General features: G+C 34.1%; 5 protein-coding genes across 6 annotated transcripts in view; all 5 read left to right on the top strand.

The window, feature by feature from the left end:
* Positions 1-5,978, top strand: part of LOC132742909 (uncharacterized) — a gene marked incomplete at its 5' end in the record, with an annotated part of 21,701 nt that extends 15,723 nt beyond the window's left edge. The window contains 2 exon segments of the mRNA XM_060731417.1: positions 393-458; positions 5,746-5,978. Of these exon segments, the coding sequence (XP_060587400.1) occupies positions 393-458; positions 5,746-5,963 (284 nt within the window). The 3' untranslated portion in view covers positions 5,964-5,978.
* Positions 5,979-22,315: 16,337 nt separating this feature from the next.
* Positions 22,316-48,999, top strand: LOC132742910 (interferon alpha-inducible protein 27-like protein 2B). Of its 2 annotated transcripts, none has more exons than XM_060731419.1 (5): positions 22,316-22,391; positions 40,354-40,493; positions 41,671-41,741; positions 46,507-46,681; positions 48,295-48,999. In XM_060731419.1, the coding sequence occupies exons 2-5, from the start codon at positions 40,358-40,360 to the stop codon at positions 48,534-48,536; spliced, it is 624 nt and encodes a 207-aa protein (XP_060587402.1). In that variant the 5' UTR covers positions 22,316-22,391; positions 40,354-40,357; the 3' UTR covers positions 48,537-48,999. The 2 variants fall into 2 exon arrangements, with proteins under 2 accessions (XP_060587402.1, XP_060587401.1); XM_060731418.1 differs by lacking the exon at positions 22,316-22,391 and adding an exon at positions 23,522-23,596.
* LOC132742907 (uncharacterized) lies at positions 35,885-36,475 on the top strand. Its single transcript, XM_060731416.1, has one exon. It carries the CDS (start codon positions 35,885-35,887, stop codon positions 36,473-36,475), a length of 591 nt encoding a protein of 196 aa, XP_060587399.1.
* An 8,519-nt stretch (positions 49,000-57,518) lies between the features above and the next one.
* LOC132742911 (neo-calmodulin-like) lies at positions 57,519-61,849 on the top strand. The gene is made up of 5 exons (XM_060731420.1): positions 57,519-57,888; positions 58,499-58,642; positions 59,087-59,204; positions 59,985-60,112; positions 60,680-61,849. Exons 1-5 carry the CDS (start codon positions 57,822-57,824, stop codon positions 60,709-60,711), a joined length of 489 nt encoding a protein of 162 aa, XP_060587403.1. The 5' UTR covers positions 57,519-57,821; the 3' UTR covers positions 60,712-61,849.
* Positions 61,850-70,835: 8,986 nt separating this feature from the next.
* Positions 70,836-72,089, top strand: part of LOC132742912 (uncharacterized) — a 15,176-nt gene continuing 13,922 nt past the window's right edge. The window contains exon 1 of the mRNA XM_060731421.1: positions 70,836-71,122. Within this exon, the coding sequence (XP_060587404.1) occupies positions 71,094-71,122 (29 nt within the window). The 5' untranslated portion in view covers positions 70,836-71,093. The remainder of the gene's footprint in view (positions 71,123-72,089) is intronic.

A 72,089-nucleotide genomic window follows, 5' to 3' on the forward strand; every position in this document is an offset into this window, starting at 1 on the left:
AACAGATGAACTGACCTTGACCTTGAGCTTTATAAATTATTGAATTTTGGTTAAATTGTCATTATTTTGTTATTTATATGCAGATTTGATTTAAACTTGGACAAAACAAGACATGCTACCAAACAAACATATTGAATGAGTTAGATGGGAGGTTGACCTTAAATTGACATTGACTGTCAAGGTCAAATAAATGAAATTCTTTTGTTTTATTCTGTAAATGGCTATAATTTGTTATTTATAAAGGGATTATCTTAATATTAAGACACAAGATCTTTACGGTCAGGACCTTCATGTATATCAAACTAGAAAATGTAAAAAAGTCAAGCGTTGCCCCCACCCGGTGGTGGCTCTTGTTATAATAATTATGTTATAATATTAATATGTTATTGAAGGTACCTCATCAGCCTTACTGTCAGCGTGCAACATGACTAGTGATGTAATTACAAGGGCAGCAAGCAGTAAGTTTTATTTTTCAAATATATTATAACTTAACTTGTTTTCTTTTCTTGACTTGTTTTCATTACTTAATTTGTTTCCTTTAACCAACATTACCATGACTATTCCATACTTTATTAGTTTAAAAGTTAGTAAATTCTCTGATGAACTGATAAGTTGGCATAAGTTTAAGATGTTTGTAAAGGATGTATTATTGAATTATTTTTATATTAAATGACCTTAATAGAACTTAAGTACTTCTAGGCCAGGTACCTGCTTGTGTCTTGTTTATGCAGGCACCTGTTGGTGTCTACTTTGGGTGCATGTTTGTGCCTAGTTCAGATGCCCACTTGTGTCTAGTCCAGGGGCCTGTTTGAATCTAGTTCAGGTGCTTGTTTGTGTGTAGTTCAGGTGCCTGTTTGTGTGTAGTTCAGGTGCCTGTTTGTGTCTAGTTCAAATGCCTGTTTGTGTCTAGTTCAAATGCCTGTTTGTGTCTAGTTCAGGTGCCTGTTTGTGTCTAGTTCAAGGTTCAGGTGCTTGTTTGTGTCTAGTTCAGGTGCCTGTTTGTGTCTAGTTCATGTGCCTGTTTTTGTCTAGTTCAGGTGCTTGTTTGAGTCTTGTTCAGGTGCCTGTTTGTGTCCAGTTCAGGTGCCTGTTTGTGTCTAGTTCAGGGTTCAGGTGCTTGTTTGTGTCTTGTTCAGATACCTGTTTGAGTCTAGTTCAGGTGCCTGTTTATCCATGTGCCTATTTGTGCCTAGCTCAGGTGCCTGTTTGTGTCTAGTTCAGGTGCCTGATTGTGTCTAGTTCAGGTGCCTGATTGTGTCTAGTCTGGTTGTCTGTGTACCTTTAGTTTCTAGTTTAGGCAGGTGCCTGATTGTGTCTAGTTTGGGTGTCTGTTTGTGTCTAGTAAAGGTTCCTGCTTTTGTCTAGTTTGGGTGCCTATTTGTATGTTGTTCATGTGCCTTCTTATGTCTAGTTAAGGTGCCTGTTTGTGTCTTATAACAGGCTGTCCAGTGTCCCTAAAATTCCTAAAAATCCTAATTTTTTTCAGTTTGGCTAAAATTCCTAAAAAAGTGAAAAATTCAAAGGGAATTCCTAAAAATGCCCTATTTTTTCACTGAAATTCCTATTTTTTATCTTTTGTTATCAACGTACTTTTAACTTGTAACACTGCGAAAATGATTTGAATCACCCTTAGGATATGTTGCCTGCTTTTTAGCTCACCTGTCACAAAGTGACAGGGTGAGCTTTTGTGATCGCTTTTTGTCCGGCGTCCGTCAGTCCGTCCGTCCGTAAACTTTTACTTTAAATGACATCTCCTCATAAACCACTAAGCCATTTTCATCCAAACTTCACAGGAATGTTCCTTTGGTGGTCACCTTTAAAAATTGTTCAAAGAATTTAATTCCATGCAGAACTCTGGTTGCCATGGCAACTGAAAGAAAAAACTTTAAATATCTTCTTTAAAAAAACCCTAAGAACTAGAGCTTAGATATTTGGCATGAAACATCTTCTAGTGAGTGTCTACCAAGTTTGTTCAAATAAAAGCCCTGGGGTCAAAATTGGCCCCGCCCCAGGGGGTCATTGATTTTCCCTATATGCATATAGTAAAAACTTAAAAAATCTTCTTTTAAAGAACCCAAAGAGCTAGAGCTAAGATATTTAGCATGAAACATCTTCTAATGAGTGTCTACCAAGTTTGTTCAAATAAAAGCCCCGGGGTCAAAATTGGCCCCGCCCCAGGGGATCATTGATTTTCCCTATATGCATTTAGTAGAAACTTAAAAAATCTTCTTTTAAAGAACTCAAAGAGCTAGAGCTAAGATATTTAGCATGAAACATGTTCTAATGGGTGTCTACCAAGTTTGTTCAAATAAAAGCCCTGGGGTCAAAATTGGCCCTGCCCCGGGGGTCATTGATTTTCCTTATATGTGTATAGCAAAAACTTAAAAAATCTTCTTTGAAAAAACCCAAATAGCTACAGTTTAGATATTAAGCATGAAACATCTTCTAGTGAGTGTCTACAAAGTTTGTTCAAATAAAAGCCCTGGGGTCAAATTTGGCCCCGCCCTAGGGGTGTCATTGTTTTTAACTATATGTGTATAGTAAAAACTTAAAAAATCTTCTAAAATTGGCCCTGCCAGGTGGGGGGGGGGGGGGGCCTATATACAGGTGAGCGACCTCAGGGCCATCATGGCCCTCTTGTTAAATTTGTTTTTTGACGTCTTATCTGTGATACGCAGGCTTCATAACCTCTGATCCCCTTTCAAAATTCCATTTTATTTAGTTCTGCCCATTGTTTTCTCGTTTAGGGCACACGCTTTTTATTACTTGGGGACAAACGCCGCTTTTCATGGAATGGCACAGAAGTGTCACATTGAAGGTTCCATGATGACTGCCGTATGAACACATCTGCGGATGTTTCTAAATTCAAAATTTTACTATTTCATGTTTAAATGTTGAATTCTGCTTAAGCCGGTGCTAGGGGGCGTGGAAGGTAACTTGCACTTTCCAGTACCGTCCATGAACAGGCTCAATCAAACCGAGCCTGCAACATTTTCAATTTTGCCGTGTTGGGCTTTCTTTAGGGATTCTGTATTTATCTATTTTATGATCACATCCGTGCTATTTGTGCCGTGTGGCGGCTGTAAAAAGTCTCCCCGTACATTTAATCAATGATGTTATATTTTCGATCCTTGAAGGTCGTTCAGCACGACATTATTGTTGTGCTTGTGGTATTTTTAGTTTCAACTTTTCGGCATTTTCTAGTTGGGTGGTTCCAATATTCCTACTTGAATAATGTTGAATCACCCTTAGGATATGTTGCCTGCTTTTTAAATTTGAAATTTGTCTTTTGACGTCTTATCTGTGATACGCAGGCTTCATAACCTCTGATCCCCTTTTAAAATTCCATTTTATTTAGTTCTGCCCATTGTTTTCTCGTTTAGGGCACACGCTTTTTATTACTTGGGGACCATTATTATAACGCCGCTTTTCATGGAATGGCACAGAAGTGTCACATTGAAGGTTCCATGATGACTGCCGTATGAACACATCTGCGGATGTTTCTAAATTCAAAATTTTACTATTTCATGTTTAAATGTTGAATTCTGCTTAAGCCGGTGCTAGGGGGGGTGGACGGTAACTTGCACTTTCCAGTACCGTCCATGAACAGGCTCAATCAAACCGAGCCTGCAACATTTTCAATTTTGCCGTGTTGGGCTTTCTTTAGGGATTCTGTATTTATCTATTTTTTGAACATAACAAAGTGGACCATGTTTTGAACACGGTCAAAAGTGATTTTAACATGATTTGCCAACTCAAAATTGGTGACATTGAAATGGTTTCGTTCCAACTAAAAGTTACTTTGACTATGTCTGTAACATTACTTTTTCATAATCAAAGCAGTTGTTGATAATCATGTTGACTGTTAACAGCAAAAACACTACCATATCATGGTCCTGAAACTTAAATCATAACCATAAGAGGTCGACTTATTCTGGAATATTTTGACACTGTTTTGCCAACTCCAGATATCTTAAATTTTATGTTTGTTCTTTTTTTCCAAATGGCTGAAGTGGTCCATTTATATCATATCATATTTGAAAATGATCATTATGAAGCTGTTGTAACACAATTTTAATTAAAAACATGTATAAATAGTTGTCAAAAATTAATGTACAATTTGTTTACTCACAACTCTTTTATTTAAATCTGCATAATTTCAAAACAACATTGTAAAGTACTAAATGTGTTAACATAGACTTTGCGAAATTAATTCTAACCATGTACACACATTTTGCAATTGTATGATCTAGGTAGACTGCAATTGAATGGTCTGTGTGATGAACTTTTTTGATGTGCAATTCTGTGTATTGATTATAGATACTTCCCATTTGTTCAAATGACTGTACTAAGGCTAATGCCTTTTTACTTCCTAAATGTACAAAAATTTCATTTGTCCATATTTAAAAGCTGCATAATGTGCATGAATTTCACTGTATAAGAATTCTTTTTAGACATTCGTGGTTATAACATTCCCAAAACATAGGTAGAACATGTTCTTTTTGACATGTTCAGCCATTGAAAAAACATATTTCAAATATGGTTTGAACATGGTGTGACTATGACCATTCCTGCAGGGGAGGCAGTTGACCATTGAGTCCACACTGGTAGACACCTTTGCTCTAACTAAACTAGAGCATTATTTGTGAGTTACTTTTGTATCAAATATGCAAAGGTTAGCCCACATCATGGTCTTTTGGGGCCATAGTTTAGTTATAAAATTCCCAATTTTAGCCCTAAAATTTCTATTATGTACCCTAAAATTCCTAATTTTAGCCCTAATATTTCTAGAATATTGCCCTAAAATTTTATGTCCGAAGGTGCTGGACAGCCTGTGTCTAGTTAAGGTTCCTGCTTGTGTATAGGAAAGGTGCCTGTTTGTGTCTAGTTCAGGTACCTATTTGTGTCTAGTTCAGGTACCTGTTTGTGTCTAGTTCAGGTACCTGTTTGTGTCTAGTTCAGGTACCTGTTTGTGTCTAGTTCAGGTGCCTGTTTGTGTCTAGTTCAGGTGCCTGTTTGTGTCTAATTCAGGTGCCTGTTTGTGCCTAGTTCAGGTGCCTGTTTGTGTCTAGTTCAGGTGCCTGTTTTGTGTCTAGTTCAGGTGCCTGTTTGTGTCTAGTTCAGGTGCCTGTTTGTGTCTAGTTCAGGTACCTGTTTGTGCCTAGTTCAGGTGCCTGTTTGTGTCTAGTTCAGGTGCCTGTTTGTGTCTAGTTCAGGTGCATGTTTGTGTCTAGTTCAGGTGCCTGTTTGTGTCTAGTTCAGGTGCCTGTTTGTGTCTAGTTCAGGTGCCTGTTTGTGTCTAGTTCCTGCTTGTGTCTAGTTCAGGTGCCTGTTTGTGTCTAGTTCAGGTGCCTGTTTGTGTCTAGTTCAGGTACCTGTTTGTGTCTAGTTCAGGTGCCTGTTTGTGTCTAGTTCAGGTACCTGTTTGTGTCTAGTTCAGGTGCCTGTTTGTGTCTAGTTCAGGTGCCTGTTTGTGTCTAGTTTGGGTGTCTGTGTCTTTTTTTCTTTGTACTTTTAGTGTCTAGTTCATGTAGGTGCCTAATTGTGTCTAGTTTAAGTGCCTGTTTGTGTCAAGATAAGGTCCTGCTTAATTGTGTCTAGTTCATATAGATACCTGTTTGTTCCTAAAATAAGCCACCTGATGCCTTCCTTCACCAGTGAAGCAAAAGTTGTCATAGCTTGAATTTCTTCAATTGTTAGTGGGACAAAATAACAATTTCAAATAATTGTTTACCATTTTTAAAGGTACATATTCAACAGTAAAGTCAGCAGGTCATGCAACATATGGTTTGATTGACAAAGGAAGTAGTGTTTTATTGTTTCCATTCACAAACCAGTCAGCTGAAACTAAAGATGATGCTAGTGGTAAAACAGTCACAGAAGGTGCAAGGTACCAGACTGTTGTTGATGGAGCAAGTAGTACTGTAAAAGGGACAGCATCCAGTAAGTGTCACTTTATTTAATAAATTATGACAGGGCAACACATCCAGTAAGTGTTTCAAGTGTCTGCCATGTGGTGGCATACATGTGGTGGCATATAGAAATTTGCTTCTGTGTGTGGGTGCGTGTATGCATGCGTGGGTGGGTGTGTGTATGACGACTGTAAAGAAATTATAAAAAAAGTTTAAAACATTTTCTTCTAAAAGGCCTAAAACTTAGATATTTTGCAAAAGGCTTTGTTATTTAGACCTCTACCAAGGTTGTTCAAATTATAGCCCTAGGGTCAAAATTGGTCTCACCTTGGGCATCATTGATTATCATTATGTAAATATAGTAAAATCTTAAAAATCTTCTTGTCTGAAGTACAAAGCTGGGAGCTTTGATATTTGGTATATAATATCATCTGTAGGTGCTCCCCTAGTGTCAAAATTGGCCAAGCCCCAGGGGTGGGGGTGTCATAGGTTTCCCTTATATGTATATAGTATTAAAACCTTAAAAAATCTTCTCTGAATTGAAAAAGGCTCGAGGTTAGATATTTGGCATGAAACTTCAAACATTATGTAGTGGACTTTTACCAAGATTGTTCAAATTGTAGCCCTAGGGTTAAAATTGGCCCCGCCCGGGGGTGGGGGGCATCATTGATTTTCATTATGTACAGCACATATAGTAAAAACTTAAAACTTTTTCTTGACTGAAGGTACAGTGTAACTTCTGAATTCCGGAACTTCTAAAATCCGGAAACTTCTGAAATCCGAACATTTTTCAGTGTCCCGAAATTTCTCCTTCTGGTTTCTATGTAATTATAACCTCTGAATTACGGAACTACTAAATTCTGAATTCCGAACGATTTTCTGGTAAAATTTGGGTTATATCAATAAAAATTTACTTCCAAAATCCGGAAATTATAAAAGGTGTGAAGGAATATTATACTTGTTATTAAAAAACCTTCAAAATGTCAGTATCTTCCAATTTCCAGTACCCATTTATCTTGACACTTATTAGAATTACAACAAACACTTGCTTACAGTGTGAAAATTAAGAATTTGAGAAAAATAATGTGATGAAATGAAAAAATTACAGGTAAATAGCAGCTACTACATGTATATGAAATAAACTAAAGAATAAATTGTGATAATTAACATTATGCTATTGTATCAGCATATTCAGTAATAGGTGAAATTTAAAATAGTATTTTATTAATTTAATCAGCTTCATATATTTTTCATCATGTCTTACTATGAAACAGTTGATGTATAATAATTGTATTTGTTCAGATAATTCCGAACTTCTGAATTCAAGAAACTTCCAAATTCCGAACTTTTTGGCTAGTCCCACAGGTGTTCGGTTTTCAGAAGTTACACTGTACAAGGCTTAGAGCTTTGATATTTGGTTTATATCATCTACAGGTCCTCTACCAAAATTGTTTAAATTTTACCCCTAGTGTGTGAGTGACAAGCCTTAATGCCATCAGTATATAGTTATGCCAGTGTGAGTGACAAGCCTTAATGCCAGCAGTATATAGTCATGCCAGTGTGAGTGACAAGCCTTTATGTCATCAGTATATAGCCATGCCAGTGTGAGTGACAAGCCTTAATGTCATCAGTATATAGTCATGCCAGTGTGAGTGACAAGCCTTAATGTCATCAGTATATAGCAAGGCCAGTGTGAGTGACAAGCCTTAATGCCAGCAGTATATAGCCAGGCCAGTGTGAGTGACAAACTTTAATGTCATCAGTATAAAGCCAGGCCAGTGTGAGTGACAAGCCTTAATGCCAGCAGTATATAGCCAGGGGCCAGTGTGAATGACAAGCCTTAATGTCATCAGTATATAGTCAGGCCAGTGTGAGTGACAAGCCTTAATGTCATCAGTATATAGCCAGGCCAGTGTGAGTGACAAACTTTAATGTCATCAGTATATAGCCAGGCCAGTGTGAGTGACAAACTTTAATGTCATCAGTATATAGCCAGGCCAGTGTGAGTGACAAGCCTTAATGTCAGCAGTATATAGCCAGGCCAGTGTGAGTGACAAGCCTTAATGCCAGCAGTATATAGCCAGGCCAGTGTAAGTGACAAAACTTTAATGTCATCAGTATATTAGCCAGGCCAGTGTGAGTGACAAACCTTAATGTCAGCAGTATATAGCCAGGCCAGTGTGAGTGACAAGCCTTAATGTCATCAGTATATTAGCCAGGCCAGTGTGAGTGACAAGCCTTAATGCCAGCAGTATATAGCCAGGCCAGTGTAAGTGACAAACTTTAATGTCATCAGTATATAGCCAGGCCAGTGTGAGTGACAAGCCTTAATGTCAGTCAGCAGTATATAGCCAGGCCAGTGTGAGTGACAAACCTTAATGCCAGCAGTATATAGCCAGGCCAGTGTGAGTGACAAAACTTTAATGTCATCAGTATATAGCATGCCAGTGTGAGTGACAAAGCCTTAATGCCAGCAGTATATTAGCCAGGCCAGTGTGAGTGACACACTTTAAATTTTATCAGTATATAGCCAGGCCAGTGTGAGTGACAAACTTTAATTTTATCAGTATATAGTCAGGCCAGTGTGAGTGACACACTTTAATTTTATCAGTATATAGTCAGGCAAGTGTGAGTGACACACTTTAATTTTATCAGTATATAGCCAGGCCAGTGTGAGTGACACACTTTAATTATATCAGTATATAGCCAGGCCAGTGTGAGTGACAAACTTTAATTTTATCAGTATATAGCCAGGCCAGTGAGAGTGACAAGCCTTAATGCCAGCAGTATATAGCCAGGCCAGTGTGAGTGACACACTTTAATTTCATCAGTATATAGCCAGGCCAGTGTGAGTGACAAACCTTAATTTTATCAGTATATAGTCAGGCCAGTGTGAGTGACACACTTTAATTTTATCAGTATATAGTCAGGCCAGTGTGAGTGACACACTTTAATTTTATCAGTATATAGCCAGGCCAGTGTGAGTGACACACTTTAATTTTATCAGTATAGCCAGGCCAGTGTGAGTGATAAGCCTTTATTTCATCAGTATATAGCCAGGCCAGTATGAGTGACAAACTTTAATGTCATCAGTATATAGCCAGGCCAGTGTGAGTGATAAGCCTTTATTTCATCAGTATATAGTCATGCCAATGTGAGTGACAAACATTAATGTCATCAGTATAAAGCCAGGCCAGTGTGAGTGACAAGCCTTTATTTCATCAGTATATAGTCATGCCAATGTGAGTTACAAGCCTTAATGCCAGCAGTATATAGCCAGGCCAGTGTGCATACCTGTGCAGTCTGACCTGGCTCTTACTGCTTTTGGGAAAAAAAAATTTAATTTTTCAATTTTTTTTGTTGTATCCCCCTTTTATGAAAAAATTTCAATTTTTAAAAAATTTGGTGGATATAATGTAAAGTGTTTTTAAAAAAAGTTTTAATTTTTTTTTTAAATTTTTTAAGTTATCGAAAAAGTTGTAAAGTGGGCCCGTCACTTTATGGTCCAGTGTGGAAATATCTGATGTGAAGAAAGAAGAGTGAACTGTTATTGAGGTCATGTTGACCTTTATTTTTGATTTCACTTTTTTGTAGTACAGTAGTAATGCTTAGTCTTCATAAAACTCTATTTACTATAGTCTGTTTCAAATATATCATTTTTTATGTCAAATACTTAGTTATCCAGAACTTACAATAAAATTCAAACAAAAATTATTATTTTTAAGACCTTTATTTTTCTGTATCCACAAAAAATAATAATGATAAAAAGTATATCTTATTGAGTAGAAGTGCAGTGCAAAAGATTCGTAACTCTGTTTCCCTAATTTTGGAGTTATTGGTCTTTGTTTATTTTTACACTTTGAACTTTGTCTAGGGCATAACTCTGAAACTACAAGAGATACCAAGTTCAAATTTTGTAGGAAGATAAATCTCATTGAGTAGAAGGGCAGCGCAAAAGAACTGTTGAATAAGCTAGTGGATTCGCAAGGCGTTACATAAGTGTGAAATAGATTAACACATGACAGTACCAATCTCATCAGTGTACATTAATTTTGTAAAGTGACAATTAAATACTATGACATACATTCAAATGTGTATACATATGTGTAGATGGTATATATGCAAATTTATGAGCGTGCATGTACTTATGTTTATATATATGTATGTAATGTGTGTATGTATGCATTTTTGAATATGTAATTATTATTATTAAATGATAAATTGCTGTAGCCATATATAGTATGTAAATGTTGGCCACATGGGTCTATGACCTTCTGGTGTTTTTGAAAATAAAATCTTGAATCTTGAAATCTATGTTTTAGCATAGCTTTATTGAAAGATAATTGAACTTGGAGATAGCTCTGATTTCATTAATCAACTAGCTAAATATTGTATATACCGGTATTAGCATACGTTTGTACCGATCGAAAGAAATATGTTTTGTTTCTTAAAAAAAATGAGAAATTGCCCGTATTTTAGCCTACTCATTGGTAAAAACTCAATGTCCTTATTTTCCCATTGACATGTCCGAAATACCCCGATTTGAGTTTCACTTTCAGTTTTTATTAAACCAAGGCATATACTATGCAACTGGTTATAACAAACAAACGAACAAAAAAATAACAGTCAAAAGTCACTAGTATCACAATAAAAATATACAATTATGACTAGCAAGGAGATCACATTGTTCACTTCAATACAACATGTATTTTACATTGTAACAAATGGGAACGAAAAATGAGAAGTACTAATTATCTAAATTTTAGCATAATGCTAAAATTACAAAATAAAGATAATTTTAGTAGAATCTTTTTATCACAAATATTCATTAATCTGTCAAGTTTAAAAATATTGGGATGAATATAAAAACTGGGAAGAAGAGATTTACGTCTTCTGTCATTAAACTAAAGTACGAACATTCGAATAAGTAGTGAAATTCATCACCAATAGCTTGATACGGACATAGGGAACAGATCCTATTGCCAAATGTCTGCCTTTTTCAATTGGTAAAAAAGGTTATTAGTATTAATTTTGCAGTTATCTGTAACATCTCGCTTGTGTGCATGGTAGATAACCGAATTAATAATTACGGAGATACAAGTGAAGAGCGGTTTCGGTAGAAACCGTAAGGTTACGATGAAAACAGTAACTCCGCCCTCTACAGTCAATGCCTCTCCCTCCTGGCTTTTGTAAAATAGTCTTTAATTTATACAAATTTATTAACCGCCTCCATGGTCGAGGGGTTAGAGTCGATGACTTCTAATCAAGTTACCTCTCTGGCGTGGGTTCGATCCCCGGGAGATGCTTTGGTAGTTTAGCGCGGAGGAAGGTAGTCTAGTACTGGTGTAACTCTCCAGGAACGATGGTTAGGAAACTACCCGCCTATATGACTGAAATACTGTTGGGAAAAGGCGTAAAATGAAACAAACAAACAAACAATACAAATTTATTGAAGTTCGATTGTGCTGGAAGCTATAAGCTTATTGAAACACTCGAATCCGTTCCTGGAACCAAGCAGTACTAAGCAATGAATGTAGTTTCTTGCTCAAGGAAACAACGGCTTGCCCCTTACAGGGTTTGAACCCACGCGGTGAGATTACTAGTTCGACGCGTTAACCACTCTGCCACGCCGCCACTTTTAATGAAGCGCTCAACCTTAAAAAGAGTCCGTGATTCTCCGGATTAAACTATAAATATATTTATTGCAGGTTAAGAGTTATAATTGTCCGGTTAAGTGAGGTATAACATAGTTAGAACGAATATTTCGTGCTCGCCGGTATTGATATGGAAAGGCGGGTAAATCGCCACTCGAGGACTTCGCATTGCATTGAACACATCGTATTGTGCGCGTTACACATTTTTCTTTATGGAGAGTACACGTGGTGAATGTCCTTCAAATTATGGGAAGGATTTAATTGATTTTAAATCATTTCTGAAAGAAGAACTTTCTACTTTCAAAGAAGAAATAAGAGAGGAATTTTCTGGGTGTTCAGAGAAAAGCATTCGCAAGTTTCAAGAAACTGCCAGTAAACGCTCACCTGTTGACTTTAAATATAAAGGAAACAAGCGACAGTACGATTTTAATTGTGAAGTTTTAGAAGACATTGAGCGCGTACAGTCTTTAGTGAAGTCAGGAGAACAGTTAAGTTCGCTTCAGTTGCTTGAGTCTACAGTGCAGAAAATACATAAGAGGAATAAACTTGTCAGGTTAGCAGACAAATCCCCTGCTGGGTGGGGTACCGTCGCAGAATACGAGTCCGACGAATTGGCAAGTGATAGCGACGATGATCGTAAAATTCGTAGAGCCGAGGCAAGGGCATTGTCAAAGAAGAGAAAGTTATCCAGTAGTCGAGCCTCTGCGACTAATTCTATTTCTACTACTACTAGTAGCCAATTTGAAACTTTTCGTCCCTTTCGGAGAGTCCAATGCTTCGCATGTGCAGGTTTCGGGCATGTCAGGGCAGAGTGTCCAAAGTTTCAACAATCTTCATCGTTTCAAGGACAGAGATATCGTCCCGTTCCCGACATCAGCAGAACTTCCCCGGGAATTATCACGTACCAGTCCCCAGCAGGATTCAAGGGCGATAACCGAGGAATGTCATCAAGCCACAGCCAGCCGAAACAAACTGAAGAAAGACAGTTTAATGATATAGATGAGTATTTTTCAGCGCATAGTATTTTTTGTAATTTTTCAGTAAATGAAGTTGAAACTATGGAAGCCCTGGAGGGACATTTTAAATTAATATTTAAAACTTAAAACTTATTATTTAATATTTAATTCTTAATATTGAAAATTAAATTTTTAATATTTAATAATTAAATCTTATCATTAAAAATGGACGCGGGAAACCATTCCGTTGACAGATTGACGCCACAAGTAGCGAAAGCGAGAATACGAGTAGCGAAGGAAGTAAAGTAAGTTGGACTTTATATACAAGAAAAACTGTTTTAAATCACACTAGGACACGCTCACGCACTTAATTTCATGGTGAGGACCAAAGGTGCTAGTGGCATTGATTTGACTTTAAATGTGTTTAACCTTTTTATTTAGCAATAAAATATCAAAAGAAAATAGAAAAAAAAAATCACTGTTATATTAACAGCTCTTGACAGCTCTTGTTTATATTTACATTGACTAGTCCATTTTTTATGCAGTTCACAGCGTCTGCTATAAAATAAACATTACAACCAAGCAGGCTGGACATGCTGCCCTTGGGGATTCAGGTATTGTAAATCTTAAATGAAAAGCCTTGATTTTAAGACGAGTGTTTTAGGGCTACCATCATCCTACTGGTATAATCATTGATTTGCATTGGACTTATAGGTTGTAATAGTGTGCTTTTAAAAACCTTGCCACAGGTTTGGTCAACAAAACTTTAGATGTAGAAAAAAGGGCACTCCGTACATCTAGCAGATTATATTCTCGAAACATAAAGTTTGTGCTTAATGAAAGTAAAATGATAAATAAATACAATGTCAAAGAAGAACGAAACCTCATTTTACCACAATTTATCAATTTAGAGGCATTCTGAAATAAATTGCTAAGCTTCAACCAATTAATTGTACAGCAACAACTCTACATAGATTATTTTTACAGTACTGCAAACATATTTTAACAGCTGATTTTATCGATAATGATTGGGAATGTATAGCTTAAACTTTTAATTTAAGTTATAATATTTTCAAAGATTCTATTATTTATGTTTTGGAGGTTGTTTAGTTTGACATCAGTTATAGAGTATGTCCCTCTAGGCCAAAATTGTATGAAATTGGTTGTTAATAAAAGCTCTAATATATTTTAGGCAACTGCTGTGAAGAATGGCAGAGGACAAAGCAGTGAATATAAAATGAAAATGGGATGGCAGAACTACCGAGATGGAAAGTATAGAGTTGATACTGAAGCAAAAGGTGGATAAGCATGCGTGATGTACTACACATTTGGGGAAAGTCTGGCAGTAAAAATAATAAGATATCAAGCGCTAAGTAACTATTTCCCGGACGGAGAAAGTAACATGGACAGTGTAGAGGACTACGACTTCTCATTGGCTTAAGCATCAGGACAAGTGATTGACAGTTATACTGATGTAGACCAAAATCCATGCAGTTTCACAGAGTATTTAAGAGCTAACAGTTTGTATGCGTCACAGTGCCATATATACCTGAGATAAAAAAAGGAGAACAAAAGTTTCATGATAAATGGAGTCCCTGTAGAAAAGGGCAACATAACTATTAACATAAAGTACGGCAAAATTAAGCACTCATTATATTCTGAAGAACAATCTAAAGTATTTGCCAATCATTATTGTGGTGCTTGGAGTCCAGAAAAAGATAATTCATGAAAGTGATCCGTTTGAAGATGGGTATGTGGTTTCTAGAACAGAAGTACAGAACACAGTCTTCCTAGAAAGAGATGGAAACGTTTATAATTGTTCAGAAGCTTCATCGCAGCAACATTTTGTATTGAATGGGCCATATCAAATATTTAGTTTTTAAGTTGATGATAGTAATTGTTTGGTTCTTGGTAAAAATAATAATTACATTCATTTAGAAATGGTTGATAAACGGAAATTTATTTTGTAGTGGTATCAATCGTTGTTCTGTTTTCATGTGAAATTGTATACAACTGACATATATGCTGTAGCCCTGTGATAATTATAAACATACAAACTAATTGACAATTATAGATGATGATATAATTATTATAATAATGTTTGCTTCTTAAACACTTTTTATCAATATAAAAGGTTAGTTTTTTGTACCTGCCAAATGCTTAAAGCACATTTGTGGCATATGTTTATTTTTAGTTACAGTTCTTGTTCTATTTAGTTGAAAAATAATCATTTTGCTGAGTTCGCCGAGTTGAGCCTTCATTTCTCACCACATGGCAAAACTTGCTATGTTTTTAACTTTTGAATGAATACCCTTTTATTTTTATGTTGTATGCTGTAGGTAGTTATCCCAAATTGTTATCAATTGGAAATTCGACATGAAGCTATTATTCATTGATGAGTGTAGATACCTAGCTTTGATTTTGTACTTTGATAAGTCATTGTAATAAAAGAGTAAATGTTGTTACACTGACTTTGCTGCCTTATTTTTAAGTGGACTGTAATTATACATCTTAACAAACAACAATAACCTATCTATACGCCATCAGTAAGGGAAACAAATATTATCATCCTTACTTTTCTTGCTGTTATTTGTCTTAAAGTAGCAGTGCATAACTGAATGGTTTACCTGCTGACTGCACTGTAAAATCAGTGAAAATGTTTAAATGTTCAGGGAAAACATAAGGAACATTTTTTCATTTGATGGAAACAGTTATTTTGCGCTACTTGGGCAACAGTAGCATAAGGAATGTTACTGAAGATGTCAAAGTACTGTACTACTATTTCTATCACGGAACCTGTGACCAGATATCAATTTCTTGTAACCAACTGTTTTTAAAAAATGTCGAAAATGATGGGGTTTCTCGTCATTGTTAATTTCAGCTATTGTAGCTCACAAGAGTTAGATTTTTTTACAATAAATTGCAAAAATAAACAAATATAGATGGTTTAAAGCTTGTCACAGACTTAGTGGATCAAACAGTAGTATACAAACGTTTGTTGGCCAGTTTATTTTAAAACAACATTTTAGATGCATAACTATTTGCATTGAAAACTGTTCAGAAATGAATAGAGCTCTGTGTTTAATTCAATAAAGAGAAAATCTTGATTCCTTTTTAGCTCAGCTTAAAGGTGAGCTACTGTCATTGCCCACTGTGTGTCGTCTGTCGGTGTGTTTCTCAACATTTCCCTTGTGAACACATTACAGGTCACATTTTGTACCCCATCTTCATCAACATTGTTCAAAATGTTTATCTAATTGATTTTCTAGGTCAATTTTTAATCTAGGTTATCTGGGGTCATAAACTAGGTCACTAGTTCAAATCAAGGAAAAACATAGAGAACACTTTAAATGCTGTATTTTCATCTTGAACAACTTAAAAGTTTATGAGAATATTTGTCTGGATAATCTTTAGGTCGAGTTTGAATCTGGGTCATATGGGGTAAAAAATAGGTCAAATCAAAGAAAAACATTTTGAACACTACATGTTTTTTTTCAGTTGGAACAACTTGTAACTTTATCATAGGTCATATATGTAGGTCAAAGTTGAAACTTTGTCTTTTGGGGTTAAAAAGCGCTAAAATTTGATCCCTTCTGGAGAACATTTGGCAAATTTTTAGTACTGCCTACAAAAAGCTCATATGGTTTATTTTCTAATTTCCTACATACGGTTTACTTAGATTTCTATCAATGTTTATTCTAAGTCAGATTTGTCATGCAATCATCAATGTAGAATCAGAATGTTTCAAGAGAGGTCTCGTGTTTAAGTTCTTTTATTATTTTTTTCCGTTTGATTTATGACCTGTTCTAACAATAAGTAAAGCGAACTCGAGATCGGCCTAGAAATTTTAACTAGCAGTTAAACATAAAAAGCACATACTTCGGAAAACTATGAACATCAATGTTTATTCATTAAAAAGTATATATATTATTGTCTAATGTTCAATCATCTGGATTTGTTTCATATTCAATATCCTACAAATCAACATTAACACCATAATCAGTAGAACCTGATAGTTCTAGTACATTTAACAACATTTTATTTCTGGTCTTCCAATACAAGTGCACATGTCTACATGTTTCTGTGGTCGCAGATTGTGTAAAAAATCCCGCTTGAAGAACATCCGCTAAATAAAATAGCAAGTATTTTGCATGAATATGGTTTGACGTATCAATTCGTCCACGAGCTCTCAAATCCTTCAACGTATTCATCCACCTTGGTACCATAAGCCGTCCCCGCTAAACTGCAATTCTTTTCCTAGTTTGGAGTATACATGACACGATGACGCCCGTAATAATTGCAACGAAGTTTCCTCTTTAACTGACGGAGACCATGACGTATGTTGCGGTAAAACAATTTCTGCGTTCTTCAAGTCAGCATGAAAGTACTGCGTAATCACTTCTGACCTGGTGCTTCCGTTTCCAGATGGCAATAAGTATGACACATCTGTTGACACAAGAGTCACTTTCAATAAAATGATAAAGGCAAACAGCAACGGGATATCCATGTTTACGACCTTAAAAGAAATATAAGTAAATGAAATATAGCGTTATAAAAACAAAGGACCGGGGCTGTAAACATGTAATATTGTTATACACCACCAACAACTAAACATTATCGTTAGACAAATCTAACCCCTGACAAGCAGGTATATTTCTGTCAGTTTTAAATAAACTTTCTCAACTGCTGCTTTTGACACCATGTAGTCAATAAAATGTAAAGCGGCACCATAATAAAACTAACATATCTTAATGGTTTCAACTGTTAACATGAAAAATATAACAATCGAGATATAATATTTCTCGGAACGTTTATTGTATATATTTATAAAATGGCAATTACCTGTAAGCAGCTATATCGAATTTGCCAATTTTTCTTCGTGTAGCAACCTTTTACAAGAGATCGTTGAATTCAAATACCCACGTCTTATGTATTCTGTTCTTAATTTTTAAGTATTAAGAATTAAATTTTAAATATTAAGAATTAAATAATAAATTTTAAGTTTTAAATATTAATTTCAAATGTCCCTCCAGGGCTTCCATATGAAACTGATATATTATGTTCACATTCAAGATATTTTGAATTTCAGTATGTTTCTAAAGATGATAATTTTGAAGTAAATTCGGGCGTAAAGGGTAGACTGAGATTACACGCTGATTATTGGTGTAATGTTTTAGAGGCATCTGATTTTATTTTTGACATAGTAAAAAATGGTTACGTCATACCTTTTAACAATATTCCTCAATCATATTTCATGAAAAATAATAAATCTGCATTTGACCATTCAGATTTTGTAACTGACGCAGTTGCTGATTTAGTTAAGTCTGGCTGTGTGTTAGAAGTGCCTTTTCAGCCTTTTTTGGTAAACCCTCTTTCAGTGTCTGTGAACAGTTCGGGAAAAAAGCGTTTAATTTTAGATTTAAGTGTCATGAATACATTTGTTAAGAAGGAACATTTTAAATTTGAGGACTGGAAGGTTGCGTCAGATTATTTGTTAAAGGATGGTTTTATGTTTAAATTTGACATTTCATCTGCATATCACCACATAGATATAGCCACAGCACAACAAACTTTTTTGGGATTTTCATGGACTGAGAACGCTAAGCTTAAATATTATGTTTTTACTGTATTACCATTTGGGTTGACGTCGGCACCGTTTATTTGGACTAAATGTTTAAGATGTATTGTAAAATTCATTCGTCTTCAGGGAATCAGATTTGTTTTGTTTTTAGATGATGGGTGGGGAGTAATAAAACGTTTGAATGTACTCTTAAAGATGCTGATTTTGTTAAAGATGTCCTCATCAAAGCGGGGTTTTTGATCAATACTCAGACATCGATATTAACTCCAGTTCAAAATTTATAATGGTTAGGCTTATTATGGAATTTAAAGGATAATGTTTTAGAAATTCTCGATAGGCGTGTGAAAAGCGTAGTACAGTGTATTACCTTTATCATAGGTAAATTTCCTTTCGTGTCTGCGCGAGAGATGGCGAGGTGTACTGGTAAAATTATTTCACTGATTCCAGTATTAGGAAATGCGTGTAAGCTCATGACCAAAAATTTACACAGAGCTATTGGATGTAGGATTAGTTGGAATTCAGTTATAGATGTTTCGGATTTAGGAGTAATTACAGAGTTACAGTTTTGGGAGAAAGCATTTACTATAAGGCTGACTAAAAAGTTATTTGTATCTGATATAAGTTCAGTAACAATCTATTCTGATGCAAGTCAACACGCATGCGCAGCTTACATACAAGGTTATCCGACCGCCGTTTGCCATAGAAATTGGTCTCCATTTGAACAAAATACCAGTTCTACCTGGCGGGAAATGACCGCTATATTGTTTGCCTTGCAGAGTTTTCTCCCTTTGATAAGAGGTCGTTTACTCAAATGGTGCACAGATAATCAAAATTGTGTATCTATAATTGAAAGCGGTAGTATGAAATCCGATTTACATAGTATATCGTTATCTGTGTTTGAAAAATCAAATATCAATTTATATGCAATGGGTTCCCAGAGATAAAAATTTGTACGCAGATTATTTGAGTAAGCTGTTTGATTTAGATGATTGGGGAGTTTCTTTGGCTTTTTTCAATTTTCTTGACGCTATGTTTGGCCCTCATACGGTTGACAGATTCGCAAATCATTATAACCACGTGGTAGATCGGTTCAATTCTTTAGTTTGGGTACTGGGTACAGAGAGTGTGGACGCTTTTTCTTTGGACTGGGCAGGAGAAAATAACTGGCTAGTTCCACCGATAAACATGATTTCAAGAACTGTTAATCATATAATTACATGTAATGCCAAAGGGACGTTGGTAGCTCCATTCTGGCCGTCTGCTCCTTTTTGGTCCATGATATTTGGTAATAACGCGGTTATAAAGAGCAAAATTGCGGACATTCTTGCATTTAAACCAAATTCTGAGATTTTTGTACATTACTTTAACCAAAAATCTATTTTTGGTTCTGATAAGTTTTTAAGCAAAGTCTTAGTAGTACGTTTTGAATAAGAAAGAACAGCTGTGTAAATAAGTTGCTGTTGCACAATTTTATTTCAAGATTGCTATTAAATTTTGATAATTAGATATTTTATCACAAAATGAAAATTTAGTTTGATAATCGGCAAGTGTTAGCGATATGGTGTTAAATAACATTGACCAAGGGTCAAATGTACACAAAACTTTGTAAATAAGATATTTTGTTGCATAATTTTATTTCAAGTTTAGTATTGAACTTTTGACAATTAAACATTTTATCATAAAATGAAAATTTAGTTTGATATTCGGCTAATGTTAGTGATATGGTATTTTAAACACCTTGACCGAGGTTCAAAGGTGCATAGAACTACGCAAATAAGTTGATTGCTGCATAAGTTTATTTCAAGTTTGATATTTAACTTTTGAGAATTAATAATTTTATAACAAAATGAATATTTAGTTTAATATTCGGCACGTGTTAGTGTACAGTATAGAACGATATTGACCGAGGGTCAAAGTGTGCAAAGAACTATGCAAATAAGTTGATTTGTGTCTACTTTTATTTCAAGTTTTCCATTTAATTTTTTAAAATAAGATATGCTATCGCTAATGAATTTTTAGTTTGATATTTGGCAATTGTTTGCGTTAAGGTATTAAATGACATTGACCGAGGGTCACATTGCTTAAAGGACTATTAATTTTTGATAATAAGATATTATATCATAAATGAATATTTAGTTTGATATTCGACACATTTTTGTTTGTTTTTGAATTTTTAAATAAGATATGCTATCGCGAAATCATTTTAGATTGATATTTGACACATTTTAGGTATATGGTATTACATAACATTGATCGAGGGTCAAAATGTATAGCCGAGGGCTTGATAACGAAATCGAGGATTTCGTGGAATCGAGGATTCAGTTGTTATGATTTTGTTATTCATGTACAAGTTAATATATTTTCTCTCTTTTTATACATTTCAGAAATATCATTGGTAAAAGATTAGTTTCTGATTGTCAACGGGATCCGGAGTTGTCTTCCCTGGCTTCCAAGCTTCCAGACGTTTTACTTAAGTCCAAAGCTTTTAATACTGGAAAGTGTTACCAGAGAACATTTAAACTTTGGAGTATTTGGGCAAGTCGTCACAATCTAATCTCATTGCCAGCTAAAGACATTGATTTTAGTTTATACTTAGTTTCTTTAATTCAAAGTAATAAATCGTCATCTACAGTTGATGAAACATTTTACGGCGTGAAATGGGCGCATGAACTAGCTGGTTTTTCCAATTCTAATCCTTGTGGAAGTTTTGTAGTGAAATCGGTTAGGGAAGCTGCACACCGGATCCTGGGTCATTCCGTTTCTAAGAAAGAGCCAATAACGTCTGATATTTTAAATCAAATGGTTTCTCGTTATTTAGGACATAATTCAAATACAATGAATTTAAGAAATGTTGCTATGTGTCTTATTGCGTACGCTGGTTTTTTAAGATTTTCAGAACTGTCTAATATTAAAAGATCTGATTTGGTTTTTCATGAAGACTTTTTATCAATTTTTATTGAGACTAGTAAGACTGATATTTACAGAGAAGGGAAAAGTTGTTTAATCGCTAAAACTGGATTAATTACATGTCCAGTCACTGTATTAGAAAAATATTTGAAATGTGTAAATTTGTACGAAGACGATAGTTCTGAAGATTTTATATTTCGTTCAGTATTGTATCTTAAGTCTCGTAATGAGTATAATTTGAAAGGTTCTAAACCTTTATCTTACACTAGAACCAGAGAGGTTTTACTTGAAATGTTAAAAGATTTAGGTCTAGATAACCCAAGTTTGGACTTCATAGTTTGAGAAGTGGCGGATGTACAGCTGCTGCTAATTTTAGTATACCAGATAGACTATTTAAACGACACGGTCGTTGGCGTAGTGAGAAAGCCAAAGATGGCTATGTGAAAGACAGTATAGAAGATTTATTATATGTATCAAGAAGTTTAGGTGTTTAATTTGTCGAATATTTTATGATTATATATAGGCTGTTCTCATAGCTAAAGTTAATTGATATTGTATATTGGTTACGACATTATGAACGTTATAATTAAATTGGTTAAAGTTTATAACTCTCTCCTTCTTTGTTTTTCTCGATATTGAAACAATGCGAAGGCCTTTATCCTACTTGAGTGTTGTTGTTTATTCTGCCTAAGACTGAGGGTTTCACAACTCTTATTAGGTGATAAATAATTTATTTTCGGTTAAGCAGAGCGAATTAGAAAATAATTAACAATTTAAGTGAATGTTGATTTTTTTTAAACTGACGGTATGCAACGAATCGCCATCTCCAGTTGAAATAAGTAAGTTGACCACAGTCACCACCATTTCACATAAATACACATATATAAACTGTTGTTGCATATGCACTCAAAACTACATCGCGCCCCATTGGCAGTGACGGCTACATATCGCTACGCAACTTCAAGCGGTGCCACTATGCAAATAATTATTGTACACGTCGATGGGGATTTCAAAAAATTCACTGCCTCATACTCTGAACCTTATATAATATAATCTTTAGTTACTAAAGAAGGGCGTTTTTTGTTGTTTTTTATTTTTGTTTGTTTGTTTTGCTTGTTTGTTTGTTTTGGTTTTGTTTCGTAATCAAAACAAGATTCTAATTAGATTCTGACCTAAACAGAAAGTTCCCGGGATTTGTTCAAGACAACAATTTCAGTGCTACTTAAATACAACATGTATAATATATAAACTGTACATGTTTAAATATCAGTATATATCAGTAAATAAACAGTAATCTTTAAAGATCATATCACAGGCTAGTTACTGGGTCATATATAGTTTTAACTGTTATTATTGGATGGATAAGGTTGATGTATATAAGGTAATTTATTTTAGTGATCGTACATGTACAATGCAATTAAAGTTAAAAAGATAATGACATTTTGTTTATTTCCGTTTGAAGTTTTTGTTATTGTCTGCAGTTTATTTACTTTAAATTAAGGGACTCCACTGAGGTTTTTAGACATGATGGGACTGAAAATATTTTTTTCCAGATAAATGTTCAATTTGATGTAGGTGTAGACTACGAATCTTTGTGCAAACTTTCAGATCATTCGTTTTTCCATAATAATTATTCAAATTGTAAAAAAAATGACCCAAAATGAAAAGCGTTTAAATGCTTTTCACTCAAATTTGACTAAGAAAAGCATAAAACTACGATTTTCGATTTATTTAAAGTATATTTCTTAACTATCTTTGCATATTTACATTTCTGTTTAAAGCACCCCAGTTCATTTATGTAAGAAATTCTAATATTATGTTTTTAGGTTTTTAAACCTCAGTGGAGCCCCTTTAAAGGCCGTGACCGACTAGTTAATGAAGCTGTCGTTGACTGTAAATAACTTGTCCCTCGCCACTGCTGGTTGGAATCCCGACAGAGACTCTGGATTCGTTCATGCAAGCACAGGAACTTGAAATTCTATCAATATTAATGATAATATCCAAAAAATTATTTATACTGTCTATAGGGGTATTTTTTGGATATTATCATTGATATTGATAGAATTTCAAGTTCCTGTGGACCTTTGTACCACGTAAAACCCAACAACAACAACTCTCACACACACGAAAAAGAACAAGAATAGTGTTATAGTTTCAATTGTAATATTCGGCTTTATTTTTTTAATTTATATCGTCCTACAGCAGATGCTGCCCAATTTTGGGTCATATATTCATATACAAAATACATTTGTAACAATATTTGAGACAACTGGTTGTCAACCGCAGGAATGTTTGTACCTGCCATATTCAAGAGGGTGTTTAACATTAAGGGAGGGGGTTGAGTGGTCAATATTAAAAACAAACAGAAGTTGATATCTAAATCTTGCATCAAATTGCAATATTACATTTAATACATATTTTACAACATTTTTTTCCAAATACCAGGGGGTTGTTATCACCCATTAGAAACACTTTCTGGGTCCGCCCATGAATATATGTGCTTACGCATTTGTACATAAAATGTGTATTTGTCAATATTACGGAATAGCCGAGTTGTCGAATATTTTGGGATAATCGTCGATAGGGGTAAGTGGTTTTGATAAATCTTTTATTGGCATTATCAGATTGACGCCTATATTAGTTATGTGGATTTAGATTAACGTCTGCTGCAATTAAACTAATTAATTCTTTTCTTTCTTTGCTGAACTATAAATTCATTTTTAGGTTATATATAGACCGTGTATGAAAGACAGGCAGATGTTACGCACATGGCAATTTAATGGAGTATTTTCATTGGTCACATGAAAACATCGGACCAATGAAAATACTCATCATCATCATCATCTCAAGTAATTGCATCACTCCGCATACTCGCAATCGGATAAAACTGTACGCAGCAGGCAGGACTGTCGACTGTTTTCCAAAATAAAAATAAAAAGTTTCCCTATTTACAGTTTCTATTAAAAGAGTAAAAACAACACCATACAAAAGCCAAGGGAAACACATCTGCTGTGCCATTTTACTTTCAGTACGCAATACAAAGAAATATTCATTCACTGTGAATTTAGTGTGTTTTACTCGTGAGAGTTATACCATACAGGGGCTGATACAGATAATGGTTTCGAGAGGGGGGGGGGGGGGGCTGACATATGGGTGGAAGATTTTTATAAAAATAACGCAACAGGCGGAAATTGTGCATGTTTGAAGCTTGTTCATGTCACAGACACTTGGGGTTTGGAGCTCAAAACGCCTTTAAAATCCAAATAAAAAGCATATTTGTCATCTTATGAGTGGCAATGTACTTTGCTTATATATGTGTATGCTAATGGTTTTTGTAAACATTAAGATTATATGGAATTAAGAAAAATATATGTAATTGGGGTGGGCCTGGGAGGGGTGTCCCCTCCCATAGACTGAAACATTTTTGAAATATGAGGTTGTAAATGGTGTAATTTCCTTGACTTTCTTGTGCTGTTTATGGTACCTTTTGGATGGTTTAACATCACATTATATTTTGTATAGGTTAGTGTTTGCAAGGTATTTCAAATAGAATTCCTCTGGTGTTTAGTAGTAAACATTTACAAAATAACAGCATACTTAATTACCAATGTATGCACGACAGTTGATAAAAATAATCAAATGCTTGATCAATTTTCTGATATGAATAATTAAAGTCTTATCAAAATACTGCCTTTCTATTGTACAAAAAAACATAATTTCAAACACTAATATTCAATAAGAATTTTTTCCATCAATGAATCCAGAGGTCACTACAATTTAAATTTTATTTAAAAAATATAAATGTCAAAAAAAGTTATTAAAAGTAAATGGCCAATCATTTCATCTTGATAAAAATATTAGTAAAACTAGTTATTAGGATGACCTACACTCGATTAGTGAGTGTGAACGACTGTTGTGTTGTGTCTTCGTTTATTTATTTTTTGAATAATGCAAAATAGTGCTTCATATTGAATTTAAGTGTACATGTGTATAAATATATTGGCTATGTGATATTTAATTTTGGACATAAATCAGTGCTTTATACTGGAGACATTGGACAAAAACAAAAAAACAAAGGATAGTTAGTGCCTGAGGCGCAAATACGCTTTGTGTTATTCAGCCATTTTGGAGTTGATATAGGTATAACGTATTTTATAGAAACTGAAGATTAAGAATAACTTTCTATTTACTGTTACATGTCACATAGTGTCCAAACTAACCAGCGCCCTTCGGCCTTAAATTAAGTGCCTGTGAAAAGATTATACGATTACTCACCCCTACTGACAATTGTATTCGTCACGCTTTCAAGAGTGCGGCGCTGTTTTCGGGATTAAGGACAATGGTTACGTCTAGCGATGGACGGACAATTAACAACAGTGGGAAATCGGAACTGATATCATTAAAAGAGAACACGGAAGTGGCTCATACGGGTAATACAAAGACATATGCTAGTGCGGTTACAAGCAAAACACAATCACAGAGTCAGTACGATACTTTCAATATCCCAGACAATGAAGATCTTGAAGAGTATAATAATTTGGTAAAGCTTTATCATGATATCATATGCCAAAAGACTTATTTGTTCAGCATTTGCTTAGGATGTATGCATCATCAGAATCTGACTTGGAACGTGTCCGTGTACAATATTTTGAAGTACTTAAACAGGAGCATGATGATTTTCCTTTTGGACTTAGCGCAGAAAGTAGTATAGGGGTCTCTTTTGGGGCACGACTGCGCATGCGCGACGCCATATTGGATTCTATTTTTAGAATGACATCATCGTTCTATTTTAAGAATGACATTATCGTTCTATTTTTAGAATGACATTATCGTTCTATTTTTAATCTCCCGGAAGTATACGGAGCTGACTCGTATACACGATTTAGGGCTTGAATCGCGGACATTGAGGGTCAGGTCCTCGGCCCTAGACGGAGAGATAATTGACACATAAAAGAAATGTTTGTAAATAGATACGTACTTAACATTTTAATTTATAAAAACTAGTTTTTTAATAGGTTCAAAATAATATTGATACAAATATAACTCGTTTACTTACCTACATTTAGTAAGGAAATGACTGTCATAGCGTAACGTTCTTGTAGACTGCGCATGATCTATTTTTAGTCGCGGTATTTCACAACCACCAGGAGCTATTTCATCAGCCCCACGCGGGTGTCAATGAAAGAAAAAGGCATTAAGTACAGTCGCCACTTAGTCTAGATTTACAATACCTAGCGGAACTATGTTGAACAAAAACCCTTTATCCTTCGTTACTAAATATAACTTTTCATTAATCACAAAAGAATCTATTATCCTTTCAAACGCAGCGACCGTCAAGTACACTCGCCACTTAGTCTAGATTTACAATACCTAGCGGAACTATGTTGAACAAAAACCCTTTATCCTTCGTTACTAAATATAGCTTTTCATTAATCACAAAAGATTAATAGATTTGACGGACCTTTTCTCTTCGCATGCATTCACAAATTTACGCTTTATATATCGTACCCCCTTAATTAGGTTCCTTTCAAGTGCATACTACGGTCAACTGATTGCATATTTTAAACACGGTTGCCCTTAACAACTTGTCAAATTTTGTGATTTTTATGAACACTTCAAATTCCCGTTTTTTTTTTTACGAAAATTGATTTTGAATGAATACACTTATGTATACGAAAGTTGTAAACTGATTTTGAATGAATAACTTATGTATAAGAAAGTTGTAAACTGATTTTAAATGAAATTTATAATACATTTAAGCTATAAACCGGTTTTTTATCGTTTGGGCAACCGTTTACGCTCAAAATTTTCGAGATAAAGTCGTTATAAGATAGAATAAACCGAAAGCTTTCGTTTTGACCCGGGGTTCTCGATTCGATTTTCAGCCGTTTTTGAGTTATGACGCAAGAGCGATTTTAAACCCTAAATTGCGAAAGTCAATAAAAACGTTAGAACTTTTTACCAATCGATTCGTCTTGTCGCGCTAATTAAGAAAATATATAGTTTTATGGGTTTATCTTTTACCGTTTTCGAGTAATTCGAGTTTAAAGTCACCGGAAGTGACGTCACGGAAATTTCAAAATCGATTTTTTCCGTTATTTCTTGACCGAATATACTCTTGTTTGGTATCGTTGGAAAGCATTTTACCACACCTGTTACCGGACCCTATTCAAAAAGCCATTGGACCGGAACTGAAATCACTGAAGCGTAAAAACGTGTTTTCTGTACCACGTCCGGACCGAACTAAGGCGTGTTTGGTATCAAACGAAATGTCTTAAGCCGCTCTTTATGAATACGGACTAAAATCGAAATTAAAATCACTCATGCATAAAAATCATTAAAATAACTAAAATAAGCTTACCCCAGTCTTTACTCCTCGCCTATTAAACTATTTATGACAATTTACGACAGGTTAAAACCGGTATTGCTATTTTTGATCAGCCAATGAAATTGAAAAACGATGACGTCTAACAATAGACTGCCTCGTTTTGAACCCACTTTTTCATTAACCAATGAAAAATGGAGAAGGATAACTGGATAAATTTTGACATAAAAAACGCCTTTTTTTGTCTTTTATGCAACACTTTACGATATCGATTTTCAAGATATTTGTTTCATTTGATAGACCTTACCAAATGCTTCAAAATAAACCCTAGGTTCTCGATTCGATTTTAAGCCGTTCTCGAGTTATGGCCCTTTAGCGATTTTTAAACCAATTTTTTAAAGTCCATAAAACCGTGAAATGTATATACCGTTTGAAAGATCTCTACGAGTAGATACAGAAAATGTATTATTATATGGATCTATCTCTTACCGTTTCTGAGATAGGAGAGTTTGAATATGGCAGACAAAATCACTCATGCGGAAAAACGCGCATAACTTTTTCGTTTATGAACGCCGCCACCACCACCACCACCACTGCCATCACCGCCGCCATATACGCCACCACCAGGTGGCGATGGAAGGAACCATCACCACAACCAGGTGGCGGTGGTGATGGCGGTATCGGTGGTGGTGGCGGTGGTGGTGGTGGCGGCGGTGGCGGCGGCGGCGGCGGCGGCGGTGGTGGTGGTGGTGGTTGTGGTGGTGAAGGAGCAGGAGATGAATAGAAGACAAATCCTGTTTCCAGTAATAAAATATACGCAGGAAACAAATTCTTTTTTTATACACACGTATTTAAATCTGATTGGCTGCTATTTTTGGCATGACGTTATTCATCTATTTATGTTATAAATAGTCACGTGACCAAAATCATTGGTCAAATAAATCTTCTGTCTGATTGGTTACATTCAGTCCGTAAGAAAAGACCAACTGCTGTTAGATTGGACAATGTCATTTCTAAATTTAGATCAGCGCATGCGTATGATGTATCGCACTGGTGACCTCAGTCATTTGGTGATTGGACGTCAAAGAGTAAACATCATTACGCAGTAAGTTGAGTTTATATTTCGAGTACAGTATTTTCAATGAAGAATGTTTAATAGAAATAGAGCTTTTATGCACTAGTGATTTTTAGTCCGTATTCATAAAGAGCGCCTTAAAACATTTCGTACGATACCAAACATGACCGGGTTATATTGACTAATAAAGGCGTAAATAAACATTTTACGCTTGAGTGATTTTACTTCATATCTCGTGTCCTATCCGAGTCAGCGATACAAAAATATACATTTTCTGAATTTAGTGAGTAATACCTTTCGTTCGATACAGGTATTGATAAGATCGGTCCGTTGGTTGGGGAGAATAAATGAATTTCACGCACGAGTGACTTAACATCCGGTTTGATCACGTAAGTAAAATGTACTCGTCAAGACCTTCAATTTGATACCAAACAAGACTATGTTTCGTTCATAAACGAAAAAGTTATGCGCGTTTTTCCGCATGAGTGATTTTGTCTGCCATATTCAAACTCTCTTATCTCAGAAACGGTAAGAGATAGATCCATATAATAATACATTTTCTGTATCTACTCGTAGAGATCTTTCAAACGGTATATACATTTCACGGTTTTATGGACTTTAAAAAATTGGTTTAAAAATCGCTAAAGGGCCATAACTCGAGAACGGCTTAAAATCGAATCGAGAACCTAGGGTTTATTTTGAAGCATTTGGTAAGGTCTATCAAATGAAACAAATATCTTGAAAATCGATATCGTAAAGTGTTGCATAAAAGACAAAAAAAGGCGTTTTTTTATGTCAAAATTTATCCAGTTATCCTTCTCCACTTTTCATTGGTTAATGAAAAAGAGTGGGTTCAAAACGAGGCTGTCTATTGTTAGACGTCATCGTTTTTCAATTTCATTGGCTGATCAAAAATAGCAATACCGGTTTTAACCTGTCGTAAATTGTCATAAATAGTTTAATAGGCAAGGAGTAAAGACTGGGGGTAAGCTTATTTTAGTTATTTTAATGATTTTTACGCATGAGTGATTTTAATTTCGATTTTAGTCCGTATTCATAAAGAGCGGCTTAAGACATTTCGTTTGATACCAAACACGCCTTAGTTCGGTCCGGACGTGGTACAGAAAACACGTTTTTACGCTTCAGTGATTTCAGTTCCGGTCCAATGGCTTTTTGAATAGGGTCCGGTAACAGGTGTGGTAAAATGCTTTCCAACGATACCAAACAAGAGTATATTCGGTCAAGAAATAACGGAAAAAATCGATTTTGAAATTTCCGTGACGTCACTTCCGGTGACTTTAAACTCGAATTACTCGAAAACGGTAAAAGATAAACCCATAAAACTATATATTTTCTTAATTAGCGCGACGAGACGGATCGATTGGTAAAAAGTTCTAACGTTTTTATTGACTTTCGCAATTTAGGGTTTAAAATCGCTCTTGCGTCATAACTCAAAAACGGCTGAAAATCGAATCGAGAACCCCGGGTCAAAACGAAAGCTTTCGGTTTATTCTATCTTATAACGACTTTATCTCGAAAATTTTGAGCGTAAACGGTTGCCCAAACGATAAAAAACCGGTTTATAGCTTAAATGTATTATAAATTTCATTTAAAATCAGTTTACAACTTTCTTATACATAAGTTATTCATTCAAAATCAGTTTACAACTTTCGTATACATAAGTGTATTCATTCAAAATCAATTTTCGTAAAAAAAAAACGGGAATTTGAAGTGTTCATAAAAATCACAAAATTTGACAAGTTGTTAAGGGCAACCGTGTTTAAAATATGCAATCAGTTGACCGTAGTATGCACTTGAAAGGAACCTAATTAAGGGGGTACGATATATAAAGCGTAAATTTGTGAATGCATGCGAAGAGAAAAGGTCCGTCAATTCTATTAATCTTTTGTGATTAATGAAAAGCTATATTTAGTAACGAAGGATAAAGGGTTTTTGTTCAACATAGTTCCGCTAGGTATTGTAAATCTAGACTAAGTGGCGACTGTACTTGACGGTCGCTGCGTTTGAAAGGATAATAGATTCTTTTGTGATTAATAAAAAGTTATATTTAGTAACGAAGGATAAAGGGTTTTTGTTCAACATAGTGCCGCTAGGTATTGTGAATCTAGACTGAGCGGCGACTGTACTTAATGCCTTTTTCTTTCATTGACACCCGCGTGGGGCTGATGAAATAGCTCCTGGTGGTTGTGAAATACCGCGACTAAAAATAGATCATGCGCAGTCTACAAGAACGTTACGCTATGACAGTCATTTCCTTACTAAATGTAGGTAAGTAAACGAGTTATATTTGTATCAATATTATTTTGAACCTATTAAAAAACTATTTTTTATAAATTAAAATGTTAAGTACGTATCTATTTACAAACATTTCTTTTATCTGTCATGATGGTAATTATCTCTCCGTCTAGGGCCGAGGACCTGACCCTCAATGTCCGCGATTCAAGCCCTAAATCGTGTATACGAGTCAGCTCCGTATACTTCCGGGAGATTAAAAATAGAACGATAATGTCATTCTAAAAATAGAACGATAATGTCATTCTTAAAATAGAACGATGATGTCATTCTAAAAATAGAATCCAATATGGCGTCGCGCATGCGCAGTCGTGCCCCCAAAGAGACCCCTATACTACTATACTACTGCAGAACTAAAACGAAGAGTGTTTAGGGGAAATGGTGACCCGATATCAATCAAACTAGCCCAAGGTATATATACGATAATTTCAGTTACTCAGGGCGAAGACTACAGTTTACTCAAGGAAATGATAAGTACATCGAGACGGCGTTCGGTAGCAGTTGCTGCCCTTGATGATTACCCCACAACACCAGATAGGAGTAATTTACTGATAAAACTTCTGTTCAAAATAAATGTCAGTGTTCGACAGAACTTGCTTTGCTCAAAGATACTGTATCGTCATTACAGGCTCAAGTTCTTCTCCTGAGTCAAAGCCTGCATGCCAGCGACCAATTACGGGCAGGACAGATGAACTTTGTGAAAGAGACGATGAACAATATCAAATGCGATATTCTGGAGGGTAAACAGAGTGTGCGTAGAAGTGTCCTCGAAACTGAAATTGCTGTGAGCAAAAAACAGAGTGAGATTATTATCCCCCGCCGAAAATTTTCGGCGGAGGATATAGAAATAGTCTCCGTCCGTCCGTCCGTCCGACCTTCCGTCTGTCCGTCCGTCCGTCCGTCATTTTTGTCCGGAGCATATCTCTAAAAGTATTTGAGTTATCAACTTGAAACTTCATAGGTGGATAGACCTCATTGAGGAGGAGTGCAGTGCACATGAATGATAACTCTACCTTTCATAATTTTTGAGTTATTGCCCTTTGTTATTTTTCATACCTAATTTTTCACCAGAGTGGAGCATAACTCAAAAAGTGCTTGAGATATCAACATGAAATATCATAGGTGGATAGATCTTATTGAGGAGGAATGTTATATGTGGATAGACCTCATTGAGGAGGAGTGCAGTGCACAAGAATGATAAGTCTACCTTGCATGATTTTTGAGTTATTGCCCTTTGTTATTTTTCAAAATTGATTTTTGTCCAGAGCATAACTCCAAAAGCCTATGAGATATTAACATGAAACTTCATAGGTGCATAGATCTCACTCAGGAGGTGTGCAGTGCACATGAATGATAACTCTACCTTTCATAATTTTTGAGTTATTGCCCTTTGTCATTTTTCATACCTAATTTTTCACCTGAGTGGAGCATAACTCAAAAAGTGTTTGACATATCAACATGAAATGTCATAGGTGGATAGATCTTATTGAGGAGGAATGTTGTGCGCAAGAATGATAACTCTTCCCTATACAATTTTTGAGTTATTGCCCTTTGTTTTTTTTATGCTATTTTGTCCAGAGCTTATCTCAAAAAGTATTTGAGGTATCAACTTGAAACTTCAAAGGTGGATGGATCTCATTGAGGAGGAGTGCAGTGCTTAAGAATGATAACTCTACCCTGCATTATTTTTGAGTTATTGCCCTTTGTTATTTTTCAAAATTAATTTTTGTCCAGAGCATAACTCAAAAAGCCTTTGAGATATCAAAATGAAACTTCATAGGTGCATAGATCTCACTCAGGAGGTGTGCACTGCACAAGAATGATAACTCTACCTTTTATAATTTTTGAGTTATTGCCCTTTGTTATTTTTCATACTTAATTTTTCAATTCAATTTTTTTTCTCAAAAAAGTATTTGAGGTATCAACTTGAAACTTCATAGGTGGATAGATTTTACTGAGGAGGGATGCAGCACACAAGAATGATAACCTACCCTGCATTATTTTTCAGTTATTGCCCTTTGTTATTTTCATTCATCAGTATTCACATAGGTTTCAAATCTGTAATCACTATAGCCATCAGTTTTCATTACCAAAAGACCTCTTAAAATAGAATTATTCTGTTCTACTACATAAACATTCTTCCAATGAGCAAACACATTCGGCGGGGGATGGCCATGTTGACATGGTTCTTGTTAAATGTGAAATTGATTTGCAAAACCGTGTCAACAAGCTAGAAAAGTTTATAGACACAAACTCATTATATTCTGTAGCACCTTTGGCATCTCAAAATATACCACAAGCACAACTGTATTATGATGAAGATATAAATACTCATGCTAATAAAAATATTCCCACGACCTACAAATCTTTTAACAGTGTGTCATCCGAAGAGGTACAATTTGTCGATTCTTCCTCTTCCGTTATGTCTATTGAAAATGAGCAGACGACAGAGACGGGTTTTAAACCAAATCCTCCAACATATGCAGACGCTATCTGTGTTGAGTCTTTGACAATGTCGTTTGAAAACGAGGCTCCTCTGGGATTGTCAGCTGTTCCAAGAGTAGCAGAGTGTAGTAACATCGAGGCAGGGCCTCAAGACAACGATTTTGCGCCTAAAGAAACTACTACATACCCCGGAGAACGAATACCGGTGCTTGAGAGAGGTTATACGCGTGTAACACCCAGCAATGACGATTTTGAGCTTTCTACAACTAAACATATACACGTCACTTCTGCTTGCTAGGTTTCCGGAGATCTGTGAATAGGAATATTCTTCACTCTTTTATCTCAAAAGGCGGATACCTGACGAATGAGATAGGACCTTTCCAGGCTCCTACTGTGTATACTATTAGAATTTTTCCTATGAGAAGATATCGAGATAGAGTTGTCGTTCGTGTCAATGTTGCTGCAGATTTTAGTGCAGATTTACTGTTGAATGATAGGTTTTGACCTAGTTATGTGTCATGTGAACCGTGGAAATCCAGAACATTTTGGCAGCGATCATGGGAACATAGCTCGACACGTGCTCGCGCTGATCATTCGTGTGTTTCTAATAGAGCGCAATTTAACAATCATTTTACTGATAGAAACCCCTTTGGAGTATTGGATTGTTATAGTGACTAATAAGTCTTACTTAAACCAGTGTACTATTAAAATAACATTTTTTTACAGACTACACTATGAATTTAAACATAATGACATGGAATGTTACAGGTTTAATGTCGAGTGTACCATATCTCGCAGGTATGCTTAAGCAAGGACAAATTGACTTTTGTGGATTATCTGAACATTGGTTGTTACCTGATAATGTCCATTTTCTAGATAGTATTGAGAAAGACTATATTTCATGCTGTGTGTGATAAGAGTAATAAATTATCCAGATCTCGATCAGGTAAAGGTGGCGTTGCCCTTTTATGGCATAAGCGTTTTGATAATATTGTAACGCCATTAAACATTGACGATGACAGAATTGTAGGTATTCAATTGCAAGTTGGGTTGAACCAGTATATGTATATATTTCAAATATACCTACCATGTACTAATCATTCACTGAACTCCTTTGTAAATTACATTAATAAACTATATGATTTGTATTACATGTATTCACAATATGGTATGACTATGTTTATTGGTGACTATAATTCACAATGGAATAGCTTAATTAACATCTCGTCACAGTTATATGCTTAAGTTTTTAACAGATTGTAACTTGATAGCTGTGAATACGTTACCAACATGTTATGGTGCCACATGTTCATATGTTTCTTATGATGATCGTTTTTCAACATTTATTGACTATATATGTTTACCCAATGAAGTGCTTGATCTTGTGTCTTATTGTGAGATCATGGATGATAATAGTCTAAATGTATCGAGGCACAGGCCTATTGTCATGTCTATTCATATATATGTAGAACTAAGCATGCTTACAAATTTAAGCAATAATGTGTATAATATTAATTGGAAGAAAGCATCTAATGATAGCATTGTGCAATATCAGTCTTTATTATTATCTGACAATGAATTTATTGAACTTGAATATTGTTTGACTTCGATAAAGATGGTATTGATCGAGCATACACAGTGATTTCCGCTAGTTTATTGAACAGGGCGTGTCACGTGTTACCACAGAAACGTTTTAAGGAATATTTAAAACCCTTCTGGAATGACGAACTATCGTCCTTACACAAGAAAATGCTATTGCTACGCGAGGAATGGTGTCGTGATGGGAGACCACGTAGAAACGACAATGTATTTTACGTTAAATATAAATCATCTAAACGGGACTTTCGAAAGATGCTGAGAAAGTGCTCAGAGGATTTTCTTATTCAAGAGGACAACGAGTTGGATAGAACTGCAGCAGAAATCGATTCAACTCAATTTTGGAAAGTAGTAAATTCCAGAAAACGAAAGAGTCAATGTAAAATGACTGAAGGTATAAACTTCAACGGTAAAATAATAAGAGACCGAGAACAAATTTCAAAAGAGTGGGGACTGTATTTCCAATCTTTGTATACATTTAATGAATCCCAAGAATATGATGAATATTGGAAGCAGTCAGTGACAGCGACGGTAAATGAAACACTAGGGCGTATCACAACCGATAAAACAGTACGCGTGCTTCCAGATACAGTTTCTGAGGCTATACAGACCCTGCCGGTAGGAAAAGCTTGTGGTGGGGATAATTTAGTGTACGAACATTTAAATTACTCAAAAGACATTGTTTCTAGAATTCTAGCCAATATCTTCACACATATGCTTAGGATTGGCTACATTCCAGACGATATGAAAAAAGGCGTGATTATAACCTTACATAAAGGGGGAACTAAAAGGAAGGATGATCCCAATAACAATCGTGCTATAACATTATCATCAGTAATTTTGAAAATTGTACGAGCTGGTATTGTTATCAAAGATGTAAAAATACTTTACTGGAAAAACTTAGTTCTCAACAAGGTGGTTTTTCAAGAGAATCTTGGTTGCTTGATGACGTCATTTCTATTACGCGAGAGCATATTGTTTGCCCGTGAAAACTCTTCTAAGTTGTACGTGTGCTATTTAGATGGACGTCAAGCCTTCGACAATGTCTGGCATTCGGGATTATTTTACAAAACTGATGCAGTGTGAAGTAGACAATACAACAATAATCTCCATTGTCGAAATGTATAAACGAGTGACTAGCTATGTTAAGTATCAGGGTATCAAATCAGACAGTTTTCCCGTATTACAAGGAACTAGACAAGGAGGGAAAAGTTCGCCATTATTTTACCTCCTCTTCATTGATGGGTTGATAAAGGAATTAGAGAAGTGTGGATATGGCTTTTGTGTATATGACCTAAATGTTTCAACCCCAACTGTAGCCGATGATATGGTCCTAGTGTCATTGTCGAAATGTGGTATGGACAAAATGCTCGATATATGCTCCAACTATTCCCGTCAATGGAGATATAACTATAATGTCATAAAGTGTGGAATAATTGTTTATAACGAAAGAGATACAGAATCAAAAGATAATCGTGAGTTCAAATTAGGAAATGAAGTGATCAAAGAAACAAAAAGTTATAAACATTTAGGCATAGAGACTGAAAAAACCCTCAACACAAAGAAACCAATATTTGATGCAGGGAACAAACTTCGCGGCACTTTGCTTAGCATTCATAATAATGGCATAAATCCTCAACTTTTTAAACCCAATCACCTCAAGAACTATTTATTGCTCTGTTGTCATTCCTCGTGCATTGTATGGTTGTGAACTTTGGAATAGTTACTCGTCTACAGATATGCAACAGCTGGAGATTTCTCATAGGTTTTGTGCGAAATTCATTCAGGGACTCAAACCAAGAACTCCAACAGACTTAGCCCTGAATGCAATTAACCTCAATGATATTGAAACTATCATAAATTACAGGAAGCTTCAATTTTTCGGACAACTGTGTCGTTTGCCCTGCAGATATTTGGTAAAACACGTATTTATCAACAGACTGACCAATATCTACTCTCTTGATAAACAAATATTTGGATTTATCCCTGACATTTATCGCCTGCTTCAAAAGTATAATCTTGAAGAAGTATTGATAACTTTTGTGAATTGTGGTATATTTCCTTCTAAACAGTCTTGGAAATCGGTACTGATTAAAACTGTTTTACAGAGAGCGAATAATGATAGATTTGAAAGGTTGCTCTCAAAAAGGCAAGAGCTCTGGACAACGGATTGTTCTGTCTGATAGTCCATCGCAACTATGGAAAGTGGCCCGACATAATCCGAAACAACAATATATTTGCTTCCTTCTTGTTAGACTTAATTGGTACTTGTTTGACACCAAGCTATATTTCTTTATTTAAAAACTGTGAACTTTTAAACGATAGTGTTGTGGCGCATGTGATATGCTTTTGTACAAAAAACTCTGCAAGGAGAAAACAATTATGGGATGCAATAATTCAATCGAAAGGCATGGATATATTCTTATCCCTTACAACAACAACAATAGAAAGTCAGTGTTGGCGCGTTGTTCAGTTTGCTGCAGATAATGATGGGAAGATATTGCACAATTATAGTATTGCAAAATGCCTATACAAATTGTTCAAATATATATAATTGCATTATTGTGAGACATTAACGTAACGCCTTAAACACTGATTTGATCTCTTAAAAACTATCATTATCTATCTTTGTTTTTATAATTTGTTTGTTTTCATCGGTTGGAAATAATTCATCGTAATTATATAACAGTATGATAGGTATTGTAACATTGATTGTCGTCTTTTCTTAAACACCATCAATTTACAGTTGGTTATATTCCTAGAGTACCTTTAAATACTCTAATAACTTAGTCATCATTTTGCTATTTCGTTTCGAGTAAAATTTTGACAGAAGTAACCGAAGAAAGATATGCATATACATGAATTCTCAAACTAAACGTAAGCAGTTAAATATATATTTTGTATCCTGTATACTTTATAATTTGATAGTCATTCAACTTCTAGTTTTTGCAAAGTAAATACAAATACGATGTGGTTTTTATATAAATAAAGTGTGTTACATCAGGTACGTATATTAATATACGTACCTGGTTACATACATTTTATGTCATACTATGAGATAAATGTAGATATCAGCATATCGATCTCCATATATTTATTCGGTCTGAAAGAATTGTATAACAAATGACGTTTGCTTAGATGTTATGATTTGTAATTTATTGTACATATGCCATGCTCTGTTATTGTTCGGTTTTGTAAATATGTTTTGCTCTTCAATATTGGAGGAATAAAAAGTATCTATCTATCTATTGGTCACATGAAAACATCAGACCAATGAAAATACTCATCATCATCATCATCTTGAGTAATTGCATCACTCCGCATACTCGCAATCGGATAAAACTGTACGCAGCAGGCAGGACTGACTGTTTTCCAAAATAAAAATAAAAAGTTTCCCTATTTACAGTTTCTATTAAAAGAGTAAAAACAACTCCATACAAAAGCCAAGGGAAACACATCTGCTGTGCCATTTTACTTTCAGTACGCAATACAAAGAAATATTCATTCACTGTGAATTTAGTGTGTTTTACTCGTGAGAGTTATACCGAACAGGGGCTGATACAGATAATGGTTTCGAGAGGGGGGGGGGCTGACATATATGGGTGGAAGATTTTTATAAAAATAATGCAACAGGTGGAAATTGTGCATGTTTGAAGCTTGTTCATGTCACAGACACTTGGGGTTTGGAGCTCAAAACGCCTTTAAAATCCAAATAAAATGCATATTTGTCATCTTATGAGTGGCAATGTACTTTGCTTATATATGTGTATGCTAATGTTTTTTGTAAACATTTAGATTATATGGAATTAAGAAAAATATATGTAATTGGGGTGGGCCTGGGAGGGGTGTCCCCTCCCATAGACTGAAACATTTTTGAAATATGAGGTTGTAAATGGTGTAATTTCCTTGACTTTCTTGTGCTGTTTATGGTACCTTTTGGATGGTTTAACATCACATTATATTTTGTATAGGTTAGTGTTTGCAAGGTATTTCAAATAGAATTCCTCTGGTGTTTAGTAGTAAGCATTTACAAAATAACAGCATACTTAATTACCAATGTATGCACGACAGTTGATAAAAATAATCAAATGCTTGATCAATTTTCTGATATGAATAATTAAAGTCTTATTAAAATACTGCCTTTCTATTGTACAAAAAACATAATTTCAAACACTAATATTCAATAAGAATTTTTTCCATCAATGAATCCAGAGGTCACTACAATTTAAATTTTATTTAAAAAATATAAATGTCAAAAAAAGTTATTAAAAGTAAATGGCCAATCATTTCATCTTGATAAAAATATTAGTAAAACTAGTTATTAAAATGCGATTCCTTTAATATTATCTTCATAAAACTCGCCATTTTTTAATTTACAAATAATAATTTTCAATTTCTTAATTATAGGGCTTTCGCAAAGAAAATGGAAAACTAAGATAGTAAAATATAGTGTACAATGTAACACATCTATTTGCCACTATCTGTGATATTAATTTCATTAGACCTTTGGAAAGTAATTAACCAATCAATTATGCAGTTTAAACATTGAAGTCAGTCAAGCATGTTGATAGATAAAGATCACTGCCAAGCCCCCAGGCAGGAGATTAACAACTGGATGACAGAATTAAATATTTTGAGTACACTACAGCCAATAAAGTTTGAAACTGACAAAATATATTCCAACTCAGCTGGTAAACGTATCTTTGGGACAAGCTGGGGGCTGCAGCCCTGAAGCCCGGACCCGAATCAACCACTGCCGAAACCGTGCAATCAGATCTCTTCCCAGTTTCATTTGTTGACAGTTTGGGCTTGAATATTACTTCCTACGTACAATCAGCGAAGGTGTCAGTGTTGTTTCCTTAAAAAGTATTTATTTATCTAAGATTTGACACCAGGAGTGTTAAGATCGGTGAAAAAAATGATGGATACTCTTATATGCGCTGATAATTGAGATGCTAGCGATATTTCTATGCAAAATGAAAGTAGAGTAAAATACCTTTATATTTTTTTAGTCATAATTTTTTTCCCCATAAAATTAATTTTGTCAATACTTATGATGTTTGGATGATGTTTATTAAGGGTTTTGGCTTGTAGAGGGGGAACGGGGGTATAGTGTAAGTCATGGCAACGCGACGTTCACCTGTGTTTAAACCGACACCCCTCAGTTTCAAGGGGTTAACTACAATTTAAGAAGCTGATATAATACATGTTTATTTTATACTTATAAATTAAATACATGTATTGAGAAATGTTGATGAAATTAAATGTGTATTTTCATTTTCCGTATTTTCACTTGTGTCTTGCCGGACTACTTTCTTCTTAATTCAGCCAGTACACAAAATTCAAGTAGAAGTGTTAAAAATTGTAAGGTCAAAAAGAGGTAAATTATATAATAAACAGAAAATTTAAGTTTTTTTTTTAAATACAGGATTTATTATGAAAATTATCATAATTTACTCGTGGCTCCCGCCACTTTTGAAATATCAATTTTTATACCACTCGATGAAAATAAATACTGCATTAATCAAAACTTGAATATCCTCTATACATTTTTTGCATTGTTATAACATTAATGTTTGCCTTTTTCAGTTAAATGCTCGTATCAAAAATCTTCGCAATGTTGAGATTGTATAATGCAAGACATGTTGCCTTGGTTACGAGATCAAGTAAACGGAGTTCTTTCATTCTAGAAAGTGATTTTAGAAACGTAGAAAGAGTTTCGTGTTGCCGTAAGTAATTTATTTAAATAGCTCAATTTACCGACAAATGGTTATGTTGTTCTTGTATTTTGATTCGAAAAGAACAACATACACGTACTCGAGCAAATATGAATATAAATGTATACGATGCATTATATATATACAAGTATCTTGTCAAATTAATTCAATATAAAGTATGAAGTTTACCTCTCCGTAAGTTTTACTAGACAGTACAAATTTATTTAGCATTATGTTTTAAGTTGAATGTCCTTTTATTCTGATATTTATTTTCAGTGATGATATACAATTTTGTGTATACCTTCTTCACTTACACATGTTATTGTATGTATATGCATTACACTGTCTTGTCATTTATCATGTGTCTGTTTATCCTCATGTACCATTTGATCCAATGGAATATTGAAATAAACTTACTTACTTAACTTTCTTATATTATTTATGAAATAATTGCCTCACTCTCTACACATAACATTTACATTGACTTATCATATGCCTGTGTTTCATTAAGATAGACCACATATAGGTAATTGTTATGATACATTAAACAAACTGTGTTATTACCCCTCACTTTTTTGTAATGTTAATTTTCCATAGGCAACTGGGAGTTATTCTTACTGTTTAAGCAAGTGTACCACGTGACTAAGAAATGTATACTGTTACAGGCAGGGTAACAGTACTTTTTAACAGTATAAAAATCTGGTCTCCTAAAAAAGTATTATAAATTACAGTTTTTGTTTGGGGTGATAAAATAAATAACACATGGGTTTGTGAGTAAAGTAAAAATATCATCCCTCGTAAAAATACTGTTTCCCTGGGCTAACTCCTGGGTAACAGTACATTCCTCGGATAATATTTTTACTGTTACCCACAAACCCATGTGTTATTAGCACCTGTATGTTTCTAAATTCTTTATTTAACCATTTATTATTTATATTGTTGAATTTAGCACAAACTAACCTTAACCACTGCAGTCCATAATTTAAGTTCAAATTCTCGATAAAAGCAGGGTCTTTAAAATCATATTTGATATTCACAGCAGGGTACAAAAGGGTTTGTAACATATTTATCAGTTTATCAATATTCTACATGTCCTTTGATTTATTCACATTTAGTAAGTGGCTTTATAGGTGTTAAAAAATTATTGCAAATGTAAGTCAAAGATTGATGTGTTGTCCTTCATTTGCAGGTTTTACAAAAAGTGCGAACACTACTAGCACAAGTAACAATGAGAACAAAGGCCCTGAAAGTCCTGAAAAGGTTTCTCTTTTATAACATTGTTGTTACATGTAACATAAATCATTATAATTATTACTACTTCACTTTACAGCTAATTAAAGCATCTAAACTAGATAAATGCCAAACCTTAATGAACGCCAAACATGAACAAATTGAATATTTTACAGGCTTTGTTTCATTTAATCTGTCCATTGACGGTGAAAGAAAATGCAAGTTACTGTTTCCGAGTTTCTGAATTCTTTCTGACACTTTGATCTAATAAAATAACCAATTCTATTTTGGTTATTTGACTTATGAGTTCAAGAATTATCTTTATTGTATTTATGTTTGTAACATTACTTATTGCTCTACCACAGCCCTCCGTCTTTTATCCTTTTAGTCACCATAAGATGAAATAGTGAAATGGGAAACTAATAAATAACCTGAAGAAAGACAAAATTAAAATTGTTGTAGGCTGAATTTAAACATGTTTGGACTGCATTTGTTGTTGCATGTTTTAATACCATCGACTTCCTGAATACTTGATCATTTGAATATTGTGATGATTTACTTATATGCTTAAACAGTATAAAAACTAATGTTATAGACAGACAGCATATCCGAATAGAGATTAAAAAAGAAATATTAAGGAACGCAAAAAACCCGGTAAAAGTGACATTGTTGCATGCTCGGGTCATTTTCGAGTGTGTTCGTATGTCATGGTTAGTAAAACCCTTTCATTTTAATCAATCACATACGGTAATTGTCTCTCTCCACTGATTCAGAAATTATGTAGTCGGTTACTGTTTGAAAATACTGGTAATTATACTGGTACGTTCTCCAGGGAAAGCCAGTTAGTTGATGTAGTCGGTTACTTTTTGGAGATATTGGTAATTACTGGTAAGTTCTCCTGGGAAGCCGGTTAGTTGATGTAGTCGGTTACTGTTTGTAGATATTGGTAATTATACTGAAGGTATTGGTAATTACTGGTAAATTCTCCAGGGAAAGCCGGTTAGTTGATGTAGTCGGTTACTGTTTGGAGATATTTGTAATTACTGGTTAGTTCTCCAGGGAAAGCCGGTTAGTTGATGTAGTCGGTTAGTGTTTGGAGATATTGGTAATTACTGGTAAGATCTCAAGTGAAGCCGGTTAGTTGATGTAGTCGGTTACGGTTTGGAGATATTGATAATTACTGGTAAGTTCTCCAGGGAAGCCGGTCACATGTAGTTGATGTAGTCGGTTACTGTTTGGAGATATTGGTAATTATACTGTTAAGTTCTCCAGGGAAGCCGGTTAGTTGATGTAGTCGGTTACTGTTTGGAGATATTTGTAATTACTGGTTAGTTCTCCAGGGAAAGCCGGTTAGTTGATGTAGTCGGTTACTGTTTGGAGATATTTGTAATTACTGGTAAGTTCTCCAGGGAAAGCCGGTTAGTTGATGTAGTCGGTTACTGTTTGGAGATATTGGTAATTACTGGTAAGTTCTCCAGGAAAGCCGGTTAGTTGATGTAGTCGGTTACTGTTTGGAGATATTGGTAATTATACTGGTAAGTTCTCCAGGAAAGCCGGTTAGTTGATGTAGTCGGTTACTGTTTGGAGATATTGGTAATTATACTGGTAAGTTCTCCAGGAAAGCCGGTTAGTTGATGTAGTCGGTTACTGTTTGGAGATATTGGTAATTACTGGTAAGTTCTCCAGGAAAGCCGGTTAGTTGATGTAGTCGGTTACTGTTTGGAGATATTGGTAATTATACTGGTAAGTTCTCCAGGGAAGCCGGTTAGTTGATGTAGTCGGTTACTGTTTGGAGATATTGATAATTACTGGTAAGTTCTCCAGGGAAGCCGGTTACATGTAGTTGATGTACTCGGTTACTGTTTGGAGATATTGGTAATAATACTGGTAAGTTCTCCAGGGAAAGCCGGTTAGTTGATGTAGTCGGTTACTGTTTGGAGATATTGATAATTACTGGTAAGTTCTCCAGGAAAGCCGGTTAGTTGATGTAGTCGGTTACTGTTTGGAGATATTGGTAATTATACTGGTAAGTTCTCCAGGAAAGCCGGTTAGTTGATGTAGTCGGTTACTGTTTGGAGATATTGGTAATTATACTGGTAAGTTCTCCAGGGAAAGCCGGTTAGTTGATGTAGTCGGTTACTGTTTGGAGATATTTGTAATTACTGGTAAGTTCTCCAGGGAAGCCGGTAACATGTAGTTGATGTAGTCGATTACTGTTTGGAGATATTGGTAATTATACTGGTAAGTTCTCCAGGGAAAGTCGGTTAGTTGATGTAGTCGGTTACTGTTTGGAGATATTGGTAATTACTGGTAAGTTCTCCAGGGAAAGCCGGTTAGTTGATGTAGTCGGTTACTGTTTGGAGATATATTGGTAATTATACTGGTAAGTTCTCCAGGGAAAGCCGGTTAGTTGATGTAGTCGGTTACTGTTTGGAGATATTGGTAATTACTGGTAAGTTCTCCAGGGAAAGCCGGTTAGTTGATGTAGTCGGTAATTACTTGTTGGAGATATTGGTAATTATACTGGTAAGTTCTCCAGGAAAGCCTGGGTTAGTTGGACCAACCACCGAGATATGACCTCATGTGTTAAAGACGGTGTAATAACATTAAAAAAGCAACAAAGAAAAATAAACAAAGGGAGTTGAGAAAGCCGAAAGAGAATTTCATCTCTTATGTGATTCAAACTTCAAACAAAAAAGTTTTTGTATCTTCGACATTTTCTTCTTTATCAACTCTAGAAGGGGGCGTCCCTCAAGGTTCGGTACTTGGTCCTTCTTATTATTTTTAATTTATGTCAATGACATAGCAGACTCGCTCTTAAGTATTACTAGACTTTTCGCAGACGACAGTTCTCTTTCTGAGTCCTCAAAAAACATAACCTTTATGGAAGAAACGTTAAACAGGGATCTAGCGACAATAACAAGTTGGTCTAAGCAATGGTTAGTCAATTTCAATCGGCAAAAACCGAAGCAATGTTTTTTTTCTTTTTTTAATATGATCAAACCAAAATTATTCTTCGATAATGTACAACTCAATTTTTGTCGAACATCATAAACATCTTGGGGTCACATTTAGTCAAGATGGGTCTTGGCATCAACATATATCCAACATAGTATCTAAAGCCTCTAAAATACTCGGTTCCATGAAAATGCTCAAATTCAAAATTAAAAGAGAATCACTTAATAATATATATGTATCATATTTACGTCCACATTTAGAATACGCGTCTTTAGTCTGGGATAAACTGTGCGCAATACGAGAAAGATACATTAGAAAAAATTCAATATGAAGCTGCCCGTGTTGTTACAGGGATTGACAAGATCCGTTACTATACAAAAATTATTAACAGAAATAGGTTGGGTTTTCGCTTTCAGATAGGAGACATATTCAAAAATTAGTTTTATATACAAAGGCAAAAAACAATTTATTACCACTTTATTTAATACAATTATTTCCCCCATCTGTACAATATGCACATGAAAAACCCATATTCTTTAAGAAACAATCAAGACTACGCATCAATTGTCAGAAGAAACAGAAATTTATTCGAAATCCGTTTTACCATCAGCACTACAACTATGGAATAAACTTCCAATTAATATACGTGAATCAGATTCCCTCCATTCCTTTAAAGCAAATATTAAAAAAATATTTAAATCCCCATCGGTCCCTGCATTTTTCATTAAAGGTGAACGCTTCTCTACTGTACATCATACTAGTTTAAGAAAAACTGCAGTAACCTTAATTCGGATTTATATGATAATCACATTGTTTCAAGTCCATCTTGTATATGTGGAGCACTTATTGAAAATTCAGAACACTATTTTTTAAATGCAATTTATACAGTGAACAAAGAAGAACATTGTTTTTAAATACAAGATCTTTTCATCCTCTGAGTGTACGAAAACTTTTGTTTGGAATAGAAGGGCGATCTGAATCCGAAAATGAAATTCTTTTTAAAGAAGTACAGATTTTTATTAAATCAAGCAAGAGATTTAATTGAATAAAATCAAATATTTTACTGCTGAAACAGTACTTTAAGATTAGGCAGGGTTTTGTGCGGTGAATATTTTTTGTATTTATTATTTATTTATTAATAGTATATATTTTTTAAATTTTTTTTTTTTCAATTTTTGTAACAAATACAATAATTTTGTTATTTCATTCTATTATTTATTCCTTTTTCTCAAAATTTGATACTTAGAACACGTAATTCAAAAGCTATAAATAACTTTAAATGGAACACTATTGACTTTTGAAAACTTATACTTCATACGTTTAAAATATTTAAATAACTTAATCTAATCACTCTTAGTATCATAATTTTATTATAATGCTTATCTATATTTCTATTTTTTATATATATACCTCTGTTAAATGTTCATTTGATTAATTTATATTTACATATAAAACATTTGTTAAAATTAGTTCATGAAAATTAGTATCTGAAAATTACTTAAAACTGAAATTGAAAATTATTTGATATCACACAAATTTATTCAAATAGTATAAACTTAATTCTGACTAACCTCAGGGAAGGGCCCACGATAATGTTGTTAGAACTTTTGGCCCAACCCTTTTGTATGTACACTTGATTATGTCTGTAAAATTATTTAATTGTATATTGTGTGTATATTTATACAATAAAATATTATTAAACTAAAACTGATTCAAACTCAATACCTGCGGATTATGAATCCAGTACCCCTAAACCAACCATTTAACACTCAACCTGTTGTTAATTAATAAACTATATTTATCTGATTTCTTTTGAACAATCATTGTTCTACTCTAGGGTAAAACCGGCATACTGAAAAGAAGAGTTATACCAGCGGTGGTTGTTGGTGGTACTGCAGTTGTTTCAGCACCATTGGTTCTTGTAGCATTGGGATTTGGCCAAGGTGGCATTGCTGCCGGTTCAATAGCTGCTACTATGGCGTCATTGTATGGTGGAGCAGTGCCTGCTGGAAGTAAGAATATCTTTTAGTGCCCCTACTTTTTGTGCTTTGTTCCCATTTTGTTCACGTGTAGCTTAAAAAGTGCTTGAGCTAGAGTCAACAAACTTTACAGGAATATTGATCAGCATGTGAAATTGTGCATCCGGAGTTTCGCGTGTTGATTAATTTAGTTTTGTCTGAATTATTACCCTTGACTAAGTAAATAAGAACTGTCACAGGAGACAGCGAAGCTCGACTAATAAAATACTGAACGCAGTCCGGAAGACAAAACTAGAAAAGAAAAATCAATTGTGTATAATTATGTATTAAGTTATAGTAAAAAAATAACATTTGTTAACATAAATTCCAAGTTCAAGGAGGAATAATTCTGGAAATAGTCACGCTAGAGTTGTCACACAACGTGTGTGTAATGATAAGAAATATATTTCTGAGGTTTGAAGCAGATACCTTCAAAAGTAAAGAAGTTATAATATTTCTTAAAGAAAATCCTCAGTTCAAAGATAGATACATCTGAAAATATTGCTTCAAGACTTATATGAACCTTGTCACATAAGATGTAATCAATGATAATGAATAAGTATTTGAAGTGCGAGGTAGATACCTTTAAAACTAAAGAAGTTATAGTAAAAAATAACATTTTTCAAGTAAGAAAAATCTAAGTTAATGGGGAGATCATTCTTGCAATATTGATGCTAGAGTTATGAACCTTGTCACATAACATGCGGTTAATGATAAGGAACATATATTTGAAGTATGAAGTTGATCCCTTAAGAAATAAATAAGTAACTGTATATAATAGTATTTTTAAGGACAATTCTAAGTTCAAGGGGAGATAAATATAAAAAAATATTGGTGCTAGAGTTATGAACCTTGTCACATAACATGTGGTTTATGATAAGGAACATATATTTGAAGTATGAAGTTGATACCTTAAGAAATGGAAAAGTTATAGTGAAAAATATTTTACTGCACCAAAACTTTAATCTGAAATCTGGACGCGGACGCCGACACCGCGGCGAGTAGGACAGCTCTCTCGAGCCAAAAATGACAGTTTTCAATTTGTGTCGCGCATAGCTCAAAACATATTTGACCTAGAGTAAAAGTGTTGGTCAGCATGTATTGTTGTACACTTGATGTTTTGTTTGTGGATTAATTCAGAATTTGTTGAGTAACTGCCCTTAACTTAGTAGTAAAATTTGCAATTTTCAACTTGTGTCTCGCATAATCCCAACTATTTGCCCTAAAATCATGAAACTTTACAGCTATGTTGGTCAGCATGTGTAGTTGAGGACCTGAGGTTTGATTATGGACTTATTCAGCCCCCTCGTACAAATCAGATAGCCTTGTGTTAAGATGCTCTTTCTATTACTTATTAGTGATACCTAGAAATGTTTCCATTATGACAGGTTGCAGTATGCAGAACATGTATATAAACCAAGATCTCCTGCACGGGTGTGATAATAGGGGTGTTTATATTTGTGTCCAGTGAAACATAGCAACAGTCTCGTGGAAACTACACATTTTACTTCTTTGCATATTTAATAACTGTAAACAAATTTATGTTGATGTTTTAGACCCGTAAGCAAACAAGCGAATTTTATTACAGAAACATTCATATTTTCTAGGTGTCTTGGCTATTTTACAGTCAGCAGGAGCTGCGGGAATTGGTATTGCTGGCAAAGTTGGCATATTTTCGACGACAACATTATCTTCGTGTGGAATAATGGAAATGGGTAGTCGGAAAAAACAGAAATATAAATCAGATAATGAGACAGAGAATGGGAAAATAAATGAAGGAAAGCAGGAGAATGACCGCATAAAATCACACAAAGTTAAATCACACAAAGTTAAAGAAAATAAAAAATGATAAATTAAAAAACAGAAAAGACAATCTTCAAAACTTCCATTCATAATGTTACAGAGCCTTCACGACACATGATTTGAAAAATGTTCAAACACTTAAATAATTTACACGGAGGTGCACAAAAATGTACAGTAGAAAAAATAACAATAGTGTAAACTGATAAATAGATACAGATTTAGGATGATCATTAAATTTGAGAAATGTTGAAGTATAAACACTGAAACACTAATCTTGATTGTTAGAAGAATTTCTACACATTTAGACATATATACTCTTTATGTATATGATGATGTTTTTTGGTAACAATATATTAAAGAATCAACGCTATGTATATTTTTGGTAACCTTACATTATAGGACCGACGCTATGTATCTTTGATATATAAAAAAAATACTTCAAACTATTGCAGACCTTCTTGTAAGAAAAACTTGTAATTATGATGAGATAATAAAATGTTATCTAGGAATATGATGCTAAACGGTTACTTAAAAAAGCCGGTGGTATTTCCATGAAATAGTTAATACAGTAGATACATGAATGCGCAATTTGTGCTCAAATGAAGCGTTTAGGTTACCTTTGTCAATATCTCTGTACATATGTTATATCATTACTTAAACATCACTTATGTACTCTTTAGATGACATTTATTATTCCATCATTTGTGTTTCTTTCCAGTCAATTGCATAATAAATATAAATAAACATGTTATACTTCTGTCCGGCCTGTGACCTATTTGAATTATAAAAATGTTTAATGTCTGCCAAAGAGAATCGTAAGATCTCAAAGTTATAATAAGTATATAATGTGATACATTTACCCATCCCCATCTTTCCATGCTTTACTGGTAACTGTTTTGTGTGTCCTATGTGATCAATATTTTATGTGTCCTGTGCGATCTATATTTTATGTGTCCTGTGTAATCTATATTTTATGTGACATGTGTAATCTATATTTTATGTGTCCTGTGTGATCTATATTTTATGTGTCCTGTGCGATCTATATTTTATGTGTCCTGTGCGATCTATATTTTATGTGTCCTGTGTAATCTATATTTTATGTGACATGTGTAATCTATATTTTATGTGTCCTGTGTGATCTATATTTTATGTGTCCTGTGTTATCTATATTGTATCTGTCATGTGTGACCTATATTTTATGTGTCCTGTGTGATTTATGTTTAATGTGTCCTATGTGATCTATATCTTATGTGTCATGTGTGATCTATATTTTGTGTGATCTGTATTTTGTGTGTCCTTTGTGATCTTTTTTACGTGTCCCGTGTGATCTATGTTTTATGTGTCCCGTGTGATCTATATTTTATGTGCCCAGTGTGGTCTATATTTAATGTGTCCTGTGTGATCTATAAATTCTGTGTGTCATGTGTGATTTATATTTTGAGAGTCTTGTGTGATCTATATTTTATGTGTCCTGTATGATCTGTATTTTGTGTGTCCTGTGTGATCTATATTTTATGTGTCCTGTGTGATCTATGTTTTGTGTGTGTCCTGTGTGATCTATATTTTATGTGTCCTGTGTGATCTATATTTTATGTGTCCTGTGTGATCTATATTTTATGTGTCCTGTGCGATCTATATTTAATGTGTCCTGTGCGATCTATATTTTATGTGTCTTGTGCGATCTATATTTTATGTGTCATGTGTGATCTATATTTTGTGTGTCCTGTGTGATCTATATTTTATGTGTCATATGTGATCTATATTTTACGTGACATGTGTGATCTATATTTTATGTGTCCTGTGTGATCTATATTGTATGTGTCCTGTGTGATCTATATTTATGTGTCCTGTGTGATCTATATTTTATGTGTCCTGTGCGATCTATATTTTCTGTGACATGTGTGATCTATATTTTATGTGACATGTGCGATCTAAATTTTATGTGACATGTGTGATCTATATTTTATGTGTCCTGTGCGATCTATATTTTATGTGTCCTGTGCGATCTATATTTTATGTGTCATGTGTGATCTATATTTTATGTGTCCTGTGCGATCTATATTTAATGTGTCCTGTGCGATCTATATTTTATGTGTCTTGTGCGATCTATATTTTATGTGTCATGTGTGATCTATATTTTGTGTGTGTCCTGTGTGATCTATATTTTATGTGTCCTGTGTGATCTATATTTTATGTGACATGTGTGATCTATATTTTATTTGTCATGTGCGATCTATATTTTATTTCTCATGAGCGATCTATATTTTGTGTGTCCTGTGTGATCTATATTTTATGTGACATGTGTGATCTATAATGTGTGTGTCCTGTTTGATCTATATTTTATGCGTCATGTGCGATCTATATTTTGTGTGTCCTGTGTGATCTATATTTTATGTGTCCTGTGTGATCTATATTTTATGTGTCCTGTGCGATCTATATTTAATGTGTCCTGTGCGATCTATATTTTATGTGTCTTGTGCGATCTATATTTTATATGTCATGTGTGATCTATATTTTGTGTGTCCTGTGTGATCTATATTTTATGTGTCATATGTGATCTATATTTTACGTGACATGTGTGATCTATATTTTAGGTGTCCTGTGTGATCTATATTTTATGTGTCCTGTGCGATCTATATTTAATGTGCCCTGTGTGATCTATATTTTATGTGTCTTGTGCGATCTATATTTTATGTGTCATGTGTGATCTATATTTTACGTGTCCTGTGTGATCTATATTTTATGTGTCATATGTGATCTATATTTTACGTGACATGTGTGATCTATATTTTATGTGTCCTGTGTGATCTATATTGTATGTGTCCTGTGTGATCTGTATTTTATGTGTCCTGTGTGATCTATATTTTATGTGTCCTATGCGATCTATATTTTATGTGACATGTGTGATCTATATTTTATGTGACATGTGCGATCTATATTTTATGTGACATGTGTGATCTATATTTAATGTGTCCTGTGCGATCTATATTTTATGTGTCCTGTGCGATCTATATTTTATGTGTCATGTGTGATCTATATTTTATGTGTCATGTGCGATCTATATTTTGTGTGTCCTGTGTGATCTATATTTTATGTGTCCTGTGTGTCCTGTGCGATCTATATTTTATGTGTCATGTGTGATCTATATTTTATGTGACATGTGTAATCTATATTTCATGTGTCATGTGTGATCTATATTTTGTGTGTCCTGTGTGATCTATATTTCATGTGTCATATGTGATCTATATTTTATTTGTCATGAGCGATCTATATTTTGTGTGTCCTGTGTGATCTATATTTAATGTGACATGTGTGATCTATATTGTGTGTGTCCTGTTTGATCTATATTTTATGTGTCATGTGCGATCTATATTTTGTGTGTCATGTGTGATCTATATTTTGTGTGTCCTGTGTGATCTATATTTTATGTGTCATATGTGATCTATATTTTACGTGACATGTGTGATCTATATTGTATGTGTCCTGTGTGATCTATATTGTATGTGTCCTGTGTGATCTATATTTTATGTGTCCTGTGTGATCTATATTTTATGTGTCCTGTGCGATCTATATTTTATGTGACATGTGTGATCTATATTTTATGTGACATGTGCGATCTAAATTTTATGTGACATGTGTGATCTATATTTTATGTGTCCTGTGCGATCTATATTTTATGTGTCCTGTGCGATCTATATTTTATGTGTCATGTGTGATCTATATTTTATGTGTCATGTGCGATCTATATTTTGTGTGTCCTGTGTGATCTATATTTTATGTGTCCTGTGCGATCTATATTTTATGTGTCATGTGTGATCTATATTTTATGTGACATGTGTTATCTATATTTCATGTGTCATGTGTGATCTATATTTTGTGTGTCCTGTGTGATCTATATTTTATGTGTCATATGTGATCTATATTTTATTTGTCATGTGCGATCTATATTTTATTATTTGTCATGAGCGATCTATATTTTGTGTGTCCTGTGTGATCTATATTTAATGTGACATGTGTGATCTATATTGTGTGTGTCCTGTTTGATCTATATTTTATGTGTCATGTGCGATCTATATTTTGTGTGTCCTGTGTGATCTATATTTTATGTGTCCTGTGTGATCTATATTTTATGTGTCCTGTGTGATCTATATTTTATGTGTCCTGTGCGATCTATATTTTATGTGTCATATGTGATCTATATTTTATGTGACATGTGTAATCTATATTTCATGTGTCATGTGTGATCTATATTTTGTGTGTCCTGTGTGATCTATATTTTAAGTGTCATATGTGATCTATATTTTATGTTACATGTGTGATCTATATTTTATGTGTCCTGTGCGATCTATATTTTGTGTGTCCTGTGTGATCTATATTTTATGTGTCATATGTGATCTATATTTTATGTGACATGTGTGATCTATATTTTATGTGTCCTGTGTGATCTATATTTTACGTGACATGTGTGATCTATATTTTATGTGACATGTGTGATCTATATTTTATGTGTCCTGTGCGATCTATATTTTATGTGACATGTGTAATCTATATTTCATGTGTCATGTGTGATCTATATTTTGTGTGTCCTGTGTAATCTATATTACATGTGTCATGTGTGATCTATATTTTGTGTGTCCTGTGTGATCTATATTTTATGTGTCATATGTGATCTATATTTTATGTGACATGTGTTATTTATATTCTATGTGTCATGTGTGATCTATATTTTGTGTGTCCTGTGTGATCTATATTTTATGTGTCATATGTGATCTATATTTTATGTGACATGTGTGATCTATATTTTATGTGTCCTGTGTGATCTATATTTTACGTGACATGTGTGATCTATATTTTATGTGACATGTGCGATCTATATTTTATGTGTCCTGTGCGATCTATATTTTATGTGACATGTGTAATCTATATTTCATGTGTCATGTGTGATCTATATTTTGTGTGTCCTGTGTAATCTATATTACATGTGTCATGTGTGATCTATATTTTGTGTGTCCTGTGTAATCTATATTACATGTGTCATGTGTGATATATATTTTGTGTGTCCTGTGTGATCTATATTTTATGTGTCATATGTGATCTATATTTTATGTGACATGTGTTATCTATATTCTATGTGTCATGTGTGATCTATATTTTATGTGTCCTGTGAGATCTATATTTTATGTGTCATGTGCGATCTATATTTTATGTGTCATGTGTGATTTATATTTTATATGACATGTGCGATCTATATTTTGTGTGTCCTGTGTGATCTATATTTTATGTGTCCTCTGCGATCTATATTTTATGTGACATGTGTGATCTATATTTTATGTGTCCTGTGTGATCTATATTTGGTGTGTCATGTGCGATCTATATTTTATGTGTCCTGTGTGATCTATATTTTGTGTGTCCTGTGCGATCTATATTTTATGTGTCCTATGTGATCTATATTGTGTGTGTCCTGTGCGATTTATATTTTATGTGACATGTGTGATCTATATTTTATGTGTCCTGTGCGATCTATATTTTATGTGACATGTGTAATCTATATTTTATGTGTCATGTGCGATGTATATTTTGTGTGTCATGTGCGATCTATATTTTATGTGTCCTGTGTGATCTATATTTTGTGTGTCCTGTGCGATCTATATTTTATGTGTCCTGTGTGATCTATATTTTATGTGTCCTGTGTGATGTATATTTTATGTGTCCTCTGTGATCTATGTTTTGTGTTTCCTGTGTGATTTATATTTTATGTGTCCTGTGTGATCTATATTTTATGTGTCATGACTGTGTGATCTATATTTTATGTGTCATGTGTGATCTATATTTTGTGAGTCATGTGTGATCTATATTTTATGTGTCATGACTGTGTGATCTATATTTTATGTGTCAAGTGTGATCTATATTTTGTGAGTCATGTGTGATCTATATTTTATGTGTCCTCTATGATCTATGTTTTGTGTGTCCTTTGTGATCTATATTTAATGTGTCATGACTGTGTGATCTATATTTTATGTGTCCTGTGTGATATATATTTTGTGAGTCATGTGTGATCTATATTTTATGTGTCCTCTGTGATGTATATTTTGTGTGTCCTCTGTGATCTATATTTTGTGTGTCCTCTGTGATCTTTGTTTTGTGTGTCCTGTGTGATCTATATTTTATGTGTCCTCTGTGATCTATGTTTTGTGTGTCCTTTGTGATCTATATTTAATGTGTCATGACTGTGTGATCTATATTTTATGTGTCCTGTGTGATATATATTTTGTGAGTCATGTGTGATCTATATTTTATGTGTCCTCTGTGATGTATATTTTGTGTGTCCTCTGTGATCTATATTTTGTGTCTCCTGTGTGATCTATGTTTTGTGTGTCCTCTGTGATCTATATTTTGTGTGTCCTGTGTGATCTATATTTTGTGTGTCTTGTGTGATCTATGTTTTGTTGTCCTCAGTGATCTATATTTTGTATGTCCTCTGTGATCTTTGTTTTGTGTGTCCTTTGTGATCTATATTTAATGTGTCATGACTGTGTGATCTATATTTTATGTGTCATGTGTGATCTTTATTTTGTGAGTCCTGTGTGATCTATATTTTGTGTGTCTTGTGTGATCTATGTTTTGTTGTCCTGTGTGATCTATATTTTGTGTGTCCTCTGTGATCTTTGTTTTATGTGTCCTGTGTGATCTATATTTTGTGTGTCTTGTGTGATCTAAATTTTGTGTGATCTATGTTAAGTTGTGCTGTGTGACCTATATTTTGACCTCCTGTTTGATCTATATTTTGTGTGTCCTGTATGATCTATGTTTTGTGTGTCCTGTTTGATCTATGTTTAAATAATATAATCACCGGAAACCCATTTAGGAAACTCATTCCAGAATACACCAAAACGAAATGGAAATACAAGTTTAAGAAGGCTGCTTATAGCAGTGAGCTGTCAGATTACAGTTTTCAAAAACAGTTTAAATATCATCAGATTGAATTTCGAAGTAGGGTCATTACAACCGCTCCTGATCGTTGGTAAACCATGGGTTATAAAAATGCCCTAAATTTCATCTTTTTGAGCTGTTCGGGTCAAGGTCATGTATCTTTCGGGAATTTTTTATTTAGCCAAAATTCAGTATGATCCAGTAGCCTTATTTCAAAAGAATAACCCAATTTGTTTTTTGTAGAGTCACAGAGATACCGTGTGCTTTAAATGAAATGAATCCTAATTTAAGGACCGGTTCCACCGAAAGAACTTTGCTGGAGCGGTGAAGAAAAGTTTTGAGCTGCACAACATATTGCGAGCGGTGAGGAGCGGAAAATTTTCCGCACCGGCAAAGTTCACCATCGCTCAAACAACGCCCAGTCAAAGTTTGGCACCGCTACACGAAAGTTCGTGGACGCTTTGTTCCGCTAGACCAACGCCGAAATCTTGAACGCTGGACCACCGCTGCTTCACCAGCTTTGTCCGGGCTGTGGTTAAACGTTGCAAAAACTTTGGTAGAGTGGTTATCAGCGTTTTACGAGCGGACACGGGATTGCTGGAACGGTGTCGGGCGTGAAACAGTGATCCATTGCGGTGATAAACCTCGGCTTGGCTTTGGTGTGGAGGTGTCTGAGCGGGACCAGAATTTGGCTATAAATACGAGGAGAAGTGGACTAGGAGCCCATTTGAAATTGAGCTGCCGTTGAGTGCAGACCTCATTTACATCGACTTTGCTCAAAGTTGCAGTAAAACTGTACTACCATAGATGCTGAGAGACTTTCTGTGATTGGTGCACTAGTCCAGCAGCAGAATCAGAACCTCCTCAGATTTAACAAGCTGTTGACAGAAGAAGAAACAGAAAAAGGAGAGGCAGAGGTGTGTGGGTCAGACAGTGGATACTGAGAAGGTCTGAAAATGACTGTATGACAAGCTGGTGGTGGAGCTGAGGAATGAGGATCCACGAGTCTTCCAGCACTTTGTGAGGATGCCACCAGCCATATTTGATGAAGTTGTTATCAGAACTTCTTTCAAAGCGATCCGTTCATCTCCGTAGTCAAAAGCGGTATGCCGCTAAACCAACTGTAAACCCCCGCCGAGTCAACGCCCGCATGCCCAGACCACCGCTCTATCAACGCTCGCGTCACCGCTAAACTAACGCTCCGTAACGTTAAGCAACGCCGGCTTCAGTGGTGCACCGCTGTTTCCGACTTTTTCCATTTTGTGCGTGGTGACGAGCGTTGTCGAAATTCGGTCCCCTCTCCCTACCGTTCAAGGAACGCTCCAACAAAGTTCGGGTGGTGTGACCGGACCTTTAACTTCTTGTGATATTTTTTTAAACCTATTGTGTTTGGCTTGTTGATGAAATATCAAAGCCAAAATGGCAGTGAATTTAAAATCAATTCTCATTCAATAATTTCAGACTTAGTTGACACCATGGACAACTTCTATTCTTTTTAAGGTTAGTTGGTTAAAAATCGACAAAGGTCATTATGTTTATGAGTATACTAAAAAGCACTGATGAGAATATTTGACAAACTATTGAACTAACGATCAAACAGGCAATTTTACCGTTATGATAATGTTATTTTATTACATTATAAAATAGCTATTAAAAAGGTACATTCGGCTTTTACAGTGTACATACGGGAGCAGTTTAATCGGTTTATGAAAATTTCTTTCAAAAGATAATTTATCATTAGAATTTCATTTTAAAAACTCTTGTAAGTCAAGTTATACAAACGTAGGGTATCGGCATGGTTTAATTGATTGAACTAACAAAGCCTTTATCCATAAACTAATATGTTTAAAAGGTTTTAATATCATCACTATATATAGCATAATAAAACTCTGTCAGGGTATTTAAGAGTACTTAATTGATGTTTCAACGTAAACAATACGTACATTTATTACATGAATAATGGATATTTTAATTGATATATGACACTGTATTAACATGCAATGATATAACATCCATGGGGCAATTGGATGATTGAGCGGTTAAATAAAACATTTTTGTGATTAAGGTTAAATAAGTTATAAACACAATAACTGATACAATCATTTCGTTTCAAAAGAGGGTTAAACATCAACATGTTATTATCTCTTAAAAGCCGATTGATTGAATTCGCTCGATTAATTTCATGTATTAAGAAGGCGAATAAAGACTAGTAATATTTACAATTTGAATAGAATACAGACTGCTCTTTTCATAGGAAGAAAAGCAAATAAAAAATTATAAAATTTTGATAGGTTTGCATAATAAAAACTCGCTTAGCTATTTCAGCCAACATTTAAAATGAGCTAGTGGTTTTAAGTGGAGACAAACAATTTAAAACTTTAAAGAATATACAGTGTCAATCATGTCTTCAAGTAAGAGGCCGGCGAAAAAACAACAACAGGACCGAAAGAAGAAACAGGGAAAAGATGGTACGTACGCAACAATTATTTAACATTTATAACTTTTTTTATTTTTTTTTTTAAATTTAAATACATTTCATTGCTTATTTTTTGCTTATAAAAGTATAATTCATGAACTAAAATATCAATAATATTTTAAGGTATTGAATACCACTGTTGTATTAGCAGATGCTACTAGAACTGCAAGGACATGAATAATTAAAACAAGTCTGTACTTTTAATTATTCATTACCCTCATGTCAAAATTTCTTATGAGAAAAATAGTCTCCACAACTACTTAAAGCTTTAAACATGTCCTCGGGGAATTTCACATAACTATGATTTTTTTTCTTGTTTGTCTGTTTTATTTATCATAAATATATAGGTCACTATCAAAGACCCATAACTCTAACAATGGTTTGGACTGATTGAAAGCCTTTAGTGAACATAACAAAAATACGTCTCGGGCATCGATTTTGAACGAATCTTCCCTTTGAGAATTCCTTCATAATCCTTGCTCGTGGTTCACTATTAAACACTTAGAATAGTCCAGAGTGCCCTCCTACTGGCAACACTAGTCTTGTCATATGATAGTTATATTAGATGAATATCTGATGGAACAATGAACATTTATTTTCAGGTATTGACGAAATATTTGAAAAGATGGATTTAAACCATGATGGTCGAATTTCGGTATACGAGCTCACCAAGGCAGCTCGACTACTTGGTTTGAACCCGACCGCCGAAGATGCTGAGCAAATGATAAAGGATTGTAACCCGTCTCGTAAGACATGATTTGTTGTAGTGTAGTGAGATATAGCAAGTGTTACATTAAACTAACTAAATACGTCTGGAAGATGGGCTCTTTCTTCATAAAAATAATAGAATATTAATTATTGGGCTTAAATCGGTAGACAAAATCGTCGCCATTGTGAGATCTAAAGACTCCGTAAACAAACAATAGTAACGATTTCACGTATGCACATGCTTTTAATCGCGTTTAAAGTACATGTATCTTTTATTGTAGTATTGTTTTTTTTTTTCCTTTTTACAAAATGGCTTGATATTTTTACGTAATCTGTACATTAATTATTATTGATTAATGAGTTATAATTGTAAATCACGCTTCCCTACACATGTATTTTACATTAACATCCGGAACCACTGGTCGGTTATCAATATTTTGATTACATTATCTTGATTAAGAAAGCGCTTTATTTCTTTGCAGAGAAGGGCTATGTGAATAAGACTGAGTTTAGGAAATTATTCAATGACCGACAAGCTGATATAGACGCACAAATCCAAGAAATTGTTAAAGCTTTCCAGGTGTTTGACAAAGACAATAGGTAAATATCAAACATTTATATTATTTAGTCAGGAGAATTGGACAACGGGTAAACTTTTAATCATTAAAAATATTTTGTCAATCGATATGTGAAAGAAATTGTGATGTGGGGTAATAAATGATATATACAATGCGTAAATTTCGCTTTTAAACAGACTTTATATAGAAAGCAAGTTTTATTGAAAACAAGATTATTTAAGTAATTACAAAAGCTTTTACCGTTTTGTTTATTTGTTTTGTATTTCTCTAAATATAATTTAATAGAATTTTGCTATGAAACATTTTCTACTTTATTGCCTTAGTCACAAGCCTTTTACAAATAAAAAATTGATTGAGAATTTAAAAGGAAAAGATATAAATTATCATTAGAAAACGAAATTCAATCACACTTTCATTTAAATATATAAAGTATGTCATTATTTGTAAGTTTCTCTATGATTTATGCATTCGACAATGATGATTTATTTCCATTTTTTACTATTCTCGAAGTAAATATAGACGCAATGACTGATAGAAGTTAAAGATATTTGATATTTTAATTCGTGCGATTTATTTTGTCTCTTTTTTCAATTAGCGCTCATGTAAATGGGTACTACTGGTTAAACTTACATTTTGGTTCCAATACATTAATTTAGCCTATAGTGTGCAAAATCATAGTCCAAAATAACGTAACATTAATTTTAAGCTTTAAAATAGTCGATTTTCATTTTGTTCCTCTACTCGATTGATTTCAATGTCTTGTAGAGAAATCTATGTTAGAGATGTTGTTTTTGATTTTCAGTGGAACTATATCTGCGGATGAAATTCGCGAAGTTTTGAGAAAATCTGGAGAAGACGTGGATGAAGCAGAAATTGAAGAGATGTTAAAACTGGTCGATGTTGATGGTGATGGTAATATATCAATAGAAGGTGCGTATATAGAACATATTGAATGAGGGTAAATTAATACTAAAATTATTGGACGAGATGAATAAAATAATAAGATGTGAGCCTCTTCTTATCTGCAGTTTATATAAATACTTCCTGCCCTTCTCTTTTAACCTTGAATAATGTCTTCTTAGCAAATCCTTAGAAAGGCATGGACATTTACTATTTAACATCATGTTTTAAATTTCGGTAGAAAATGCATACAGCCATGTATTTAACAATGTACTGTCCCTTCCTCTTGAATAGTGAGATAATTTAACTTAGGATATACGAATGATTAACTTGATCAGTTTGTCCGTTCGTTCTTGCTCTCACAAACCTGCTTAGTACATGTACTCGGCGTAAAGTTTTACTTGATTTCGAACCAGATAAATGTAACACGGACTGCATACTACTATTTAATATATCGTTTCATTTCTGAGTATGCAATTATTTTGAACCATTTTACTGATTTTCTTTGTGTTTAAATACAGGGTGTCATAAAAAAGGGCTTTAGAAACGTTTTAAATACCTTATATGATTTTATTAATGTTTTCTTTGATCTTGCAGAGTTTGCCTGCGTCATGTGCGATTTAAACTAGGTATGACGGGCGATGAAAATCTGAAATGCGATCATTATAGACAACTCATTATATTTGCTCGTTTAAATGTGTTCTGAAATCAGAAACAGTTGTTTGATATATTTAGATGTTTGCTCCAACAACACAACTTAAACGACATTATGCCTCAGAAAAGAAAAGTAGCACTGAATGTGAAATTATCTGTCATAAAAGAAGCAAAATGTAGACAAAGTACCATTTTAATTGACTTCAGTACAATTACTAAATCACTAACTAAAAAGCAACAGAAGAAAAAGATGGTAATTGGCCGATGAGGATTAGGAAACTATAAGTGCACAAGAAATAAAAGGTTTTTGAGAAATAAAAATTAAAGTATACCTGACCTATTTTAATATTTAAAAGATGATTTTTCTTCGTTTATTATAACACTACGATTAGAGAATTTAGATAAACTGGGGATATAGACTTGAAGATGCCAAACGGATGGAGTAATGTGAAAATGTTCAAACATTTACTCTTTTATCAAATGTTAGTGAAGATGAGGTTACGTGTGACGTAATAAATTAATAGATGAATGTATGGAGACAATTCAAGTTTTCCGTCTTTAGATACAGGACGTATTTTCGTCGATTGGTATGAAAATAAATATTTCACAAGTGGTGGTAGCCACAAGAATAATGTGATGTACAAGATAAAAATAAATCCTATATTTAAAACAGTTCGTGTAAACATTTTCTATTTATTATATACCCTTACAATTCGAAACAAAAATCCAGAAGAAAGTAGTCCGGCAAGATACAAATGTACCAGTGAAAGTATGGATAATATATTTTACTGAAGGGAAAAATAAAGTTTTACAGTAAATGTTTAGACAATAAATTCACCATTTGTTGTGTAGGTGATTTCGAAATTTAGAATGGAGGTCATAAATGATAAAAATGATATTTAAAGAGTAAATTATAACTACATGCCATGTATAAATGATATATGTACACATATTCAGCATGTTCTTTTCTCACCATTCTTTATGTTATTCATTTCAAGTTTAAACTAACGTTTTATAAATTCTTATGTAAATAAAGTGTTGTGCCCTTTTAGTTTTGTTGCATTTTTTGTTTGTTTTGCACATAACGAAGGTTTCGGGAGACATCCAATGCATTATTGTGAATATATACTTTGTATTGCCCCTTAGCATGTTTGCTTTTAATAACAGTGCATATTTTGTGGAAAGAATCTTTTCACAGTTTCTGAAAACATCAATCTATGATCTATTTCTTATCAATATGTTTAAATATTTTTTTTTGAAAAGAAATAAACGATAATAATTTTAATGAATTCAAAATCGAAAGATCTGTTTACATTACATGATGAAGTTTTCAAACCACTTTTACATTATACTTGATTTATTATAATAAACAGAAGAAAATGCGTATGAAGTAGACGCTAATAAAGAATTTAATTGTTTATTTTGAAGCGTGAATATCTAATGAATTACTTTGGAAAAATACAAACACACCATGAGAGTATGTCTGTTTGTACAGACAGTTTGTACGATTAATACCTTCATTAGAACATATTAAGTTTCAATATCATTTAAACCATTTCCATGTTATATTTATTAAATAAAATTGTCCATCTTACAATCGAGATATAACAATTCATCATTTTTAGGGAAAATTGCATTTAAAAAGATTTTGATTTCTTTATATGATTACTACCCTTTAAAGCTGGTTTATCAAATTTTAGCTTATAGTAAGGTAAATATTTATTAGAAAAGTAAAATTTCTATCAAACTTTTAAGAGTTATACTTTTCTAGTGAACAAAAACTTTTGAATATTGAACCAGATAAATGTACAACCGACTGCATACTATTATCGTATATATATCGTTTTATTTCTGAGTAAAGAAATTAACCCATATTTATACCCCAACCACAAAATGTGGGGGGGGGGGGCTATAATGGATTCGCTTTGTCCCGTCGGTCGGTCGGTCCGTCCGTCCTTTGTGTCCGCTCTATAACTCCTATACAAATTGAAGGATTTTCTTCAAACTTTGCTCGAATGTTCACCTCAACAAGGGGATGTGCAGAACCCATGTTGCCCATGTGTCAGCTCAAGGTCAAGGTCACAATTGAAGGTCAAATATCAAACAATCAAATATTAGACAGTATGTCGTGTCCGCTCTGTAAGTCCTACACTCTTCAATATTGGCTCAAATGTTCACCTCAACAAAGTTATATGCAGATTTAATGTTGCCCTTTTAAGGTCAAGGTCACACTTGAAGGTCAAAAATTGACTAAGCAAATATTTTTAAATTTTAACATGTATTTAAATATTTCTTAAACTAGAAAAGGTAATTGCTTGAAATATATATGAAGTGTCACAATTATGATATGCAGGTCAAGTTTCATAACTCTGTATTGCATTTTGACAAAGTTATGTCCCTTTTTAAGTCTTCAAATTTACATACAATCAAATATAAGACAATATGTCGTGTCCGCTCTATAAATCCTATACTAACGGAAGAAGCTTCTTCAAACTTTACTTAAATGTTCACCTCAACAAGGTTATGTGCAGAACCCATGTTACTTTTGTGCCGTTTTAAGGTCAAGGTCACACTTGAAGGTCAAAAATTGACTTAGAAAATGTTCTTAAATTTTAACATGTACTTGAATATTTCTGAAACTAGCGCAGGTATTTGCTTAAACTTAAAAGATATATGAGGTGTACCTAGTAAGATATGCAGGTCAAGTTTCATAACTCTGTATTGCATTTTGACAAAGTTATGCCCCTTTTTAAGTCTTTAAATTTACATACAATCAATACTAGACAAAATGTCGTGTCCGCTCTATAAATTCTATACTAATGGAAGGATTTTCTTCAAACTTGACTCAAATGTTCACTCCAACTGGGCAATGTGCAGAACCCATCTTACCCTTGTGCCAGCTTAAGGTCAGGGCCACACTTTAAAAAAATTTTAAAAAAAGACTTAGAAAATGTTCTGAAATTTTAACATGTACTTGAATATTTCTAAAACTAGAGCAGATAATCATTTGAAACTTCAAATATATACGAAGTGTCTCAAGTAAGATATGCAGGTCAAGAGGTCAAGTTTCATTACTAACAAAAAGTGGGGGGGGGGTAACTTTGTATTGTATTTTGACAAAGGTAAGTCCATTTTTATGTCTTTAAATTTATTTACTATAATAACACATTTGTGTCCGGACTGAAACTTTGTCATGCATCGAAATTTTTTGAAATAACTAGGCATAAATGTCTACCACATCAAGCATCGTCGGAACCCACGGTACACATTCCGTATACGTATACTACATTTGATACATGTATACGGTAAATAGCCTGGGTTACCGAGGATGACATCAAGACGATGTGTCCCGTCCAAAAATCACGTCCCTACTTCAAAGGTCAAGGTCACACTTCTATTTTGTGGTTCACGTTATCATAATTTGAGTTTATAGGCTCACACATTCGTGTCCGGACTGTAACTTTGTCACGCATCGAAGGATTTTAAAAGATGACATGTTGCGTCCAAGACCCATGTCCCTACCTTCAAGGTCAAGGTCACACTTAAAGTTTGAAGGTATTCATTCTCTGAAGAAGAGTTTGAAGATACACTTTCATGTCCGGACTGTAATTTTGTCATGCATGGAAGGATTTTGAAATAAATAGGCACCAAAGTCTACCACACCAAGACATTATGGAGGGCGTTCGTTGCCAAAATTCCAGACATGTAAAGTGTTCCTTTTTAAAATGACTTTTGAAAATGCGAACTTGTATGCCTACCATTTTTATTGTAAACCTCTTAATTCAATCTTTTATTTGAAGGTTACCGTCTTTATATAACAAGTTTACATATATATCGTAACAACTGACCTAACATCTAAAACGACAACAAATTTACAAGTTCGTATCTTCCATTGCATGCAATACATATGCATGTTTGCACACTTATAGATCTGAAATATAAAAATGAAACGTAAAACTCGAATACGGAAAATAGAGTTTACGAAAACGTGTTACCAGTTGTAGAACTACAAGAGTACGTTAACACAGTAACATGTTTAAAATGACAAAAGTAGATTCACAAAGTTAAACGATTTTAAGTCAAGCATAACGCCCCGCCCCTCTCGGAGTATTTACGAACTTCTATTGCGGACAGGTATAAAACGGCGCCTCTCCCATATTTTTAAATAAAACTGAAGGACAACATACGTCATTTTTCATAAAATATATGTTACATTTGTAACAAAAGTTTTGTCAGTAGCAACATCACTTGAAAATTGCTGATTTTATCATTTATGATGAAGATAACTTATGCATTACCTTATTTTTAACATCGTGTTTTTATCAGTTACAAATTATTTATCATTTTAGTGATTAGCCTGTCCGTGCTCTGCCTAGTGCCCTGTCCTGTGTTTTGTTTTGGGTCCGCCTTGGCTTCTTGCCACTTGTTCTTGTTGCTGGGTCATGTGGGGTTGCGTTCATTGAGCGCCGCCTTTCCTTGTTGATCTTGTTTATCATATATTCCTGAGAAACATCGGCGATGGGAAACAATGACCAACTTCAAGGGATTAATTTTATTAATAATGTAAAAAACCACCCAATATTCTTATTGGTATCATTGAAAAATGTATTAGCACAAATTTCATTTTCAACAAAAACTATGCAAGTATATTTTAAAGCGGCCACCGAGATTTCCTTTCCGAAATCAAGAAAATACTTATCCGTAGCACATATGTACAATCTTTAATAAGGTATTTTCAGTATGAATAAAAACTTTTTGCACTTGTTCATTATCCCTCATGTACAGACTCAATCAAACCGAGTCTGCAATTCTTATGTAATTTTGTAGTGATTAATGCTTCCGAGGGATCACTTTGTTTCCAGATTTTTATACTTCACAACAGCAGGTTTCAAGTGCCGTGAGGCAGCTGTAAAAAGTTGCCCCGTACTTCACTTCAGTGTTGTTATATTTTTCTGGTCTTTCGGGATCATTGATGCCAGCGCTATTAAGTGTTGAGAATTGAGTACCGTTCAAGCCGGTGCTAGGGGGCGTGAGGCATGTTGCACTTGTTCATTATCCCTCATGTCCAGACTCAATCAAACCGAATCTGCAATTCTTATGTAATTTTGTTGTGATTAATGCTTCCGAGGGATCACCTTGTTTCCAGATTTTTAATATACTTGTTCAAAACTTATGGTCTTAACTTCATTCAATATTTATTTTCCTTTTTGAATAAAGTATCTAAAGGAAGCGACGTTATTTTTTTCCGAATATATGAGTGTGGATTTAAGAGAGAAAAAACAACGATAAGTTAGAAACAATTTTTTTAATACTTCTACGTAATTAATTTTCATTTTTAAGGCATCACTAGAAAGTTCATTAAGGATTCTTAAGCACTATTAAGTGTTGAGAATTGAGTACCGCTCAATCCGGTGCTAGGGGGCGTGAGGGATGTTGCACTTATTCATTATCTTTCATGTACAGACTCAATCAAACCGAGTCTGCAATTCTTATGTAATTTTGTTGTGATTAATGCTTCCGAGGGATCACTTTGTTTCCAGAATGTTTTACTTGAGTCTACAATTATCAACGCCGCCTTTCCTTGATGATCTTGTTTATCATATTCTAAAATTATCAAAATTGACCAAGAAATAAAAAAAGTAAGTAGGGGGCGCCATGTTTCTCTTACTGAATTTCAGAGTGTGTTTTGTTTTTTTTACTTGGGGATCATATGCCGTTTTTCATGGTATGGCACTTACGTGTCACATTGAAGGTTCCATGATAATCACCATATTAACACATCTGCGGATGTTTCAAAATTCAAAATTGTACCAGTTCATGTTGAATTTTGCTTAAGCCGGTGCTAGGGGGCGTGGACGATAACTTGCTCTTTCCATTACCGTCCATGAGCAGGCTCAATCAAACCGGCCTGCAACATTCTCAATTTTGTCGTTTTGAGCGTTCTTTAGGGATTCTTATTTTCTCTATTTTACAGAAAATAACATGATAAACTTTTTAACGAAAAGTTAATTCATTTTGATTTAATTCCTTTTTATTTTGAGGCATTATATAATTATATATCATAAATCGTATTAATCACACTTTTATTTCAATCCAAAATTATCAAAATATATTACGAAATAAAAAAAAAGTTTGGAGGGAACGCCGTGTTTTTCTTACCAATTCGAGAGTGTTATTTTCAGACTAAAAAAACCCAAAAAAAATCAATACATCTATTTAATTCATTTTTATTTCCGAGGCACTCATAGAAAGCTAATGGAGTAATCTTTCATTTGATACAAATTATATTGGACTTTTTATAGAAATAAAAAAAGTTAGAATGGACGCCGTGTTTTCCTTCACTTTATTGAGAAATAGGAGAGAGGCGACGGGTATTATACCTGTCCGTACATTTCCGTGATAGAAAATCGTAAGTACTCAGAGAGGGGCGGGGCGTCATGCATGACTTAAAATCTTTTAACTTTGTGAATCTACTTTTGTCATTTTAAACATGTAACTGTGTAAATGTACTGTTGTAGTTCTACGACTGGAAACACGTTTTATTAAATTATATTTTCTGCATTCGAGTTTTACATTTCATTTGTGTTTTTCAGGTACATATATAAATCTACAAGTGTGTAAACATGCTTATGTATTATATGCAATGGTAGATACGAACTTGTAAATGTGTGTTAGGTCAGTTGTTAAGATTTACATGTAAAATTGTTATTTAAAAGCGGGTGCCTTCAATTAAAAGATTGGATTAAGAGGCATATCATTTGCTGTGCACGAATGCAATCAAAAATGCTAGACATACATGTTCGCATTTTCAAAAGTAGTTTTCAAAAGGAACACATTACATGTCTGGAATTTTGGCAACGATCGCCCTCCATAAGACATTACCTGGCCACATGACTAATTGGTTGCCAATATGGGGAATACATGTTTACAAACATATCTTGTTTCTTAAATTTCTGATTCTTTTTTTTCAGCTCCCTACTCATTACTCCCAAAAAACCGTTTAGCCTATTTTATGCATGGAGTTTAAATGTATAAAATATATTTAAAAAAATACAGAATAATACAGATTTAGATAGGCGTACGAATATTGCTTGCATTTTGTGTTTCTGACATACTTAGAGTTATTTATGTTGCTGGGTTAGATTGCAAGCAGTAATGCTAGTAGTGCGCGGACGTTTCAACAAACTGGGCATTTTATAACGTTCATCCAAGATTTTCTATGAAAGTTACATAATCAATCACTAGAAAAAAAATGATGCACTTAGTCTAACACAAGATGAGTCCCTGTGTACTAATAACAAAACAAGTGATGGCAGTGTTATTCCCTTTGTTGTTGAGTATAAACCAACTTTACCTAATATTGGTATTATCATTAAAAGTATTGGGATTTACTTAAACTTTCAAGTAAATGTTCAGTGCAGAAGCTTCATGAAAGTAAACCTTTGGTTGCATTTAAAAGACCGAAAAATCTAAAAGACATTTTTGTTAATTCTAATGTTAGGTCTAATAACAAAAATGCGAAAATGTTCATCCAGGAAAATGTTATATATCTTGTCCCGTGTGATAAATGTAAAGATCTTCTCCGAAGGCACACGGCAGGTCAAGGTCAAGTCACCTTAAGTACCAGAGATGATTGGTTGACCTATCGTGACTAACTCTGGAGGGTTGGCGATAACGAAGGCCGTTTTTGTTATCGTCGGTCAGGAAGTTGATGCCTTGACAGTATTGTCGTCTCCTTTACCACCACTGAATGAAGAACGGGCTACCAGAAAATTCAGCATGAAAAAGACATCCCGGATGTGACTACCGTAGTGGACCGGCAAGGATGCTATAATCTCGGACATATGGTTATTCCGGCGCCGAGTATAAACAAACTTAAAAACACACATTATAAAGAGCAACATGTGAGTCAAACGTAGCAACAAGTGTCTAAACGCATAATTGCCATAATTATGTTTGATATCAAGAACTTTCAGATCCGTTATTTTTTACCAATGTCGCTACACACTTTAAAAAAAGCAATCATTGTATTAAGGATTTTAAATCTATGCCTATAGAGATTGTCTCCGATGGTATGCATTGGAACGCTTATTACAAGAATCATACTGGATTCACAAGCTTAACACATTATCTCCTAATGGTATGAATGCAAACGTATGTATAACTATGTCATCTTTCAAGCATATTAGTGGACTGGTATACATATACATGTAGAATGTTTTTTCTCATATCAAGGTTTTATTATTATTATTAATTATGATATTTTTTAATCACATGTGCAGATCCATATTCTATGTGTAATTCATTGTGTATTGCTGTATTTATGTTCATTAAAGATTCTGCATTTATTTGACAAAGTTTTTTTTTTCGTGTTAACGTCACGTTCTGTTAAGCGTATAGTTAAACGGACGTTGCGTCATTTGTAAACGTCAATTTTTTTTCTGAAGAATACTAAACGTCGTCGAAAGCTAATGAAAAGCCTTTGTTTTCATTGAACTGATTATATAATCAATCACTCAATCAATCACTCAATCAATCAACAAACGAATGCATGAATGAACGAACGCACGCACACACGAACGAACGAACGAAAAACGAGCGAAAAAACGTATAAACGAACGAACAAGTCAGCCATTAGGATATAATATGCTGCACAGTAAGCTCTTACAACTTTTCTATAGAGGTTAAAGGGAAATAACTGATCAGAAGTGAAATCGTCCCCCTTGATAAGGTAATGTCAATGTGACGCAATTCCACGGCTAATATTAAAATATTTCGTTCATTTGTATTTGTTCAAGCATTTAAACAAAGCAGATAAAGAAACGCACAGTTTTCATTATATACAAGTAATTCATCAGCACATAGTCGTTTCTAATCCAGCAGCACAATCCTACCCATATCCTACGAAGAGGTTAAAGGGAGGGGAGTAAGCTAAAAGTAGCACTGGTCATGTGAACTAAAATGTATACGATGTACATGTTATTAGTTACAGAGATTTGACGTGTTCTATTGTACAGTATGAACAAATATAAGCTAAATGTATGATATAAAATAAAACCCGAGCATTTTTACACAGATAAATAACGAATTGATAACAGTTCTTTTATTTTAGGAAGAAAGGAAATTATTCTTCAACTCACTGCAGCTGTACTAGATTATATACGTCAAAATTATCCCAAGAAATTTATGGTGGCTCATTTGATACACTGTGTGTTGCGTTGTCTATAGCGACAACACAACCTATTTCGTTATCGCCTTTTCGTCTTGTCGCTAGCCAAACGGCGCGTTGTCGCACTGTCGTCTTGTCGTCCTGTCTCTAGCAGAGCACGCCAAACGGCACGTTGTCGTGCGGCGCGATGTCGCCCTGTCGCTTGGCTTATAAGCCAATCCTTTGATTTGAACCGAGCGACAATGTGACGTCGCGACAACACGCCGCACGACAACGCGCCGTTTGGCGTGCATCGTTAGCGACAGGACGACAAAAGTCCGACAATGCGCCGTTTGGCGCTTTGTCGTCTTGTCGCTAGCGCCAATACGACGCACAAAAGCGTTCCAAATCAGCCACCATAGAAATTGGACGTTACAAACGTGCAACATAGATTCATCCCAAGTTTGCAGTTTATGTACGTGTATACGCTTTGATCCAAAAACAAATAACTCGTGTCGATTACATCCCTACGCATTTGAACACAAACCTTGCATTATCCTACAAGAATACATGTACAATTGATATTTATTTTCTTAACTTTCCTGATAATATTTAAATATGGTTAATTTTTATTTTAATGTGTCTAACATAGGCCGTACTATTCGTTTTGTCTTTCATCTAATATAAAACGTTATTCATTTTATTACCTGTAATTACTATTTCAAAACAAATTTCCTATATATTTGTTTTTTCGCTTTTCACAAAAATAAATCAATATAAAATAAAATAAACCAAATGAAGAAAAAACTGTAAAAGTAAATCAGCTGAATTCTAAATATAGCGCATAATGTTAATAATATTATTGTAAAACTACGTATATGATTATTCATCGTTTGATTTGGAAATACCCGATATTGATTTTGAACGCACATACGTGAACGTATATATATTGAATATCGATTTGACCCTGATATCTTGTTTACAATATTATGATTTTTAAAACACGTTCAAACATATTTTTACTTTATTTGTGAGTGACATAAATTAAACAGATAAGGATAAACAAGCGGAATACATTTAATAGTGTCTTAAGGTGTTAATGAAACGCAGTTAAGATAGTTAATGGTGTTTATATCTTTTCAACTTTATTTTGTTTAAAGAAAGAGCTTAAATATGTTTCCTTGGTTAAAAAAATAAAAGAAAGAAACGATGTCAACGAAACAACACTCAAAGAGCAGGTAATGTTACATCTCATAATTTTACAACGTCGTAAATTCATAAACTTATAAAATCATTGTACTATGTGAATTACAAAATACTGTTGAAAATCGTATTACATATATCATGTACAATAACTGATATAAAAATCACAAAGTCTTTTTAAGGGAAAACTTTGATTGAGCCGAAGTTTACATGATTCGCTGTAAGGTCGTAAAATAGCTAACTTAAATAATCTTGGTCATCTTTCATTCTGGATAAATCCATTCATCATTTTAGGTACAATTTCAAAACAAGTACCGACTGACTAACGAACAATGTAGACAATGATCAGACTCCTTACATTTCGGAAGACTTTCCCTTTAATTATGTGTATTGTATGAATTTAGAAAAAAAGTAGTCCGGCAACGTACTAGTTAAAATACGGAAAATATGTTTCATTGCAGTTAAAATATTTTTACAGTGCAAACACGAAAAATTAAAATTGCATTTCTATAAGTATACAATATATAAATTACACAGTCATGGGTATTTTGGTAACAGTAAAATTTCATCCCGATTTCATTCATACTGTTTCCCGATGCGTTAGCAATAACTTTGATGATTTTAGACCATGTGACCAGATTTTATACCATTAAAAATACTGTTACCCTGTAACAGTACAAATTTCTTAGTCACGTACGTGGTACACTTGCATTAACAGTATGAATAACTCCCAGTGGCCTATGGGAAATTAACATTACACAAAAATTGAGGGGTAATAATAATATATTTTTTTTTTGGTAAGAAGAGTTTATTGTACCTGAAAAGCTTTTTTCTGTTGATGTCATGTTATAGTTTCCAATAAAATACTCATCGGCCGATTTCCTGGGCCATTCTTTTAAGCAAAATAATAGTGGTTCAGCATCTTGTTTGAAACTTAAAATACAACTTTGTTTACATTTTGCTACCTTTATGACAAATACTTTCCGAGTCAGTGCTACTTTC

This window comes from Ruditapes philippinarum, unplaced genomic scaffold (genome assembly GCF_026571515.1).
Source record: "Ruditapes philippinarum isolate M1 unplaced genomic scaffold, ASM2657151v2 ctg3828_1_1_1_1, whole genome shotgun sequence".
Classification (NCBI taxonomy): domain Eukaryota; kingdom Metazoa; phylum Mollusca; class Bivalvia; order Venerida; family Veneridae; genus Ruditapes; species Ruditapes philippinarum.

Bases quoted from the DNA above. Each gene is read 5' to 3' on its own strand.
- LOC132742907 (XM_060731416.1), top strand. From the start codon at position 35,885: ATGTATAAACGAGTGACTAGCTATGTTAAGTATCAGGGTATCAAATCA.
- LOC132742910 (XM_060731419.1), top strand. From the start codon at position 40,358: ATGCTCGTATCAAAAATCTTCGCAATGTTGAGATTGTATAATGCAAGA. The intron at 40,494-41,670 runs GTAAGTAATTTA...CTTCATTTGCAG, and splicing joins AGAAAGAGTTTCGTGTTGCC to GTTTTACAAAAAGTGCGAAC. The intron at 46,682-48,294 runs GTAAGAATATCT...CATATTTTCTAG, and splicing joins TGGAGCAGTGCCTGCTGGAA to GTGTCTTGGCTATTTTACAG.
- LOC132742911 (XM_060731420.1), top strand. From the start codon at position 57,822: ATGTCTTCAAGTAAGAGGCCGGCGAAAAAACAACAACAGGACCGAAAG. The intron at 58,643-59,086 runs GTAAGACATGAT...ATTTCTTTGCAG, and splicing joins AAAGGATTGTAACCCGTCTC to AGAAGGGCTATGTGAATAAG. The intron at 60,113-60,679 runs GTGCGTATATAG...TTGATCTTGCAG, and splicing joins TGGTAATATATCAATAGAAG to AGTTTGCCTGCGTCATGTGC.